At 43.8% G+C, this 71382-nt stretch overlaps 2 protein-coding genes across 4 annotated transcripts; one reads left to right on the top strand and one right to left on the bottom strand.

Moving 5' to 3' along the window:
• Window positions 1–11454: 11454 nt before the first annotated feature.
• RAB33A (RAB33A, member RAS oncogene family) lies at window positions 11455–22498 on the bottom strand. 2 transcript variants are annotated; one of them, XM_081081832.1, is made up of 2 exons: window positions 21863–22498; window positions 11455–12041 (listed from the first exon to the last, which is right to left on the bottom strand). In XM_081081832.1, the coding sequence occupies exons 1-2, from the start codon at window positions 22118–22120 to the stop codon at window positions 11586–11588; spliced, it is 714 nt and encodes a 237-aa protein (XP_080937958.1). In that variant the 5' UTR covers window positions 22121–22498; the 3' UTR covers window positions 11455–11585. The 2 variants fall into 2 exon arrangements, with proteins under 2 accessions (XP_080937958.1, XP_080937959.1); XM_081081833.1 differs by having other exon boundaries at window positions 11463–12041; window positions 21846–22128.
• A 3743-nt stretch (window positions 22499–26241) lies between these two features.
• Window positions 26242–64360, top strand: AIFM1 (apoptosis inducing factor mitochondria associated 1). Of its 2 annotated transcripts, none has more exons than XM_081115185.1 (16): window positions 26242–26557; window positions 33825–33967; window positions 39959–40058; window positions 40979–41103; window positions 41221–41351; window positions 43039–43129; window positions 48085–48169; window positions 49043–49119; window positions 51895–52003; window positions 54833–54940; window positions 55290–55378; window positions 56039–56179; window positions 58263–58405; window positions 60073–60197; window positions 62584–62780; window positions 63439–64360. In XM_081115185.1, the coding sequence occupies exons 1-16, from the start codon at window positions 26452–26454 to the stop codon at window positions 63508–63510; spliced, it is 1842 nt and encodes a 613-aa protein (XP_080971311.1). In that variant the 5' UTR covers window positions 26242–26451; the 3' UTR covers window positions 63511–64360. The 2 variants fall into 2 exon arrangements, with proteins under 2 accessions (XP_080971311.1, XP_080971312.1); XM_081115186.1 differs by lacking the exon at window positions 33825–33967 and adding an exon at window positions 35141–35271 and having other exon boundaries at window positions 26368–26557.
• Window positions 64361–71382: the final 7022 nt, after the last annotated feature.

Here is a 71382-nt window from a genome sequence, read left to right as displayed (position 1 = left end):
AATCCTCATACATTGCTGGTGGGAATGTAAAATGGTCCAGCCACTGTGCGAAAAAGTTTGGCAGTTCCTCAAAAATTAAACATAGAATTACCGTATGACCCAGCAATTCCGCCTCTAGGTACATATCCAAAGGAGTTGAAAGCAGGCCCCTAGCCGGTTTGGCTCAGTGGATAGAGCGTTGGCCTGTAGACTGAAGGGGCCCGAGTTCGATCTGGTCAAGGGCACATGCCAGGGTTGTGGGTTCGATCCCCAGTAGGGAGCGTGCAGGAGGCAGCCAAACAGTGATTCTCATCATTAATGTTTCTATCTCTCTCTCCCTCTCCCTCTCTGAAATAAATTTAATTTTTTTTAATTGAAAGCAGGGACTCAGATATTTGTACATACATGCTCATAGCAACACTATTCACAATAGCCCAAACATGGAAACAGCCCAAATGTCATCAACAGATGAAGATATAAATAAATTGCAGTATATCCATACAATGAAGTATTATTTAGCCATAAAAAGGAAAAACAATAAAAGGTTACATATCATATAATTTCATTTATATGTAATCTCTGAATAGGCAAATCTATAGAGACAGAGAGCAGACTGGTGGTTGCGAGGGGCCAGGGGGAGGAGGGAATGGGGAGTGACTGCTTAATGGGTTGCAGGGTTTCTTTTCCCAGGGATGAAAATGTTTAGGAACTAGATAGAGATGGCGGTTACACAAAATTGTAAATGTATGAAATGCCAGTGAATTTTCATTTTAAGGTGTGTGTTTTTTTCATTGTATTGAATTTATTGGGGTAACACAGGTTAATAAAACGATACAGGTTTCAGGTGCACCATTCCAACACTAAGAATGTTTAATTTTATGGTATGTGAATCTTGTACCAAAAATACTTAGCAGGTCCTGACCCAGTAGCTCAGTTATCCCGATACACCAAGGTTGCAGGTTTGATTCCCGATCAAGGCACGTACAAGAATGAACTAATGAACTCATAAATAAGTGGAACAACAAATTGATGTCTCTCCCTCTCTCTAATGTCAATCAAAAAAAAACCTTGGCAAACTAGGAATATGAAGGCAACTTCCTTAACCTCATCTAATAAAAATCTATAGCTAACATAATGATGAGGAAGGGGAAAAAAGGGGGCTTTGAAGAAGGATCATGCCTGACTCAAGGAATAGCAACAAGACTGATGATGCTACAGTAAAGTGTGTGTTGGGAGGGGTGGTTGGAAGAGAGAATAGTACAATTTAGGGCCTGAGGGGTGATATGGACCATGTAGTATAGGGCCTTAAAAGCCATTATAAGGATTTGGCTTTTATCCTGGAATAGTAAGCCATTAGTGGATTTTCAGTAGATGAGTGTTTTACACCTCAATGAAAAACAAAAATCCTTAAATATAGTCTTAACAATCAGTGTAGCTGCTATCTTGAAAATAAGTTTCAGGGGACCAAGGGTAGAATCAGGGAGACTATTGTGTTAATCTACGTGGGAGATGGTAGGGGTTTGAATCACTGTAAAGACAACCCTAGGTTTAAATCCTGGTTTTGTATCTAACCAGCTGGGTAGCCTCAAGTAAATTGCCTAAACTTGTCAAGCCTTGGCTTCCTTGTCAGTGAAAGGTATCTATATATATCCTATATAATAAAGAGCTAATATGCTAATTAGACCAGACTGTGGAACGACCTTCCGAATAACCAGTGGGCGGGGCCATGAGGCAGCTGGGGCTGCGATGGGCCGAGCCCCTTGCATGAATTTTGTGCATTGGGCCTCTAGTATATATATAAAAGCCTAATATGCAAAGGGTCCCTTGGGAGTTCGACTGATCGGGAGTTTGATTGCTCACTATGATGTGTGCTGACCACCAGGAGGCGGCGCAAAATGAAAGAAGGCCCCAGCCGGTGGCCAGCAGCCACTAGGGACCCTACCCGTGCATGAATTTCGTGCACTGGACCTCTAGTGTAGTAATAAAGACCACAGATAATGTATGATAAGTACATAGGTAGGTAGGTAGGCAGATAGATAAAATTTGGTACTGGCCTGACAAAAAGTAGGGACTCAAGTGCTGCTGCTTACACTATTACCACTAATGTTAGTGCTATTTCTGCTGCTGTTCCCACTGTTATTGCTATCATTGCTGTTACTGTTACCACTGCTGAGAGGAGACCCTGGAAACTACACAGCAGTGGAATCTTCTCATTGACAGTTTTAGTGGTAATCTATCAGCACTGTGGTTATCAATAACCTTGGCTTATAGTTCCCAGGTCTTGCAATATATTCCTCCAAACTTCAGGTGGATGACATTTTATCACAGTGCTTCAATTACATGTATTAGAAGTCTCTAAAGTTGTAAATGAGTCTAGTTCTGGCTTTTCCTGTCTAAAGACTATGAAATAACACTGCCTTGTTGAAAACTGGTACAGAATCCAATCTGCTTTGGAGGGAAATATTCTTTCTGTGCCTAGAGAATCCCTTCTTTACAGGAAACTTTTTAGTAATTATTACCAGGAATTCATTTTCAGAAATCTTTTTTTTAAATAATTTTTATTTCTTGAAGTATTACAAAGAGTATTACATATGTCTCCTTTTTTCCCCCCTTGACATTCCCCCGGCCCCTACCCCCTAGTGTCTAGTGTCCATTGGTTATTCTTATATGCATGCATATAAGTCCTTCGGTTGATCTCTTAAACCTCCCCCCCGCAAAACCCTCCCCAGGCTTCCCACTGTAGTTTGACAGTCTGTTCAATGCTGCTCTGCCTCTGCATCTACCCCTGTTCATCAGTCTATACTGGTCCCCATTATCTGTCCCAACCTCACTGGAGCCGTCCCAACCTCACCGGGGCCGTTTCAACCTCACCGGGGCCATCCTGACCTCACCGGGGCTGTCTTGACCTTGCCGGTGCCGTACATCATCAGGGTCGTTTCAGCCTTACCGGGGCCGTCCCAACCTCACTGGGGCCATTTTCAGAAATCTTGGTTACTTATCCAATACTATGAATTTTATGAAAAGTATAATGTAAATACCAGTAGTAAAGCAGCCTTTCTTTTTGCAGGACTTTATGACATTAGAATAGAAAGAATGTTTTAAGTTGTACACATTTATTTTTCCTGATAAAATATTCAGAATATAATGGTATATTTCTCTCTAGAAAATCTTCAGAGTCTCAGAGCATAAGAATCCTTGTGTAAATCAGTAAATATCTCAAGCTTAGAAAACTAGGCTATTTAACCAATTGTTTGTCTGTTGGTTAAATCAAATGCTCTCAACACCACTATTTGAAGGGATTTTTAAAAGTTGAATTAGGCCCTGGCCGGTTTGGCTCAGTGGATAGAGCATCGGACTGAGGGGTCCCAGGTTCAATTCCGGTCAAGGGCATGTACCTTGGTTGCTGGCACATCCCCAGTAGGAGATGCGCAGGAGGCAGCTGATCGATGTTTCTCTCTCATCGATGTTTCTAACTCTCTATCCCTCTCCCTTCCTCTCTGTAAAAAATCAATAAAATATATTTTTAAAAAAGTTGAATTCTCTTAGTGACTTTCAAGTGGCTTTATGGTCAAATTACCTCAGTCCTGAATAATTTAAAAGAAGAATATATTCAACACAGTTTTATTTTTAAAATGAATGATCAGGAAAAACATGAATGGTCTTCTGTATTTGTTTCTTCCTGGTACCCTTTATATCAGGGGAATTAAAGTATAAGTATAATATACAGATGTTTGTTTATTCATAAACTAGATTTCACATATATAACATTTTTTATTTAAATCTTTTTAAAAATCACGTAAAGATGATTTTCAATCCCATTTTACAGATGAGCAAACTGAGGTCCCTTGTAATTCTGAAAATACAATGGTATCAGGAAGTACTGACTTGTTCACCTTACAGAAACATCATCCTCCCTGTCCCAGTTTTGGTCAAATCTGAGCTTTTTTTAAAAAAAAAATGGAAGATCTGCAATTTCAAAGCTGACTTCTGATCTGTAGACAAGTAAGCAATTCTTATCCAGAGGCCTAAAACTTCATTATCTTCATAGCTACCTTAAAATGCCTATGATGCCCTAGCTGGTTTGGCTCAGTGGATAGAGCTACCAACTGAAGGGTCCCAGGTTTAATTCCAGTCAAGGGCACATGCCAGGGGTTGCAGGCTCAATCCCCAATAGGGGGCGTGCAGAAGGCAGCCAATAGGTGATTCTCTCTCATCGTTGATGTTTCTCTCCCTCTCCCTTCCTCTCTGAAATCAATAAAAATATATTTAAAAAAATAAAATGCCTATGGCCATCAAATAGAGCTAGTGCATGATCACACTATTTTTGTTGTTAATGGGAATGGAGAACTAGAAAGGATATTAGAGGTAATTTTTTTTCCATCTCTCAAATAGTGCAAGAAGCTTTTCTAAAATACCTGCTTTAAAAGTTGCAGTTGTTTGAGCTGGTCCATTCCTAGACTTTCCAGCCCCTGCCTTGGCCTCCCCTCCTAGGAGGATGGTTTGCTCCTCAGGGGCCAACCCCCAGGTCCAGCCTGCACCTGAGCTAACAGTGATTTCATCAGCTTAAGCCCTGGCATCTAGCATCAGCTGCCAGCAAATCTGCTACTTAGTCCTGAACACAGCAGAGGTGGAGCCCTTAGTCTCAAGCCCAAAAGTACATCCTCCTCTCAAGCTTGAGAGAAATAGAGAAAAATAAGTTAGCATTGTGGTCCTAGCTCTGCAGTTAGACCTGGGTTATGCCTGCTCTAACACTGGCCAGCGGTATGACCATAGGCAAGCTGCTGTGATCATTCTGTGCCTCAGAGGTTATTATGAGGAGTAAGCATGATAGTCCATCATACGCACATAACAGAGGACATAGCAGCACATAGTAAACAATAAATGTGAGCTGCCATGAATCATCATCACTTCAGTTGAGGGTATAGAGCAGTGATGGCGAACCTATGACACGTGTCAGAGGTGACATGCGAACTCATTTTTTTGGTTGATTTTTCTTTGTTAAATGGCATTTAAATATATAAAATAAATATAAAAAATATAAGTTTGTTTTACTATGGTTTCAAATATCAAAAAATTTCTATATGTGACATGGCACCAGAGTTAAGTTAGGGTTTTTCAAAATGCTGACACGCCGAGCTCAAAAGGTTCGCCATCACTGGTATAGAGGTTGAAAACTGGGCTAGGTCTGATATCCTCCCCATCTAATGATCTCCCTGAAAGGACAAGCAACACCAAAATACTTGGGTTACCTCCCTCCCCTTTATCTGAAGCATTGGGGTTTCCACCTGGGATTGGTGGGTAAGGATCAAGCAGGCCAGTGTTTGTATCCCTGCTTTCACCTAATACTCCCTCTAGTACTTTAAAAGTAAATGCAGTGGGTTACAGTACATACTTTATCACTGGGGAGGGGGTTAAGTACCAACCACAGAGTCAGTTCAGGCCATGAGGTCCTTCTCTCAGTTTATTTCAACGGCTTCATGGCTTGGAATCTTCCTTTACCCACCATGGTCTCGCTTAAGACTCCAGGGCTAATTACCTAGCCAGCTTCAAAATATACCTCCCTGGGCAGGTGTGCTTCTCAATGTCCCCTTCCCTCCCTACTGCCCTGTTCACAGGTTTCCCTTGGGAGAGTAAAGCCCCAGTGACTGGACATAAATAGCTTACTTATAAGACCAACCTTTATCATGAGATCTACCCTCAACACATTTTAAGTTCCTATCATAAAAAGGGGGTGGCCCTGGCTGGTGTGGCTCAATTGGGCATTGTCCTTATGTACTGAAGCATTGCCAGTTCAATTCCTGATCAAGGCACATGCCCAGGTTGTGGGCTCGATCCCCAGTATGGGAAGTGCAAGAGGCACCCAATCAATGTTATTCTCTCAGATTGGTGTTTCTCTCTCTCTCTCTCTCTCTCTCTCTCTCTCTCTCTCTCTCTTCCCTTCTCTCTCTAAAAATAAATTTAAAGGTCTTTTTCAAAAAGGGGGTGGTATAAAGAAACATCTGGAAGTGATGAATATGTTTATTACCCTGATTGTGGTGATGGTTTCACAGGTGTATGCATATGTGTAAACTCATCAAACTGTATACATTAAATATGATCACTTTTTATATATTACTTATCCTATATAATAAAAGCCTAATATGCAAATCAACCAAACTACAGAACAACTGGTCACTATCATGCGCACTGACCACCAGGGGGCAGATGCTCAATGCAGGAGTGGCCCCCAGCCCACAGGCCCCAGGCCAGCCAAGGCAGGTGCCAACGGGCCCCCACACCCCCGATTGCCCCACCAGTTGCCCCACAGATCGTCCCCGATTGCAAGCCAGGCCTAGGGACCCTACCCGTGCATGAATTTCTTGCACTGGGCCTCTAGTACCTCAATAAAAAGCTGTGGTTTTCGATTAGTAACCCTTCTAATTCCAGGTGTCTAAGTGCCAAGACTGGGACAGGATTAGCTCCTGTATGGCCTTCCATCCCTGGAAATGGTCAGTACAAGTCAGAAAAACTCCAACTGGGAAACACCTTTTTTTACCAGCAGAGGGCGCACAGCAGACATGCAATCTCTAGTGAATTAATCTTGTGTCTTGGCGTCCAGAGTTGTCCTTGCAGAGTAGAGGTGTTTATAGTCTGCATTAGTTCTTCGCTTGTCTCTCATGGTTAAGAGACTTTTCCTTACCAGTTTCAGACGAATGGCCTAAGACATGTGACAGGACTGGAAGGAACAGTTTTATTTCTCTAAAAAAGCTCTGCCTCACCAGGCTGGGGTTTCATAGTTTATCAGACCACTAGTTTTGAAGCTGTGGCTCAGGAAAGGTAATTTCTTTTTTTTAAAATACATTTTATTGATTTTTTACAGAGAGGAAGGGAGAGGGATAGAGGGTTAGAAACATCGATGAGAGAGAAACATCGATCAGCTGCCTCCTGCACACTCCCCATTGGGGATGTGCCCGCAACCAAGGTACATGCCCTTGACTGGAATCGAACCCGGGACCCTTGAGTCCGCAGGCCGACGCCCTATCCACTGAGCCAAACCGGTTAGGGCAGGAAAGGTAATTTCTTATTTTTTAATTTTTAAAAATGTATTGGCTTGAGATGGGGGCGGGGAGAGCGGGAGGGAGACACAGAGACAGAGACAGACCTGGGGGTACATTATAATCAACTATGGACATTTTAAAAATACAAATTCTTGGGCCCTGCTCCCAGATCTAGTATAAAGTAGATCAGAGTGTTCAGGGCTCATGCTCCAGAAATCTGTACTTTAACAAGTTGCCACCTGACTTCATGCTGTCGGCTGTGAATCAGCATTTGGGAACTACTTATCTAGGGGAATCCCTGGGATTCTCAGTCCTGCTGCCCTGGTGCCTGCCCCTAGGGGCGTTGACAATCAAGGAGACTTGGAGTCAGAACAAAGTTTGAAACCAGGGGAGGCTAGGCCATTCCTTCCAGAGAGAACAAGGCCCCTCCTGGTGAGGGGATGAGGGATGGTGAGTGGAGGGAGGTCTCTAAGGTAAGGCAGCAACTCTGTCTCCTCAGATGTTACAGGAGAATAACTGCCCTCTTTCTGCATCTGCCACTCAAAGTTGCAGGAGAAGCTGAGCCTTATTATTCAGGGGGCTCTCAGCACGTCTCCATATTCTCCATCCTCACCCCACACATACTCAGGATGGGCTGCAATTAACTTCATTGCGGGGTGGGCTTCTCCAGCTGTTCTGGACTGCATATCCCTCCCAGGCACTACTCTAGCTGGTGGTGCTCAGAACAGCATCTGGTCTTGGACTCGGTAACTAAAGGGTCCTGCTAAGATAGTCCTCAGCTGCACTGAGTTTGGCCAGAGCAAGTCCATAGTCTGAATCTGGGGACCTGAGCAAATGCACAGGTACTAAGTGGGGTACAATGACAAGATCCTATAGCCCCTAATACTGAGCAACAGAGTCCACTGGCTGCGGGTTCCTAGCTATTGTCCAAGGCAAGGACACTTTAGGAACTCCTTTGGTCTAGAGCTGACACTTCTGTCAGCTACTTGGGCTTCTTGTAGGTATCTGATCAGGGGCATCCCATTCAAGGAGGAATGTCCCAGTCTTGTACATTGAATGTCATGCTCACCTAACCCCGTGGGTCAGAGGGACTGGCTTGAGTCAACCTACAATCCCTTAAAGGGTCCTGAAGCTTAGGACTAGCTGGAAAGACAGGACGATATCATACAAAGAACCTAGACATGTAGTAAGACAGATCTTGCTTCACCACTTACTACCCTGGACAAGCCATTAAATCTTTAGTGCATCCACATTCCCATCTGCAAAATGGAAATCATCCCTACCTAATAAGGTTGAAGAAGCACTAAATGAGCTAATGAAAGAATGTAACATGTTTTAGCACCGGGCCTGGCACATAACAGGCATTCAAATGTTAGTAGTTATTTATCCGGGTCCTGTCTTTGTAGCACCAGTGAAGACTCAAAGGTACAGGTCTAGAAAGAGAAGAAGCGCTATAGACAAGAGCTTTTGTTCATCATGGATTCTTCCAGAGACCTAGCGAAGCTGAATGAAGAACCTGGAGGCACCCTGATTCCCTTGAATACCCTTGCCCCTCATCATCTTCGTAGCATCAAGGGTGTCACGGTTCTCTGGCCTCAGGAGTTCCCTTCCTCTGGGTGCGCCCTGGGTATAGCCCATTCCCAAGTCCTCTTGCTCAGTCTGAGGGGGGCCTGAGTGCCACTGTGTGGGTGATAGCAGGAAGCTCTGAGGCAGGGAGAGTGGGTGGAGCCCCAAGATTCTTGGGACTCCTGGGGCCACAGTGGGGAGTCCCGGGACTTCTTGGCTGTCCCCAGGCACCTGAGAAAGAATAATGTCATACTGCAGGAAAGGACAGGTTCAAGCAGATGAGGCACAGAGAATAGAGGCAGGTAGGATTGGTGGGTGCCTGCTATTTCACAGCAAAACTACCAGAAGCTTGGCAGGACTGAAGGTAAAAATCTGGGAGTTTTCAGAGACTATTTTTTAAGGTGGGGAACAGCCAGCTTAGAAGTTGCAGCCCTGCGGCCCACATGCAGGAGACACCCAGAAGGGGTATCTATTTCTCTCAGAGATGCTATGAAAAGTAGAAGCGTTCCCCTCTTGCAGGTCAGCAAGCCTACTGAATCTTTCCCAAAGTTACTGAGTCCAGATGATACTAAAACCTTGCACTGGCTTCCCACTGCATTTAAATAAAACCCCAACCTGGCATTACCTACTTCTTTGCCTAATCTTCCACATTCTTTCCCTTTCTTGCTCAGCCACCCTAGTTTTCTTTCTGTTCCTCAAATGCACCAACCTCACTCCTGCCTCAGGACCTTGGCATCTACTGTTTCCTTTCCTTGAGGTTCTCTTCTCCCTGCCTTCACAGTTGGTTGCTTTTCTTCATTCCGGCCTCAGTTTAAATGTTATCTCTTCAGAGATGCTTTTTGTGACCACTCTAGTTAATATGTAGCCCTCCCCCACCTCCTTCATTCTCTATTTAATTACCATTATGGCCCTTAGAGTCCTTATTACCCTCTCAAATTATCTCATTTTGTATCTCATTTCTGATTTAGTGTCTGTCTCCTTGATGCAAGCAGGACTTTATTTTGTTGACCTAAGTACCCCTAGGGCTTAGTACAGTGGCACATAGTATGTGCCCAGTGTATGTTTGCTGAAAGGTGTCAGAGGCAATTCAGGTCTCGAAGTGGCAATCCTGGTTAGAGGACTTGGAATGTTGTCATCTTGACCTTGTCACAGCACAAAGGCACCCTGTCCAAGACAGGCCAGAACCCAGACTGAAATGTACCCATTAGAATGGACAAGTATATATTCAGCCACTGAGAGGTGGCCTAGTTCTGCAGTCAGGTCATAAAGGCCAAATAACATGACAACAGGAGTTCATGTCTTGGGCAAGGAGTCAGCATCTAAATTCTGAGACAAGTCCCTAGTGTATTCCGTGGGGAGAAGTATAGCTATGGGGGTTTCAGCAGGCAGTTCACCAACAGACAGCCCCAGCCCCTTGGGTGAGATTCAGGGGCTGGTCATTGAGGGAACAACTAGGAAGAAAACAGCACTCACTGAGATACTAAGAAGACCCCAAAGACTGGGATCCAGGCACAAGTAATGAGAACCAGCCTGGGGGCTAGGCTGAGACTGAAGCTGGGTAGAGATGGAAGTGGGGTGGGGGGTTAGCCAGTATAGGAGAAAGAGGGTTGCAGGGACAATCTGGAAGGACAAAACAGGCTGTTTGGGTGGGAAGTGCATCTGGGAAGTACTACTCTTTGTTGGCAAGGGGCAGGGGGCAGACTTGTATTCACCTACCAGAGAAACGTGCTAAGGAGCTGCCTAAGATTCTCTCTCCACAAGCTTCTGACAACAGAGAAATCTTACGGGGCATCCCCCCAAGTAAAGATATCTACTTGGGGCTATTGTAGAAATGCCTTTTTAGGTAGTTTAACAATTGGACAAGGGACTTTCACATACCTAGGACCAGCCATATAAAAAATTCCTCCAGGTCTCCTACTGGAGTCACCGAAAGCCACACACCCCCTTGGCTTAAAAGGCAACAAACTATCCTATCCGGCTTGAGGTGCAGGCCTCCCCACGCTGGGCTCTCCCACTAAGATTGCTCAGCAGTCAGTGAGCCACACTCCTAGTTGTCCTCCTGTCCAACCCCCAAGGTCATTACTGCTTCCCGACTTTCGCCCATTCCTCACCTCTTTTCCAATCCAAATGTTCAACTTTATTCAACATAGAAAATAAGTATGATTTTTTTCCAGTGGCCCCCCTAATGTTGAGTACATAGCTCTCAATTCCCATAACACAACCATGCACTTAGTGATATAGTTGCCTAATTTTCGTTCCCAAGTAGTTTCAGTATGTACAATGTTCCTGCAACTAGATTCAAAGTGTCTTTGAACATAGAGGATGAATCTTCCTCTTGTTATGTTTGCTCCATAGCACGCAGCAAAGATCTGGGGGCATAATAGATATTTGTTAGCTTGAGCTCTGTCCTCTCTATGAAAGGGGGACAAAAACACTTCCGGTGTCAGAGACTGCTTAGAACATGGGAAAAAGGCCCTAATTACTTTGGAAGCAGATGGTTGCCTATACTTTTTTTATTTTTAAACTTTGGGAAATAAGGAGAGAGCAGCCTCCTCTAGGGAATCTAGGAAATACTTGTGAGTAAACATCTTTCAAGTCTTATATATCCTGCTGTCTGCACTGGCACTCAAGAAACCATATCTGGGCTGTATACCACGCCCTCTGGGTGTTTCTGTCCACTGATGACACTGAGTGAGACAATAAATTAGTTCTGAAGAAGTGAGTCAGACGATGAGATCTTCAAGTGGCATAGAAGGCTGATAGGGAGTATGCCTTGGCACAGGCATACTATTCCAGTGGGGCAAGCTGCCTCTTCTACTCATCACAATCAGAAATGTCTTCTCAGAGGAAAACAAGACATGAAGGCATGTGATAATCTATACAAATTTTATTTTAATATCAATTTGTATGGAAACAAGCAGGTGTCAGCGTTATGCAGACACGGAAAAAAAGGGAAAGAAAAAACTCTAGTGATGACTGATCTTGTATTTACATCATTTGGTTTCAACAGGGACAGGAAGTTTTGCTGTTAGCCTCCTGTGGGAACTCCAGTTTCTGCACCTTCCCCTGCTGCCTCTCAGCATCACGATAGAGCAGGGATTTCTGCGCCTTCAATCGGCAAGCCAGGCACATGAAAATTGACTCTACGTTCTGGCTCTCTTTGGGGTCCTTGGCCGATGTCTCAAACAAGAGCATGTTGTGGGCATCGGCAAATTTCAGGGCTAAGTTGGAGGGCACCTGGATCTGTTCCCTCAAGTCACACTTGTTGCCCACAAGCACTTTTGGTACTAGCGGGGGCACAGCATGCCCATTGCATTCTTGGATCCACATTTTGAGGTTGGTGAAGGATGTCATCTTGGTGACGTCATAGACAAAGACCACTGCATGCACATTGCGGTAGTAATGCTCGACCATGCTTTTGCGGAAGCGTTCCTGACCTGCTGTGTCCCACACTTGAACCTGAAAGATACAAAAACCCATGCTTGCAGTCAGGAAAGGAAACATGAATAGACAGGAGAAAACGTGGTTCTGTGACATTATAAAGCTGAGGTGACAAGCCCTGACACAGGAAGTAGTTCTTTGACAGATTGGCAGAATGGATTTATAAAAGTACTAGAGGCCCAGTGCATGAAATTCATGCATGGGAAGGGTCCCTAGGCCTGGCCTGCAATCAGGGCCGATCAGGTTCCCCTCCTCCCCACCTCCCCGCCTCCCTGCTTCCTCCTTCCCTCGTTCCCTCAGTGTCCCACCATGTTCTGTGCCGCCCCCTGGTGGTCAACACACATCATAACAAGCAACTGAACTCCCAGTCTCCCAGTCAAACTCCCTTTGCATATTAGCCTTTTATATATATACTAGAGACCTGATGCACAAAAATTTGTGCACTCGGGGGGGGGGGGTCCCTCAGCCCAGCCTGCGCCCATTTGCAGTCCAGGGCCCCTTGGGGGATGTCCACCTGTCGACTTAGGCCCACTTCCCAGGGGATCAGGCCTAAGTTTGCGGTCAGACATCCTTCTGGCAACCAGGGAGCCCTCGGAGGATGTCCAACTAAAGGCTTAGGCCCCCAAGGGAGCTGTGACGAGGAAGCTGGGGTGACAGAGGAGCCATGCTGTACCGCCCCGCCGCCCGGGGTCAGGTTGCACACGGGATGCCCGCCACCCCGGGTCACAGATAGCAGGCCCAGATGGTGGCAGGGCAGGCAGATGCGCTGTCCCGCCCTACTGCCCTGGGTGGCAAATAGCAGGCCCAGATGGTGGCAGGGCAGGTGGGATGGCGCTGACCCGCCCTGCCTGCAGTATGCAAATTAGCCGCCATCTTTGTTGGCAGTTAATTTGCATATCACGCTGATTAGCCAATGGGAGGTGTAGCGAAGGTACAGTCAATTACCATGTTTGTCTATTATTAGATAGGATAAAAGTATAGAGAGAAGTTTCTTTCAGGATTTATAAAGTTTTTCTTAAGATTTTTAGTTGAAAATCTTGAGTTGAAAAACCTTATGGTTTTTAGTTCAAAAACTGGGATGTACATGAATCAACTTTTCTGAGGGCAATTTGGCAATGTTATCAAGAACCTTAAAAATGTTAAAAACTCTTTGAACCTATAATCTCACTTCCAATCATCTACCAGATATACAAAAGAAATAGCAGATATGTGGTCAAAATTTTGTACAAAAGTCTTAATCACCATGTTATTTATACTTTTTAAAAAACAGGAAACAGCCCTGGCTGGTTCTCAGTGGTTAGAGCATCAGACTGAAGGGTTACGAGTTCAAGCCTGGGTCCTGGCCAGGGCGTGTGCAGGAGGCAACCAATCGATGTGTCTCTCACATCCCTTCCTCCCTTCCTTCCACTCTGTCTAAAAATCAATGGAAAAAATATCCTCGGGTGAGGATTAAAAAATAATAATAATAAATAAATAAAAAACAGGCCCAGATGGCATGGCTCACTGGTTGAGTGTTGATCTATGAACCAAGAGGTCCCAGTTTGATTCTTGGTCAGGGCACATGCCCAGGTTGCAGGCTCAGTTCCCAGTGCGGGGTGTGCAGGAGGCAGCTTATCAATGATTCTCTCTCATCATTGATGTTTTTATCTCTCTCTCTCTCTCTCTCTCTCTCTCTCAGAAATCAATAAAAATATTTTTTAAAAAAACAAACAGGTAACATCCTAAATGCTCAGTAGGAGAGGAATAGCTAAAGTTTATATAACTATACAGAGGGTTATTATGCAGCCATTAAAATGTTTTCACCTAAAAAAATGTTTTCAAAGAATAAATGGTGGAGGAAGTGTGCACAAAATATAAATGAAAGCAGGATATGAAAATTTTCATATGCTATGGTCCTAATTTTTTAAAAAAATTAAGCATAGTCATATGCATAGGAAAGACTGGAAGTATATACAACAGAACATTAATGATTGTTTAAGGGCAATGGGACTATAGGCAATATTTATTTAGTTCTTTTTTGTTGTATTTTTCCAATTTTTTTACTGTAAGTATTCATCACTTTGTTTTGGGTTTTGTTGTGTGTGTTTTTATGACTTTTTAAAGAAAACAAAGTTAGTGTTTAAATTTCAGCTTTTAGCTCAGTTTATTTTGTTCACTTCTTTGTTATGTAAATGATAATTTAGCTCACTGGATTTTTCTTCTGTATCTCACCTTTTTGGATAAAGGCCAAATTATGAAGGAAAAATGCTGATATAAGTAACATATACCAGGACACAACTTCCAAGGGACACTCTGGAGTCGACACACATTCTGCTCAATCTACTTCTCTTTATACATACAAAATCTTGGACAAGAGAAATTCATATGCAGAATGATGGTCCCTAAGCCTTATGCAATTCTCAGTTATCAAAGAAAATGTGATTATGGTCACTAATTGACTACTGTGGTTCTTAAAACGAAGTATAGCCTTTATTTGGAGTTATTGGTCAGTCAATGTAATCTAGTAAATATAATTGAATCTCCTTGCTCAGTGAAGATCTTAACAGGGCCCCAGAGTCATCATTCTGAACATCAATTTTCATTGTCTAGGCTCCCCTTCATTCCCTCTGTGGACATGGCCACCATATATATGCCTTTGGCATAACCTTCAGATTCACCCATTCTTTTTTTGGTGTTGTTAATCCTCACCTGAGGATATTTTCCCCATTGCTTTGCACAGAGTGGAAGGGAGGGAGGAGAGAGAGAGAGAGAGAAAGAGAGAGAGAGAGAGAGAGAGAGAGAGAGAGAGAGAGAGAGAGAGAGGTGAGAGAGACACATCAATTGGTTACCTCCCACACGTGACCAACAGGGGACAAGGAGTGAACATGCAACCCAGGTACATGCCCTTGACCTGGAATCCAACCCTTGACTCTGTGTTGTGCCAGCTGACACTCTAACCACTGAGCAACACCGACCAGGGAAGATTCACTCGCTCTTGTTTTTTGATTTTCATTTCCCTAGGACAGACCCTCTTCTCCTCACTTCTGGACTACAGTGAAGTTTTTTGGATTCTAGATGTCTCTACTCCAGTGCTTCCTCATACTGCTTTCAAACTAGCCTTCCTAAATCCCTGCTTTTTCAGCATGTCATCCATCTCATTAAGAAATTATGTTAGCCTTCTTCTGCATGTGGCATCAAATGGAAAGTTTTGTCTGCCGTAATTTTACTTCACCCAACCTCGTTTCAAACTACTCAGCTACACCTGGTTCATTTCCTCTGTACCTTTGGTCCTGCTAGTTCATCCTTCCCTACATAATCGGTAGCCCCCTCATTATCCTACCTAGATCTTGCTCATTCTTCTAGGCTTGGTTCATGCCCCCACCTTTTTCCTAAAACCTTCTCCACCTTCTCTTAAATTGTCTTTTCCTAGGCATTTCTAGCACCCTTTGAGTCCATGCCACACCATTCAGAATATATTTATTTGTTCTCTAGATGTTTCATCATTGCTCTTGGCATCTCTTCAGCTAAACTGTAAGCTGTCTTTTTCTGCATCCAATCAATTATCAATATGGTTGTCGTCGAAACTGTCATCATTATCAACAAGCAGTTTTGGCCTGAGCTACCAAAACTACCAGCAGTCTGGCATCCTAGGTATCTGCCAAGGCAATTTCAGAGACAACATTCAACTTTGGTTATGCGAAAAACATAAGTCCTTGAAGACTGATTTGCTTTGGCATGCAGAGCCAGAAAAGATTTCCATTTCTTCCACTGCTCTGGTCCTCTGAGCAGGACGAAAGAGAGAGCAGGCCAGGGGAGGAATGGAGGTCAGTGGGAAGAGAACAGGTATAGCACAAGAATATCCTGATCTCTAACTCTTGCCTCTGAATAAGGCTGAATCCCTAGCAGCCCTCAGGCATGTGGCAGATGCTTTACCACCATGAGCTCAGGACTCTAAAAATACCTGCCACTAGCAAGAACAGGGGTGGGAGTGTGTGAGGTGTTTGGGGCTGAGTAGGTTGGTTGTTTGGCTTTTCTTTGGCTTCAAAATTGTGTACACCACTCGAGCTGCCGGAACTACAGGGAGGGCCCTCTCTGCTGGAGGCCAACTCTGCCTTTCCAATGTTACGGGGAGCCTTGAAGCTTTTATTTGGAGGCTCAGAATTTAAACTGGAGGCATTGCTCTCATTCTAGCTCTTTATAAATCCCACTTCAAACTCTTTGAGCACCTGTTGTGGTGAGAAGTGAGCCAGGAAGCAGGCTTCTCACAGCAGAAAATCAAAAAAGCCATCACAAAAGGAAGAGCACAGCAGTCAGGCTCACTGGGCACACACATGACCTCATTTTTGTTTGGAAGTTTGATGTTCCTATTCTTCTCAACATCCTTATAGACCCCTGTCACCTTCTTCCTCTTTTGCAGCTGGCACTCCTCTCATCCATCATTCATTTCCTGTGGGCACTGTATCTACATGTTGACCCTGGGGGGACAACTGCCCCTTAACCACATACATGCTCCTCCAGTCCTCTTTTCTCTCCAAGGGTCAGTGGGAAGTAATGGAGTTAAACCAACTTGGATGCAAATCTCAGCCCAATTACATACTACTAGTTAGGTATCCTTAGGCAAGTAACTTAGTCTATCTTCAGTGTCCTCCCCTGGAAACTAAGGATAACCATAGGAATCTTGTAGTGATGCTGTGAGGATTAGCATTACTTGTAAGTACATGGCACAGTGCCTAACACACATTCTTCCTTCCTCCCTGGCCCCAAACCTCCACCATCAAGTCTGGCCCAACAAGTAATTGACCGGGCACTGTTGAAATGCAGCAGTAGTTTTGGAATTGGGAGACCTGGCTCCTAGCTCCTTCATTTACTAACTGAATAAATGACTAAGCAAATGAAATAACACAAGAAAAAAGAGCTTTTGCAAAATATAAAGTGCTCTGCACATCTTAGTTGTTGCTATTGACTCAGAAGGCCCATCAGCCCTGCCCTAGTAGCTGCTCCTTGGACCCATTGGTTCTCATCCTGGAAAGCGCAGAAAGCTTGGCTTCTTGTCGATGAGATAGAGCCAAGGCACAGGCAGTCAGTGGGGAGGGGAGGACAGAGGAATGCAAGCAACCTGCTATGGTGGCTGGGGGTAGGTCCAATCAATATAACAGGGATGTTGGAGGAGGGTCGAGGGGCACATCCTGGGGAGTTACCAAAGATAAATCTAGCCTTTTTCATCGTTTTCCTGGGGCCACCACTGCCTAAGCAAGCTTCAGCAAGTCCCCCACTCCCTGCACATGCTCATAGCTGACACAGATATTTCTTTTCCCTAGGGAACATATCTGGCATCTTTCTATAGATGATGCATGAATGTCCTTTTGTTGGAGGCCAGCGGGGGAGAGTAGATGTAGAAAAGTGGAGAAAAATACATCTGTAACCTCCTGACGGTGCCTGAGTGGATGATGGGAATAGTTTAAAACAAATATTTTTTTAACTAGCTGGACTGTCCCATCTGCGTCTAAGATACACACACAAGGCTGCCCCAGAGGTTGGCAAAGAAGGACAGAAACAAAGAGGAACTAATGCACAGAAAGCGAGGAAACAAGGCAGAGAAACACACACTGATGGGTAATTAAACATTAAGCTAACTGGCAGAAGATGGAAGCTCAGAAGCCCTAAGGAAGACATGATGTCATTCTGACTGCAGGCAGCTTCTGAGGGAACACTTAGCTCAGCCTTCGTCCACTCGGTAATGTTACACAGGAAGGTGATTTTCCAAATGATCAGCAGAGAAAGAGATACCCACAGTCCTGGTTGGCGCCTGCCCACAGCCATGGCTAACCTGCAGTTTGCCTGGTCTGCAGGGTTAGGGCTGAGGGGGTGCTAGGTGTAAGGAACCAAACTGGGGAAGGGGAAGTGCTCCCATGAGAATTTACAAAGAATGGCTCCAAAATTAGTTCTGAGTCTCCCCTCTAATACCTCCTTCATCCCACCCCTCACACACCCCTATTTGGCATTTTCCAGTGCTTCTAGTCCGAGACAGGCTCAATATGACTTAGCTAAAGCTAAAGGAGACAGTTCCATAATGATCATTATGAGAAACTCCACTCTTTCTTTGGAGGTTGGGGCATGCCTCCACCAAGGTTGATGTCAGGAACGACTGTCAGCTTTCCCATACGATGTGTCTCTGTGTCCCTGTCACAAGTGACTGCATAGGCTGCATGGACAGCAGGACAAGCCCAGAGCAGGCATTTATATTGAAAAATCACCAGAAGGGAACTAGGAGACCTGAGTTGTAGGCCTGGCCCTGTGTGATCTTAGGCATGTCACTTTCCCTCTCTGAGCCTCAGTTTCCTATCTGTAAAATGTAGATGTTGGTTCTCTAAGGTCTCTTCCATCTCTGAACATTCTCTGATTCTCACGGCTTAAGTGAGACAGTCAAGGTACAAAAGTAAAACCTAGGTACTCAGCTCAGTGTCTGGGGTGCAGTTAAAGGAGACACCTTGAAGGATTCTGGGTCCTGGGACTATAATCCTGGTCCCCTGGCCTAGAAGAGACTATCAGGCTGCTATGCTGGATGCCACTTGCCCCTGTGCACACTCCCCCAGGCCAGATATTGCCCCTGAGGGTAGAGTGAGGTGGTAGAGAGCATGGGCTCTGAATCTAGGTTGCAATACTGGTCCTGTCACGGGGAAGGCAGGATAATGAGATGGTGAAGTGCTTGGTTAGGTTCAAAGGTCAAAGACTAAAGCTCAGATCCATATGCCTTTGAGCAAGTTATTTAATCTCTCTAACTTTGATCTCCTTATCTATAAACAGGAATGATAATAACAGTCCTAATTTCATAGGTCTGCTGTGAAGATCAAATATGTTAGTGCATGTAGAGTATCCAGTCTGGGCTCTTGGTTTATTCACAAAGCAGGAGTTTATTATTAGTAGTATTATTATTATTTACTCATTGGAGGCTTTTCTTGATGCTCATGTTAACTAGGAAACACTGGATTATAAATGTTGTGATGGGGAGGGTGTGAAGACACATTGAATGGAGACACCAGATTGGGTTTCAAAGCCTCAGGGATGGCCCTGGTAATTAAGAGAGTTGTCCCAAATGTGCTGAATCAGTCATCCCCCTACAGGGATTGATGGTATATGCTACCCTGGGACACAGGGAAGCAGCCCAGTAGAGGCCACACCCTACTCTTGGACTGAGAAGAGCTCACTGAGCCCTCTTTCCCAGGCTCCTTTGAGAGGTGGCATTTTATAGCCTGACAGCCTTCTATTGCTGGCTGTGGTCTAGAGCCACTTCAGCCTGGCACACAGGACTTTTCTCTCTCCCCCAAAGGGAGAAGCCTTTGGCAGCCACCTCCTAGTGTGGTTTTGTTACTTGTTTCTTGAGAAACTCCAGGCCAGCCGGAGTGTGGGGCCAAATCTCCTTTGAGATCATGTGCTCACTGCCACACTCTGCCATCTTCCCACAGACAAGCTGGTCTTCGCCTGCTGGCTTTGGCCCTGAGGTTGCAGCAGCTTTAGATGAGGCAGGGTCAGCATCTCCCCACTCCCATAGCTCACCCTGAGATCCTTCAGAATCTGCCCTCAGAGAGCTCCTTCAGAAGTGTCACAAGGTTTCGCCCTCTTGAAATATCATCTTCCCCTAAAAAGCCTGTATTGAGCACTTCTCTGCACGTGGTGTCCTGCTCAGCTCTGTTTCTAGTGACTCACACTGTCACAGGCTCTGCCCCTTGGGAAAAGTCCAGAATCTTTGGCAGAGACTGTAAAATCCAGTTTGGCTAAGTATTGGGCTGTTGTAAGGGAAGGAAACTTTTAAAAATTTCCCCAAGGGCATTGGGTGGTGACCCTCTTCCACTCATTTTCACCTCCCATTTTACACTTTCTGGTTTCCTCCTCTCTTCTCCCCCAGACTCCCAAACACTTCCTTTTTCCTCCATGTAAATTTCAGGTGGACTTCTTTCCCCTTTCTTAAACCCAGAGAGCTGCTTGGCTCAATGTGACACTTGATTTTAAACAGGCAGTAGCATTACATTTTAAGGGTCTTAAGGGTCTAAGAGCACATCCATAAGTATATTTCTACTTTGGATTGTTAAGGCATACTTTAGAAATTCCAGAATCTTACAACTTTACATTAAAGAAGCTAGACACCCCAGAGAAAGTCCTAAACAAGCAACCATCAACATAAAGCCCTGGGAAAGGAGAAAGACAGATACCTACTTTGACTTTGAAAAAGAAATGTAGCAATTCCTCCAAAAATGCAAGGGCTGAAAATGATCACTGTTACAAAACAGTGCCCTATATTCCTGACCCTGGGACTCAGTTCTCGAGAGCTCTCCCTTATCAATACTGAGCTGTCCATCTTCCTGAAACATCTAGCATCTTGGCCCAGTTTCTGAAGCCATTTTAAAACACATTCATTGTAGCCCTAACCGGTTTGGCTCAATGGATAGAGCGTTGGCCTGCGGACTCAAGGGTCCTGGGTTCGATTCCAATCAAGGGCATATACCTTGGTTGCGGGCACATCCCCAGTAGGGAGTGTGCAGGAGGCAGCTGATCGATGTTTCTCTCTCATCAATGTTTCTAACTCTCTATCCCTATCCCTTCCTCTCTGTAAAAAATCAATAAAATATATTTTTAAAAACCCACATAAAACCAATAAAAACATTTAAAAAAATAAAACACGTTCATTGTAAAAACCAAGAAGTCAAGAGTCTTGCAGAGTTTACAATGTTTTTCATCATTTTCCCCAGTTGCTAAGCCCTTCTCTCCATATCACTCTGAAGATGGGCCTTGTGGTCATTTGGGCTCTTTGACCAGCAGGAGGGAGCTTTTTACCTTTACCTGACGGGGTCTGACCATAAGCTCAAGAAAAGGTCAGCTATGGGTCTAGTGGAGTTGGTCTTCAGTGCACAGTGTCTTTTAAAGCGACTTTTCTACCCATGGACCTGCCCCCTTCCTACTCCCCTGACACATGAAGCTGCCCTTGTCATGTCCTCCCTCCCACTAGCCTCTGCGCATTGAACTATTCCTGTCCTATTGAGTTTCCACCTTTTCTGAACCAAAAGTGAGTACAAATGGTTAGACAAGAATATCTGTACTTAGCCTACTTCATTAACTACTGACAAGGGAGGAGCAAGACACTTCCGTTGACCCTCAGATAAGTTGCTCTGCATTTTTACAAAGGCCTGCTGAAGACAATACCGACACAATGAGTAATGGCGAATAGTGACAAATACAGAAGATAGCATTTGAGAAGGACTGTTCCAAAAGAAGTAGTTTTGTCTATTATGAAGGGCTGGTGGGTGACCCTGTCTCCGTTTCTTTAAAAGGGTTCATGACTTTGTGCCAGAACCATCCTACTCCACCCCTATTCCATTTCAGCCCCAACAGTAACCATAAACTGTAATTTTCTATGGATTTCCATCCTTTCCTCCCCTCTAATGCCTTAACCAGAGTGGGGTTTTGCAGCCTATTGGCCCCCAAGAGGTAGAAGAGACCTCAAGATATGTAAAGTGCTTTGGGATCCATCCCACACCAGGACCGACTCCCTCCTGCCTCCCTCTGCCCACAGGTGCCGCTGCTCCTGGAGCAGGGTAAGGATGGTATCACACATGCTTTTCCTGGCGGAAACTGTCAGGTAGAGGCAGAGGGCATGAATGCACCTACTCTGGCCTGCCTCCCAAAACGGGTGAGGTTGGAACCCCGCGGCTGAGAGAGGAAAAGGGGGATGAGGAGGTGCCAAGGGTCTTGGGCTCAGCAAACAGCAACACAGCCACGCGTCTGAGGCTTCACAACCACTAGATCCAAGCCTCAGGCGAGGCCCCCTCCCAGAGCCCACCCTTCCTGGACCTGACTGGCTGCATCACCTTGATCTTCTCGCCCTCGATTTCCACGGTCTTCTCCCTGAAGTCCACGCCGATGGTGGCTTCAGTCTTGTCCGGGAAGGTTCCGCCGCAGAAGCGGAAGGTCAAGCAGGTCTTGCCCACGTTGGAGTCCCCAATCACGATGATTTTGAAGATGCGAATCTGCACGTACTGGTCCAGCGACGAGTCGAGCTCCAGGGATGCCAGACCAGCGGTGGAGGCAGGTTGCAGGCTCCCATGGCCCAGGATGGGCTGCGCCATCTCCCCAGGACGGGACCAAACTGGGGCCCCAACCCCCCTCGAGGGCTCCACACAAAGAAAACGGCCACGTTAGTGCGCTCGAGGCGAGCGAGCTTTGTGCGTGTGTGTGCGTGTCCGTGAGTGTGTGTCCGCGCGTGTGTGCGTGCGCCGGCACCGTGCGCGCGCGCGTGCAGGGGGTGCCTCTCAACCTAGGTCCCCCTCCTTCTCCTCCAGCTCACCCTCCCCACATTTCCGAAGCACCAATACAAAAGCCAGGCAGGGAAGGGAGGCATGGAAGAGAGACAGCAAGCCGCGAGCCTTCTCCTTCTGCCTGTGCCTCAGACCAGACTCGGGCTTGAGACCCACAGCGCGCCCTTAGCTGCTGCCGCGCCTTAGGCTAGGATCCTCCCTTGCCCGGTCCCCAAGGATATACTGCAGGGAGGACGCCTATGAGGAAAGGGGGGTGGGGAGAGCCGCGCACACCACTACACTACGGGATGGTCTTCCCTTCTCCTCGCCCCCATTTAGCTTATAGATCTCGGGCTTTCCCACCCCCACTCTCTTGAAGCACGCGGGGGTCAGCGGGCCAGGAGCGCAGCTGGGGAGGACAAAGCTGCACCCTAAGGCATCTCTTGGAGCACTTTGGCCTTGCAGCAACATTACTCTACTGGGCGGGGCGGAGACACCGCTTTCACCTCCGGAGCAGCGGCCAGCTGAGCCGAGCGGTCTTGGCCCCGTCCCGAGCCTTGGGATAAAGGGATGCTCTCTTATTGAGGAAGCAGGTGCACTCGCGAGCCCCGAGGAGGAGCCTGGGAGGGTGCTGCCAAGACAAGCCTCGGGTAGCGGAGGCCCGTGCAGCTGAGAGGAGGGAGCCAGGGGACCCTGGTGTGCGTGTGTAGGGGGAGTTACTGTTTCTGTCACAGACTTGCCAGATGTAGAGGGACGCGTGCCAGGCGCCAACCTCCCCCTCATCACACCACAAGCACCCATCCTCTGAATGTTCAGGAGAGCGACTCCCATTGGCTGCTGCAGTCGGTTGTGTTTGACTGGCCAATGGGGAAGGCCCGCCGTGGGAGAGGGCCAAACAGGGAGTGAGGGAGGGGGGAAGCTAGTGGTGGCAGCTCCAGCAAAAGGGGACTTTGTTCCCAGGACTAACCATTTCAGGCCCAGGTGGAGGGATCTTGGGACAAGGCATAAACCTCATAGTGTCTTGCATTCCCGAGCTCTCCATACAATCATGTCCTTCTAGAATGGTGGAGTGTCAAAAGGAACTGCAAACCGAGGGTTCACCCCTTTACAACTGAATGTAGAAGAAAGTGGTTGGGTCTAATTTTCCAGAAGCCTAGATTATGCTTGGAAGATGATAAATGAACAGAACTTTCTTATGGTATTAGGGGGCAGCTTCCCAAAGCTTACTAAGCATCACACATCTTGGTCAAGATGAGTACTCCCTCCCCTGAAAGTGACTTCAGGTTCAGAATTTGTTTGAAATAATTTTACTGAGGTATAATTTACATACAATACATTGTACCCTTTTTATGTTTGCTTTTAAGACTTTATCCATCCTCCCACATATTTCATAGGAATAATATTGACATATGCCAATAGCACCAATATGAGCTGTTTGCTAATGCCATCAGGGTCAGGGATTCCAGCAGCACACATGAGCTGCCATCTTATTTGCATGTAAGGCTGAGCTGCAGAAGAGACAAACGTGACTAAATCCATCCCAATATGAGAAAAACAATTTTTTAAAAAAGAAAAAAAAACAATTCAATGTATCAGTGATAGGTCTGTAATGCAACTGCTCAGCCAAGTCCAGGTTACACAAAATGGTTAGGAAGACAGGGTCTTCTAGTTAACAAGCTTTTTAGCTGAGTTAGCAGATATATTTATAGCTAACTCTTTACACATATATGTGGGTCACCCATTTCTAAAATCCTAGATTATGCTATTCAATATTAAAACCATCTCAAGAAGGATTTAATCTTTGTGGACTAAACCAAGGTCATCATTATGAATACCAATTCTCATTTTATAGTGTGGATAGCTATCATCATTTTTTTTGGCTAATGTCTAGGTAATAGTTTTCAGCAGCATTCTTCTCTGCATTTGAAGCTAAATCTGGTAATCATTATCTACAGAAGAGTAGCCCTGGCCTGTATGGCTGGGTTGCTTGGGCATTGGCCTGTGCACCCAGGGGTTGCTGGTTTGAATGCAGGAGCCTGGCTCCATCCCCGGTGGGGGGGAGGGGACAGCCCATGGATGTTGATGGATGTTTTGCTCTTGTATCAATGTTTCTTTTTCTCTCTCTCCCCTCCTTCCCCTCTCTAAAATCAATTTAAAAATCTAAAAAAGTTATACATTCCTGTACTTCTGAACACCCATTGTCCTATATTTTGTTTCTTTTGTTCTATTTTTATTGTTGACTCTATTACAGATGTCCCTCATTTTCCCCACCTTTGCCTCCTACTCTGCCCCTGCCCCCCTAGGCCTTCACCCCACTATTATTGTCTGTGTCAAAAGGTTATGCATATATCATATGCATATGTATTCTTTGGTTGATTTCCCACTCTCCTCATTCTCCTCCCCTCCTGAACATTATTCTAAATGAGTAAGGGAACTCTGAATCATTTTCACCCAGTAGAGACTGCTTCCTGAGTTAAACTTTCTAAAACAATGCCTTTGTAATTTCACCCTCTATCCCTATTTTACTAAAAAAAAAAAATGCAATCACCTACAAGATTAAGGATAAAATATTTGGCTAGCTCAAATCTGATCCCACATTATTAACCTGTCCCTATTAACTTCCTAGTATGTACTCCCTGCCATTGTCGCCTGAAAATGTACTGGGTTTTGTTCATTTTATACCTCCAAGCCTTTTAATTTAAATAGCATGGTGCTTTCTCATTTAATCTTCATATCAAACCTGTGAGATTGGTAGACGAGGAAAGTGAGGCATAGCTAAGTGGCATGCCCAAGTGGCAGGGCCAGGATTCAACCTGGGGCAGACTGCATCCACAGTTAACGGTGTATAAACACTAAAAACATTTCCTTTGGTCCCAGTGTATTCACCATCTGAAATATCATTTCTCCTCCTCCACTATTTGAATTTTTCTACTCATCCTTGAAAACAGGCTCAAGTAATACTTCTTGCGTGAAGTCCTTCCTTAGCTATCCCATCCCATAGTCTTTTCTCTTGCTCTGGTACTTCATCACATATATATTGTAAATGACCAGTATATGTCATCTCCCCAACTATATAGTGACCACTTCCTATACTTTTCATAAACCTCTAGATCCCCCTTCATAGTAATGGCCAAGTGGCAAGTGTTCAATAAATACCTGTTAAATGAATATGTAATCCAAAACTTTGAGAAAAGACATATGTTATGTTTTGCATACAGCCAAAATTTTATTTCCAATTTAGCTTACATTTGGTAGAGTCAAAACACCTATTTTTACACGCAGTCACCGCACCTACTCCTCCCCCCCCCCCCCCCCCCCCCGCGCCCCAATCTAAAAGTCCTGTTTAGGAATTCTCACAGTGTCTGAAGCATGAACGCTTTGCCAGCATCCTGCTCTCAAGCACGGAAGATTGGCAGGAGACTATCCGCAGCACCCGATACAGCATCTAGGAATTAGAATTGCACAATATAAAAGCGATATGGGGCAAGAGAGAGCGGAATGAATACTTGCCCTAGAAGCAGAGGTTGGGTGGGAAAGTGCCAGCAAGTTGTAAAAGATCAATCTAAAACTGGGAAACCGGGAGACCCAGCTCGGACCTATGTGTTAAGACTGGAAGTGGAGTCAAGCCAGAGAATCCGGAAGGATTCCAGTAGCTTGTGGTCTAAAACAAAAGAACAAAATTCAGTGCTGGGGCCATGCTTTATGAGGTGCTGTTATCATTTTCCTCCAACAACACAGCGGCAGCACGGGCCACAAAAGCCAGGCCAAGCGGCCCCACGGGTCTCAGCTTGGACGGCTTTCTGAACTCGATCAGCTGAACTCACTGCTCCCAATCCGTGGAAACTTACAGCAAGTCCAGCGCGGACTTTGCAAGCTTGGGAGAAAGTAGGCGCATGCGCAAACCTTCTCCCCGTGTGGGCCAATCACAATGCAGCGCTGAGTACTAGGCCTGCGCAGTAGGTCTCCGGTAGCACTTCCCCTTCCCCGGCTCTAGCAAGCCTGCGGAACTGTCCAATGCCCACCCGGAGCTGTAAGGAGGAGCCTGCGTGGAGTGCGTGTGCGTGAAGCGGAGAGGGGGGGGGAGTGGGCCGGGGCCCAGGGTGTTTGACCGGTCAGTGCGTGAGAAGAAAGGAAGGAGGAGGTCCCGAGGAGCGGCTGCCGAAATGTACCGGTGTGGAAGCCTGGCCGCGGGTGCTTTGAAGCAGAAGCTGGCGCCCTTGGTGCGGACTGTGTGCGTCCGAGGCCCGAGGCAAAGGAACCGACTTCCAGGTGACTGACCCATACCGGGCAACCCCCACCTCCTTAGACCAAGGGCCTGGGCTGCTTAGGCTCCCAAAGCCTCGCTGCTCTTCCCGCCCCCACACCCGGATAAACTTAACACGCTCACAGTCGCCTGAATTCCAAGTTGGCGGGATCCATTAGTTTTGCAAGCTGTGCGCACCTGACCTTCAAGGGAATTGAACCCAGTAGTTGGCTCGAGGCCTTTTCCTGGGAGGATTTGCTGTTCAATTATAACAGAATAGCTGGATGTTCAGTGTTATCCAATACCACCTCCGGGCCACCCCTTGTCCACTTTTTTAGACAATGAGGTTAAGTAGACTTTGTCATTTACGACTGTGAGACTTTAAACAGAACATTTAAGCCCCAGGCCTTAGTTCCTTCTGTAAATCAGGATATTACCTGCTCTACCTTCCAAACCCCAGATGAGATCCGTAGATTTGAGTGGCCTGTGAAACACAAACAGTGCATTGCAAGTAAAGAGGGAGTGAGGTGTGCTCCAGACACCAGGAGAGTTGACCCATAATTAATTTGAGGTGTCTGGTCAGTGTAATTCTTGGTGGTCTTTAATGCTTCCAAGAAAGAGTTTGTAGAACGCATAGTGTTTGCTTTCCATGAAGTTGTTTCATCAAATTTTAGAGCTGGAAGGGATTCTGTGGTAAAGTTCAACCCATTCATTTTATAGATAATAAACCGAGGCACGGAGAGGTGAAATTTTCTTGCCCAAGGTCATGTACTTAATTAATAGGTAGAGCAAAGGATAGTTTGCCAGTCTCTAGGGCCCTAAACCCTTGCTTCAACTCCACACTGCTCTTTAGCCCATTGTGCTTCAGATATCTCTGAATTTATCTGAGCATGTCTTGTGCCTGCTCATTTTCAATCAGCACAATTTCATGGAGGTAAAGAATTATCCACCTGTAGGAGGTGTGGGTTTATTTATTTTTAAATCAATGGTTTTTGAATGACCGTTGAGGACACTCACATTTGCAATGTCAGAAGTTATCCTTTGAGACCTTTCCAACATGCAACCACCTTCTGGGTGATTTAAAAATAAAAAGTGGAAAATGCTTCTCTTATATTATTATATTTGGAAAGGTGCATTTGAAAAGTTTTTCCAGTTGCTATGCCTCAAGAAAATATTTCCTGATGGGTGTGTATCTGAGATATGTCCTAAGACATATTGCCCATGGAACTTAAAAAACCTCTACCTTGGCTTTTAAACTAATACCCTGTCTATGATGTCATCTGTATGTATGTATGGGTTTGTGCAATGAAATGAGGTTGCTCTATGCACGCTGCACAGAAATTTTGGTAAGCTGAAGCTTTTCATCCACATTGGCCTTTCAAACTTTGTGCACTTATTTTGCCTAAAACTCAAACATTTACCAGCATTCTGAAGTCTGACCAAAAGTTTTCAGCAATTAAATATGGATTTCCAAAGTTATATTGATTTACTAGACATTTGAAGCTGGTTGGTGATATTAGAGCTAGTACTGAAAAATTACAGACTCAAAATGTCTTTTTCCCCATTGAATAACTTTGTATGAAGGTACTCTGCTGTAGAATATATTCTGACGTCTTGACATATCCATCCATCTCTTTGGATACACTTATTCTTTGTCTTTTGGCCAAGCACCAGAATATAACATCATATGCCTTTAGAAATAGATGGGGCTGAGGTTACAATTTCAAAAAGAAATGACTGTCATTTTATGAATTTACCATGCTTTGTGGCTTCATTACAAATTGCTTTTAATCTGATGTCTTTTTCACATAGTTGTATCTGCCATATGTTTTTGCATAGGTGGGGGGGGGGGGAAGAGGCATTGTTTGTTTATATGCCATTTTCCTCCTCCTTTTTTACCTTCTTCCCCTTCAGTTCGTTGCCAGGATGTTAGCAAACTTTAAATCTACCTCCACATCTGTCACCATTGTCAGGTTCACTTTCATTTTGTGTTGCCTTTTCTTTCCCCTTAAAACCGTAATTGGTACCATTTATTTACTTTATTTTGGGTGTTCTGCTTCTTTCCAAAAATGATTGAAGGTAATTAATAGTCACCACTTTACCAGTATGTCTGCATTCGGCACCAAGGAGGAGCAGATCGGTTAGGAAATGGATATTTTCTGTTCTGTAGTATTTTTATTTGGTCGACAAACATTGTGCTGCCCATGTGATCAAACTGATCGCAGATCCTTGACCGGAGGGGTCAAATGTTTGAACATTTCCCTCTACTCAGAATCCTTCTCACCTCCTTAAAAAGGAAATTGGGCCCTCGCTGGTGTGGCTCAGTTGGTTGAGTGTCTTCATCCTATGCACCAAAGTGTGGCCGATTCCATTCCTGGTCAGGCACATCCCCAGATTGCGGGTTCAGTCCCCTGCCGTGGCACATATGGGAGTCAACTGATTGATGTTTCTGACATCAATGTTTCTCTCTCTCTAAAAATAAAAAATAAAATAAATAAAAAGGAAATGAACTCCTTGTGTGTAAGGAACCAGACTTCCTGGACACTGCCAAATGATACTTTCTTTTGAAGCCTAGAAGATGAGCCTTTTCCCACTCTTTCTGCTGAGGCAAAGCTTTCCAGAAGAAAATCTATGGCAAGTCAGCCTTTTCTGCAACCAGTTAATATATTATATTTTCTAACATTTAAGGGAATTGCTCCAGTTACAGTATGATCCTTCCAAAGTTGCATGGTCATATAAATTGAGGGGAGGATGGAACCCAACCCTACTGAATGAGAATCTCCAGGAGAGAGGCCTGGGAATTTATATTTTAATAAACTCCTTGATGTAATTAATATGATCAGGCAAATTTGGGAAATACTATTTTGAATGGATAATGATTCTTTTCCTTCTTTTCCACTGACCTAAGGATTAATAAAATAGACTGAGTGACCTTGAGTCTCCTATGATTTGTATCAAGCCCGTTTTCTGATAGAATAGAGTCATTCTCTCCTCCTACACTATGCACTCCCCAAGGACAAGGATCATGTCCTATTTATTTTTTGTCCTCAGCATTTTGTACATTCTCTGGCATGTGGTAAGTTCTCAGTGATTGAACTCTAGTACTTTAAAGGGCTTAACTTTGCAGAACAGTTAAATTTTCTTTCTTTCTTCCTTTCTTTTTGTCATCTGAATCATTGTTCCTGTGACCTTTCTTCAGAGTGGTTCACACTCTACTATAGCTATTCTGATTCTTCTAAAATTCCATCAAAGGTTGATGCTAAAGAAAAAAATACAGAGGTTGATCAAGGTAACTAGTTGTTGTTGATCAAGGTAAATAGTTGTTGGGTTCCTTATGAAGAAGTGCCTAGCTACAATGAATAGATCACCTAGCTTGTCCTGCTTGTGTTTTATTCATGTCAGAGAAAAATCAGCTTTCTTTGACATTCAAAGATAAGATTCAAGATCATATAGACCTCTTTATTTGAGATTCCTAGGTGCCTCAATCGTGTGGATGTATTTCTGGAAAAGGCCTTCCAGGAGTATGGATAAACAGGAGATTTTGAAATCTACAGAAATGAACTCAGTGGTGATTTAGGTAGTGTTCTAATGCTAGTCTGTGATTTTGAGGTTACTGACTTATTATTAAGCAACCTGAAGTAAATAAGATCTGGCTAAAACTTCTTTGCAAAGAATTCTTCAAAATGTTTATTTCTTATCACTAAAATTGGGAAGAATTTCTAGTTTGTTCCTTCATTAATTCAACCAATATTTATTGAACAAACCTACAATCTGTTAGGAACTGTTGCTCTGTGTAACATTTATTCAGGAAGTGAATCCTTGGCACAATATGATGAATATAGACAATAGTATAATATTATAATTATCAGGCTAGCTAAGAGACTAGATCTTAATTATTTCAACCAGCAAAAGAAAATTATAATGTGATATGATAGAGGCGTTAACTATCACTACAATGTCAATCATATTATAATATATAAATGTATCAAATAAAATAATTGAATCCTAAGTTTGAGAAAGAAAGTACTACCTCTGTATTTGTGGTCTGACTGAAGAAAATCTAAAACAAGTAGATTGGTGCAATAATGAGAAATCAAGGATTAATTTGGCTTTCCCACATCAGTAAGACAAGTGAAAAGGCATGTTTCAGTCATGATATAAAATTTCCTAAAGTTTTGAAGCACTGGGGGTAGGGAGAAGTGTAGGAGTAATTTTGTAGGTAAAAGAAAAATGGTGGGAAATATCAACACCATACAATACTTATCACCTTTTACAAAATTAAAGTCACTTTGTAGGTATGTAAAAAATTGGTTTGTTAATGATAATAGTGTATATTGCATTTCTTTTCCAGCAGTAGTTTGTTTTTTCAAGCAGTAGTTTAAATGTTAACCAATTTACTTTTTTAAAAATTAGTTTACTTATAAATGTCCTTTTTGGGGGCATATTGAAGCAAAAACTGCTGAACATTCCTAAGTCTACACTCTTAGTTTTATCAGTTTGTGAAAAGCAAACAAAACCAGAATAAACACATTACTATTATATTAAAATAAAGTTATCATTTCTGAATTTAGGATCTTCTAATCTAGAGGAATCAATGGAACTTAAAAAAATTTTCAGCAACCAAACTTGGGGTGGGGTGAGGGACAAAACTCATTGAAACTGAACTAAACTTTACTTCATTGAGTTAAACTTAACTATGTGAAACTTTTTCTACCCAGTTTCATTTGCTAAACTATGAGAGTTGTCAGTTTCTACTTATGTTTCATCATTCTCATGGACTTCTGAAAATCAAAAGCTTACTCAGATTGAGATAAGTTTCTCCACTCTTGCACATGATTTATTTTCATTATTTGTTCTTTCCCAATATAAACCATTTTGTTTCACATGGCAATGAAGGATTCTAAAGCAGGTAAGAAAATAAATAAACAGCTACCTCAAACCTTGCACAAAATAAAACCCTGCCACACAATCTAACCAAGACACAGCTCAGTCTTGCATGAAAGGTAATATGTCTTGGAAAACAGAAATGTTAAAGTTCAGAAGAAAATCAGAAAAAAATTGCGTGAATTTATCTCCCCCAAAGAATTGTTTGGTCTTAAGTATATAGTGCATATACCATATAGTAGCACTCAGCAACCCACAGACACACATATTTATGTTTCTATGACCAATCATACTGAGTGGGATAAACAAAAGGTTCCAAGGAGACTCTCACATCAGGTTTTACTAGCCAGTGAGTTATAAAAACTTGATTTTTAGTCTATTTTGATTTCTGAATTATAGATAAGAGACTCTGGACCTTTACTCTTAGAACTGAAAACATTTTTCTAAAGTTCTGGATTGCACATGTTCCCAAGGATTTCAGGTAAGAGAGTGCAGTGTCCTTACACTGTGAAAGGAAAGGGGAAAGCTCCCTATTTCTGATCTCTGTAAGTACATATGGAATGCTACTACCAGTGCCCATCCTGTTTGTCTTTATATATATATTGAACTTTTACAGGGAGGAAGGGAGCGAGATAGAGAGCTAGAAACATTGATGAGAGAGAAACACTGATCCACTGCCTCCTGCACATCTCCCCCTGGGGATGTGCCCGCAACCCAGGTACATGCCCTTGACCCGAATCGAACCTGGGACCCTTCAATCTGCAGGCCTACGCTCTATCCACTGAGCCAAACCGGTTTTGGCCTGTTTGTCTTTTAAAGCCTGGTCAGATCAGGAACATATCTACCTGCCTCTAGACCAGTGATGGTGAACCTTTTGAGCTCGGCGTGTCAGCATTTTGAAAAACCCTAACTTAACTCTGGTGCCATGTCACATATAGACATTTTTTATCTTTGAAACCACAGTAAAACAAAGATTTATATTTTTGATATGTATTTTATATATTGAAATGCCATTTAACAAAGAAAAATCAACCAAAAAAATGAGTTCGCGTGTCACCTCTGACACGCGTTGTTATAGGTTCGCCATCACTGCTCTAGACCAATGGTATTAAAGTGCAGACCTGCAACATCACCTGAGACAGAAACTGTGGGGTTGGGTCTCTCCACCTGTGTTTTAACAAACCCTACATGGGATTCTGATGCAAGTTTTAGAATCACTATTCTAGATTAGGATGGCAAACTACAGCCCACAGACCAAACATGGATGCTTTTGTACAACCCCTTGAGCTAAGATGGTTTTTTAATATTTTTTTCAATGGCTAAAGAAAAATGTTAAATAGACTATTTAAGGACACGTGGAAATGATTTAAAATTCACATCTGAGTGTCCATTAATTAAGTTTTATTGGGACATAGTCACACCCATTCATTTATATATTGTCTGTGGCTGCTTTTGTTCAACATCAGCAGAATTGAATAGTTGCAGCAGACACCGTATAGGCCGCAAAGCTGAAAATATATATACTATCTGGTCCTTTACAGAGAAAGTATGTGAATCCCTAATCTAGATTAATAGTTAATACAAGGAATATCATAAGCATAGAAGGTTCTGAGACCTTCTTCATCTGAAAATGCCAGCATCCTAATGGAGGAAGAAATGTACCATATTCTTACATTTCAGTGTGTGAACGTTGTATTGATCACCAGGTCATTCCATAGCTGCACAGAGTTTTACATCAGCATAAACTTGGTATTATTTCAGAGGACTAAGAAACAAGTAATTGGTGGATGTTTTAAATTTTGTCATTCTAAAAAATACTTCGTAGCCCAAAATTCTTCAGTTCTTTGGGGGAGATAAATTCATTTAATTTTTTTTTCTGATTTTCTTCTGAGCTTTAACATTTCTGTTTTCCAAGACATATAACCTTTCATGCAAAAACTGAGCTGTGTCTTGGTTAGATTGTGTCGCAGGGTTTTATTTTGTGCAAGGCTTGAAGCAGCTGTTTAGATTTCTCTTAAGTGGTTGTTATAATGCTCCAGGTAGCCTGTAGTTAACTTTTTATATGTATTCAGTCAACTCTCTGTGTTTACTTTATTTATGGTGAAGAAGTAACGAGGGAAGTATTTGATGAATTGTCCATATGTTTTTCATTATCTTTTCTGGAGACTGTAAATTTTCTCCCTGGACAGCATTCTTAAAAGCTCTAACCACTTTAAGAGTGTGCATTCTGATACCTGTCGTATTTGTGTACAATTTTGGTGGGTTTTTTTCTTGGTCATTGAACAGTCAACGTCACGCAGCCAGTGGGCAGTAAGTCCTGACTTGTACAATGCATTGACATTTAGTCATAAACATGTATTAACTATTTTATTTTTATGTGTGTGTGTCTTAATAAATTGTGTTCCTTAGGCAACTTGTTCCAGCGATGGCATGTTCCTCTAGAACTCCGGATTACAAGACAAATGGCTAGCTCTGGTGCATCAGGGGGCAAAATCGATAATTCTGTGTTAGTCCTTTTTGTGGGCTTATCAACAATAGGTGCTGGTGCATATGTAAGTAGAAAAGCAGCTTGTGTAAAGAAGCTGCCAAACAGTTCCCATTAATAGCCTCAGTAGTACTCTGCTTTACAACTTTTGCAACTAATCGCCCTTTCTCCTTTTGAAAAAATTTCCAGTAAGCCTTCTTTAACGTGCCTACTGTCTAATATCCTATGAGGGCCAATTTGGGAATGACTGAAATTTAATCTCATGTTGATTATCCTTGCTCTTTTCACTTGTCTTTTTATTTACTTGAAAGCCACTGTGTTTTCTTAGGTTTGACCAAGTACCAAAAAATTGTACCTTTGCTCTTGGATGTGACACACTAACCTGTGAATAAAGACAAAATTCATTGCAGCTCCTTAGCACAATATTTGATTTTGACCCATTTGTCAAATGTTTTATTTTTCCTCAGCTTGGGATAGACATTAAAAACAAAAACAGCCTACAATTCAAATAGTAAGCGTTCCTCATAGGAAAACTATTCCTGAATATCACCGAAGACTAAATTATAGAATTAGTCCTAGTATCTCCAATTTTAGAATGGAGTTTGTGTGAGGTGAGAAATACGGTTTTCATTGCTACATAATTATAGCACAATTCCATCTCCTTGAATGAACTCTGATCAGCGTAATTGGTCACCGAGGAATTATGGTGTACTTTTTTTTTTTTAACTTGGCAGGGTTTACTGTGACTAAGCATGTCAGTTGAATCATATAAAGTTGAGGGAACCAACTTAGATAACACCTAGTAACAACCTTGATTGAAGGAAGCTGTTTGTTTTACTTACTGAGAGCAAATGGTTGGACGCCATTACAATTTTAGTTCTTTCTACATTGGTAAGACAGTGAACTTAGCTTGCTTCTTGATCACTAGGTTAAAAAAAGAGACGAGAAAATTATTTGAATTTATCTAGCTTGTCATTCCCTGACCTGACTTCCAAATGCACAAGTAGGTAGCTCTTGCCAGTTGTGAGTCAAATTAGAGTGAAGAGTAGGTGAGCTCTGTCAGATAACAGACTTGGAGGAAATAGGCATTCTCCTCCGATCCTGGAGCAGCATTTTTTTCTTTTTTAGCACAGGGTAACCAAAACTGCGTCCCCGCCTTTGTGTTGAATGTTTCTTCATTAATACTTAGTTCATTTTCTATTTCCTTTTGTTTCTTTCTTGGCCTTATCTTTACCTACAGTTGTGCAGTGTCATCACCTAGGATCCCCTTCTAGATCACTAGCGTCCGCAGGTGCTTCTGGGAAAGATGGCAGCAGACTAGTATACTTCTTAATTGTAGGAGCAACAGTCACTGGGGCAGGAGTTTATTATGTAAGATGCTTACACTAAAATACATCTTGGGGTAGGGTGGGTGAGTCCACGGCACTAATGAGGACATGATCTATTAGAATACAATGAAGTTTTCACAGCATGTGCTTTCTAGGTCTTTATTAAAGGGACATTGTCAGCCACTAGGGAGTCCTCAAATCTCATTCTTCAAACTGTTGAAGTCCTACCATATATATCCAAAGCCATACATTTAATGAGTATTATAAATACTCATCACCAACCCTTTCTTTTAAAATTTTTGCTAATTTCATATTGCAATTATTTTTATGATGCTAAATTATATTGTGCTTTAGTGCTGCATACCTAACCAAGACAGACTCAAAGAGTAAACATCAACTAAGCAAGTAAAGATAACACGAACAGCATCCATTTTGAATTATTTTAGGTAAAATTTGCCAAACAATCAATTAACCCTACTTGTATTGATAAAAGGCATTTTACCAAATGCTTCTGAGGAAGTCCAAAAAGCCAGAGAAATCCTCCCCATTCACTCCAGCTTCTATTTGAAAGTAAATTCATTTGGCAGTGTCCCTTTTGTAATTTCTAATTTGGTCAAACTAGTGGCTGAAGTGGTATAAGCTAATATATTCCTGTAGATTTCTTTCTTAAGTGCCTCTCATTTATAATTGAGATACCACCCTCTGAGTCTGAACTTTCCCATTCCACAGTTCTCTCAACTTTTCCTGTCAGTTCCATTCCATTCATTCAAAAATAGATTTAAAGTGTTTGCATCTATGTTTGTAAAATTTAAACCTATTAAACCTCTTTTATGTTGCTGTACCAGAGTTGGATGGCCTCCACAGAGCTGGCCAGGCAAATCTCTTGACCCCAGGCCACAAGATCGGGCCAGTCACTGTTGCTTTCTCCTGCCTTAGAAACATCTATGAAGCACCAGTGCCTCTTAAGCCATTCAGTTAAATGCCTCATTGCCCTCTGTGTTTATCCAACACTGGTAATAATAAAGTTACCATATTCTAATGGTTTCAGGTTAAATGATAAGCTTTTGTCTACCTATAGCCATTTTCTAGTTCGTAGAGTTTTGTTTTGTGTGTTTTTGTTTGTTTGTTTTGGGTTTTTTTAGTTTATAGAGTTTTATATTAGGTTTTAAATCATTTAAAATGTGACCTGAGGTGGCTTAGATTTTTTTCTCTGAAATTGATATTAGTCTAAAGAGAATTGTTAACTTAAAATCAGAGTTCAGACTTGATGACATATGGCTATAAGTTGCTTAGTGTTTGCATTAGTCTACACTGACTGCCATAACGAAGTACCACAGACTTTGTAGCTTAAATAACAGAAATTTATTCTCACCCAACCAGCATGGCTCAGTGGCTGAGCGTCTACCTATGAACCAGGAGGTCACCATTTGATTCCTGATTCCCAGTCAGGGCACATGCCAGGGTTGCAGGCTCAATACCCAGTAGGGGGTGTGCAGGAGGCATTCAGTCAGTGATTCTCTCTCATCATTGATGTTTCTATATTTCCCTCTCCCCTCCTCTCTAAAATCAATAAAAATATATTTTTTAAAAGAGAATTTTATTCTCTCACAATCTGGATGGTGAAAGTCCAAGATCAGGGTGCCAGCATGGTCAGGTTCAGACAGTGCTCTCCTGGCTTGCAGATGGCCCCCTCTTACATCCTCACATGGAGAAGAGAGAATGTGAGCTCTCTCTTCCCTTTCACCAGCCCTATAGGATTAGGGTCCCAGCCTTATGACTTCATTTAACCTTTATCACCTCCCCAAATACCATCACATGGGAAGTTAGGGCTTCAACATATGAAGTTGAGAGGGATACAAATATTCTGTCCATAACAGTGTTCATAATGTTTCTCATATGACAACGTGTTCCTAATTTAAGTGTAGATACTATAATTCCTGATTGTGGAGCCCTTTACCTCCCCCCCCTGCCCCCGCACACACACACACACTCTCCACCCTCCCAAAATAAGGGAGCAGCACTAAGAACAAGTTTTCTGAAATGTTTGTCAGGGGTCTATACTTTAAACCAGTGGCTTTTTTTTTTTCCACAATCCACAAGAAGAAATAAATTTTATCTTGTAATGGTTATATAACTATAAATATGGAAAACCGAGAATTTTGAAATAATACTTACTAGTTGTAATATACTTCAATAGTTTCTATTCTCTTCTATTTGTGTTTGTTTGTTTGTTTTTTTCATGTTGGTCATAACGTACTAAATTGATTTTACAGCCCATTAATGGGCTTTAACCTCAGTTTGAAAAACACTGATTTGAACACTTCAATTTAGATCACAAACAGAAACTCCTAATCCTTGTGTATGTGAGCATTCCTCCCTCTCAGTGACTTTCTCTAGGACCACAGGCAAATCCCCTAATCTTAGTCCTGTTATTTGTCAGTGAGCAAAGTCAAGTGGCCTTTAGAATACTTAATGAGATTTAGTATTTGGGCCCCATGCCATTGTTCAACTGATAGGATCATGTTCCCTCTGAGAAAATGGCCTGTTTCCTTTCAGATTCCTTTAAGTTGTCTAAATGCCACCATATTCATCTGCTTTCATGAGTTGTTTCCACTAATATTTTTCTTTTTCTTTTTAAATTCTCACTGGAGGATATTTTTTCCATTGATTGCTAGAGAGAGTGGAAAGGAGGGTAGAGAGAGAAAGAGAGAAACATCGACGTGAGAGCGACACATCGATTGGTTGCCTCCCGAACACATTGGGGAACTTGCAACTGAGGTACGTGCTCTTGACTGGGAATCGAACCTGAGACCATTTGGTCAAAGGACCAACACTCTTAACCAATTAACCCTCCGCCCGGGCTCCACTAATATTTTTCATAAATTTGTAGTTTTTCTTAACCTTACATGTATTCATATCACTACTTAGAAATCTGTTCAAACTGAGAATATAGAAACACTTGGAGGAAAGGTAAATTTTTATTTAGTATGTCTGCAGACTTGTTTTTATATCAGAACATTTTACTTAAAAGCTAAGTATATAGATAAATATGGTTATAAATATATGACAAACCTCATTCTTGTCCTTTCCCCACTAAGCCTCAAGATATTTCTTGGTCTGTTCTTCCTCTCATGTGTGACATTATTAGGAGGTGTGAGAGGGCCTAGCCTATTTTTGGATATCCCTCTGAATGTGAACATAACCCCAGCTTATTTCTCTGTTCACTGATGTTGACCAGCTTAAGCCATCTTTTAGGTAAAAGTCTCTTTCTTAAAACAAATGTATATGTATACACACACACACACACATACATATAGATATATGTGTGTATATTTAGAGTATGGGTACATACTGGAGATATATATATATATATATATATATGTATGTATATATATATATATATATATATGTATATATTTATATATATATATAGTATCTGATGCCAAAATTTAAAAAAACAACAACAACACTTTCTAGCCTGGCCTATGAACAAGAGGTCACAGTTGGATTCCGAGTTGTGGGCTCAATCCCTGGTAGGGAGTGTGCAGGAGGCAGCCAATCAATGATTTTCTCTCGTCATTGATGTTTCTGTCTCTCCCTCTGCCTTCCTCTCTGAAATCAATAAAAATATATTTGTAAAAATAAACTTTCTTAATTAATGTTAGCTGAATTCATTTTTATGAACTTAGTAGAAAATTCAAGGTATAACAATTGCCTTTTAACATACAGTACTTAGTTTTTTAATCCGTCCTTATATGTTCGACGTTTCCAGGCTGATAAATGTTGAGGTCTCAGGGGCCAGGTTCTTTATTATAGCACGGTGCCTAATGAGCTGCTCTGTAAGGGCTCATAGAAATATTCTTAAAACATGTTTTATTATACTTCCTCTGATTTCCTATACTTTCTCCTCCAATTAATTAATAATCTGGGATTCCAATTGACATAGCATCATTTAAATTCCTGTCTTGTTGACCCTGTGGGGTACAAAAGAGCAAAAAGTGTTCTAATTAAAAACAAGTCATTCTTGCCTACTGCTTTTTAAATTGGTTTTTTTCCAATAAGTTCTGATGCTGTATGTAAAAAACAGCTAGTCATAATGCTAAAGTACCCTTCTTCAATTTGAAAACATAGAGAAAATAGTATATTTGAAATAACTACTGGTATTTAAGCAAAGTGACCCTTAATGAATATCTGAGTGTCATGAAAGAATAAACCATTGAGGGAAAGATTAGTTACTCTATCAGACTAGGATATTGCGGTCATGTTTCAGGGACAAAACTCAGGACACCTACCAGGGAAACATGTGTCCTGGCTACCTACTCTGGACCATGTAGATTGGTTTCACAGCTAGTATCCAGCATAGTCCAAAATCCCTTTTATAAAGTTCAGTCCTTGCTAACACTTTATTCTTCTATAAAATGTTTTTCTTATTTCTTCATACCTTCAGAATTAAATGCAGTCGGAGGAAAATTCTTCATATAGATAGACCCTGAGGAAATTTGAAACTGGAAAATTTTCATCTGCTTAACCTGTATTCTTTCCACACCAAGTTTGTACACACTCAATATTTTTTATTTCTTAAGAAAATAAATTTGCCTTAGTGACTTTCACATAGAAGAACTTACCTCAGGTAGACAAAAGCTTCTCATTTAATTGGAAAATAATGAAACTGCTGATGGTATGAGCTAGTTCTGTTATGAAATAAATTTTCTCCGTGTTTGGATCTACAGGCCTACAAGCTTATAAAAAGTGACCAAAAAAGATATAATGAAAGAATTTCAGGATTAGGGCTGACACCAGAAGAGAAACAGAAGAGGGCTGCATTATCTGGTACGTATGATTTGAGGCTCAATATATGAAGGGAAAGTTGTAAACAGTTTGGTACTATGCTTTGTAGTTATCTTGTTGACACGATGATGCTGAGAGATTGTAAGCTTCCAGAATCTATGGTATTACCCCACACCTGACAGCGATTTGTTAAAGTATTTGACTGGAATTTATGTTTGAGAAGAAAGTTAGTGGGGATCATGATTGGTTGTTTTTCTTTTTGTGTATGTGTGTGTGTTTTTTCCCCTTGTTTTTTTGAGGGGGGGGTTGTTTTTCTTTATATTAGACTCTTAAAAGGCAAGCTTTATATTAAAAAGGCAAGCTTGGAGAGGAAGATTATTGGAAAAGAGAGAAAGGCCTTTTTTCAATGTGGAAATTATTTTAGGTCTATTTTGTTTCTTGAGTTTTTGGAGTTTTGAGTTGTTAAAGATGTTTTTGTTTTTCTAAAGCATGTAGCCCTAGCCAGCACTTCTATTACACACAACTGGCTTGCTTTTTTTCAGAGAGAAATGTTTTAATCCTATAATAAGCCCCATAACCCTGGATGGGCGACTTACATTGCTTTTGTAAATAACACCTCCTTATTCTTGAACATTGTATAATAATCCCCAATTAACCTCCTGGGTGTTTTAGAAATTGCTAAATATTTAAGCTCGGCTCTAGTTCTGACAGACTTACTAGTAATCAATGAATGATATTGGCCAAATCATTCACTTCTTTTTTTGGGTATTTTCTACTTATGAAATGAAGGGAATAATTGCTTTTCCTGTCCAATCAGGATCCTGAGAAATTAAGGTAATTGTAGATACAGTATTTTGCTCGCTTTATGTAAAGGATTGAGACAAGTGCAAGGTGGTTTTAAAGTGGCAAGGAATCATCTGAGACTTTAAGAAAATTCACCCTGTCTGGTCTGTTGCCTACAGCTCCAGAAGGAGAGCCAGCTGCTCAAGTCAGGGTACCAAGTCATGTTCCATTCCTGCTCATTGGTGGAGGCACTGCTGCTTTCGCTGCAGCCAGATCCATCAGGGCTCGGGATCCTGGGGCCAGGGTAAGGCACATATTGTTTTGTTTGTCACAGAGGGTATAGTCTGCAAGCACTTAGTCAATGTACATCTGCCTCTTAAATGACTTGGTTCTGATAAGTATCATTATTTTGTGTCAAAAGGTACTGATTGTATCTGAAGATCCTGAGCTGCCATATATGCGACCTCCTCTTTCAAAAGAACTGTGGTTTTCAGATGATCCAAATGTCACAAAGACACTGCGATTCAGGCAGTGGAATGGAAAAGAGAGAAGGTGTGTTCACTTATGTAAAATGGGCCCAACTAGCAACTTCAACTAAAAACAGGGAGTGGGTTTGGATTTTGCATGAAACATGTGCAATGCATAGGATGGATGGCATGACTGCACTGCAGTCCACTCTGGTATGCACTTGGTGCAGCTTAGGGACAGCAAGTTACAGTGGCAGGAGTCCTGGATTCTGTTACCAGATCTACCAACAATTGAAGGTATGATGTTGGCCTCTGAAGCACTAGTGCTCCTATTTATAGGACTTTTATGTTAGACTTCTCCAGGGATGATTAGCTTGGCCTGTATTGTCACTTCCTTACACTTGCCTTAAGCATGTCCCATAAATGCACAAGACAAGACACTGTTTTATGGCACTTTCTTTGACACCCTAGCAAACATTCCAGAGTGTGGGGATAGAGGAGGCACATGGTAGAGCAGAATCTCTTTATTAAAATGTTTACACGAGAGACTTAGAAATGCAGGCCCAAGCTTTTTCCTTTTATTTATTTTTTAATATATTTTTATTGATTTCAGAGAGGGAGACAAATAGAAACATCAATGATGAGAGAGAATTATTGATTGGCTGCCTCCTACTGGGGACCAAGCCCGCAACCTGGGCGTGTGCCCTAACTGGGAATCGAACCATGACCTCCTGGTTTATAGGTCAATGCTCAACTACTGAATCATGTTGGCTGGGCCAAGCCTTTTCCTTTTAAAGGATGGCTTGGATCTCTTGATTCAAGTACCATGCAGTTTTCTGGGGTCCCATTTTTTTTCTCATTAGTGATCCCTTTGATATTGGAGTTAATTTTATAAAGCTACCCCCTCTATCACCCCCACAATAATGTTCCTTTCTCAAGCAGAATGCATACTTCCAATTATCTTAGCCATCCCTAATTAATATCTCATAGTTACTATCTACTGTTTGAGGCAAAATAATCATAGGAGCTAGAGCAGGGGTGGGCAAACTTTTTGACTCGAGGGCCACAATGGGTTCTTAAACTGGACCGGAGGGCCGGAACAAAAGCATGGATGGAGTGTTTGTGTGAACTAGTATAAATTCAAAGTAAACATCATTACATAAAAGGGTACGGTCTTTTTTTTCAATAGTTTTATTCATTTCAAACGGGCCGGATCCGGCCCACGGGCCGTAGTTTGCCCACGGCTGAGCTAGACCATCGACCAGTTGGCCATCAACCAGTGCCATCCGGACAGCTCGTTGGATGAATGTGTGACTACCAGTTCCTAGAGCACTCCTCTTATTCTAATTTTTAAATGAACCTAAATCCAGAGCAGTATTTCTCAGCCTCTGTACTATTGACATTTGGGGTTGAATAATTCTTTGTTATAAGGGAGGTCTGTGGACTATTGGGTGTTCAGCAGCATCTCTGGCCTCTTCCCACTGGATACTAGTAGCATTCCTCCCCCGCAAGCTGTTATAGCCAAAAATGTCTTCAGACATTACCAAATGGCCCAGGGGAGGGGCAAAATTGCCCCTAGTTGAAAACCACTGATTTAAAATACCTCTGTATATGTACTAGTAAGTCACAACCAAGCTTTGGTGGCCCTGGAGACTTACATTGGAAAATGTTCCTAAAAGTTTTTCATGATGGAAACAATTTTATTAAATTTGTGGGGGCAGTTGATAGCAGTTCCAGGTGCTTATAACATCTTCTCCCATTTCTCTGTACAGCATATATTTCCAGCCGCCTTCTTTCTATGTCTCTGCTCAGGACCTGCCTCACATTGAGAATGGTGGTGTGGCTGTCCTCACTGGGAAGAAGGTGAGCAAGTGGGCTGCTTCCATTGCCAGGCTCCATGTATATGCCTGTGTGGGCAGTGAGTATGGTGACTTGTATTCCCAGTACCATTTTTGTCTTTCCTGCCATTGTAGTTTATCAAAGAAGGATTGAGTCATTTTAGGATTCATAGTGCCAGTTTAAATGCTTAGTGTTTCTTCTTGGGGAAAACACCAGAACCTAGAGTAGCATGCCAACCTACCTGCCCCAGGAAGTTCAAATCATTGAGGACCATGACCCTGAAGTTGTTCCCTCTCCTGATTAGCATCTCTGTCCTTCCTTCTTCTTCCTGTTTCTCCACACTAACATTTCTTTGGGATTGTTGATGATAAGAAAATGGCAAACGTGTATTCACGGTAGTAAAATAATTCAGGCATAACTTCAGCATGGAAAATTTGTCAGCCTTTACAAAGGTAAGTGGATGAGTAATGGGAGCAGTATTATTAGAGGTATTTGTGGGGCACAGGGAGAGTTTGTTTTGTTGTGCTATGTTTCACTTTTGTTAATGGGAAGTACTAGAGTGCATTTGTAAACTAATGGCAGTGTTCCACTAGAAACAGAATGGTTATCAGGAGCAAAGCCCAAAATAGATGAGGTCAGAGCACAAGTGGAGGGACTTGTGGTAGGGACAGGCCTACTTCTATAAAGGGACATTAGGCAGAGAAGATGAGTATATATTGAGACATTATGTATTAAGTATCCCCTATCTACACTAATAAAAGAGAAACATGGTAATTGGCGTACGACCGCTACCCTTTTCATTGGCTAATCAGCGAGATATGCAAATTAACTGTCAGCCAAGATGGCGGCCGGCAGCCAGGCAGCTTGAAACTAACATGAGGCTTGCTTGCCTCAGTGACGGAGGATCCTTGGGGGAAACCAACGTTCCCCGCCTGCGGCTGCAGGCCTCTGAGCGGGCAGTTTAAGAAACATTGTAACAAATACCGCCGGACTTCAGCCAGCAGATTCGCAGCATTGTAAGCAAAGGCCAGAAACCTACTTTCAGCCGCGTGGAGGCCTAAGAGCTGGAGCCAAGCCTCAAGGTAAAGCTGGCCCAGAATAAAAAAAAGAAAAAAGAAAAAAAGGAGTGGTTGGGAACTTCAGTCACTCCCAGCCTGAAAACAGCCCTCAGCCCCTCACCCAGACTGGCCAGGCACCCCAGTGGGGACCCCCACCCTGATCCAGGACACCCTTCAGGGCAAACCAGCCGGCCCCACCCATGCACCAGGCCTCTACCCTATATAGTAAAAGGGTAATATGCCTCCCAGCACCGGGATCAGCGTGACAGGGGGCAGCACCCAAACCCCCTGATCGCCCTGCGACTCTGTGTGTGACAGGGGGCGGGGCCCCAACCCCCTGAGCAGCCCTGCTCTGTGCCTGATAGGGGGGAGCTCCCCAACCTCCCCCCCACGGGCCCTGCTCTGTGTGTGACGGGGTAGAGCCATAACCTCCCCATCGGCCCTGCCCTGAGTGTGAGAGTGGCGGCGCCCCAACCCCCTGATCGGCCCTGCTCTGTGTGTGACAGGGTGCGGCGCCCCAACCCCCCCCCCCCACAGGCCCTGCTCTGTGTGTGATGGGGTAGAGCCATAACCTCCCCATCGGCCCTGCCCTGAGTGTGAGAGTGGCGGTGCCCCAACCCCCTGATCGGCCCTGCTCTGTGGGTGATAGAGGGTGGTGCCCCAACCCCCTGATGGGCCCTGCTCTGTGTGTGACGGGGGCAGCGCCCCAACCCCCTGATTGGCCCTGCTCTGTGCATGACAGTGTGGCACCGCAACCTCCCCATCGACCCTGCCTTGAGTGTGACAGGGGATGGTGCCCCAACCCCCCAATCGGCCCTACCCTGAGCGTGACTGAGGGTGGCATCACAACCTCCCAATCTGCCCTGCTCTGTGCATGATGGGGCGGCGCCCCAACTCCCCAATCGGCCCTGCTCTGAGCCCGACCAGGGGCTGCACCTAGGGATTGGGCTTGCCCTCTGCCACCCGGGAGCAGGCCTAAGCCAGCAGGTCGTTATCTCCCGAGGGGTCCCAGACTGCGAGAGGGCACAGGCCGGGCTGAGGGACCCCCCTCCCCCCCAAGTGCACAAATTTTTGTGCACCGGGCCTCTAGTGTGTAAATAACACACAAGCCCTTGCCCTCTAGGGACTAACAGTATTAGACAAAACTATACACAGATAATCATAACAAGATATATAGAATGAGAAAGAGATGCACAATAGCCCTGGCCAGGTGGCTCAGTTGGTGGGAGCATGATCCCATACACCAAAAGGTTGCGGGTTCGATACCCAGTCAGGGCTCATACAGGAGGCAACCAATCAGTCTCTCTCTCTCTCTCAAAATCAATGGAAACATGTTCTTGGATGAGGAATATAAAAAAAAGAAATATATGTGCAGTATATTGTGGGAATTACTGGGAAATGTGCCCAGTATAGTGATGGTTTCAGGGAAGGCTTCCTGGAGGAGAAGGTCTTATAGAATGGGAAATCTGTGGAATGAAGAGGTATTCACAAGATTAGAGTGAAGTGAAGAGCATTCAAGTAAAACGGAACAGCATAAGGAAAGGCACAAGGGTATGAAAAAGTGTGTTTGGTGTAGGGAAACATAAGCAGCTAGGTACTGACAGATCAGAAAGTACAAGTCTAGAATACCAGGTGGTTATGTGAGAGTGGATCTATGACTGTGACGTTCAGGGGAAGGGTCTGGGCTCAGATGGAGATTCAAGAATTATCCACATACGTGTAGAAATTGTAACCATGAAAGTGAGTGAGGTCTCCCATGGAGAAGTTCTATAGTCAAAGGAGGAGTATGAGGAGTATGGTAGGGATGGAACCCTGGGATCCCAACATGTAGGAAGCAGGCTTAAGGAGAAGAGTCCATTAAGGAGACTAGGAAATAAGTTAAAGGGCAAGATGAGGAGAGACCAGGACAGGGACCGAAGTTGGAGAGAGTTTCAAGGAGGAGAATGTGATCCACAGTGTTATTGCAGCAAAGAAATCTGGTAAGAATTGTGAAATGACTCATTTGATTTAGTGGCACAGATATCATTGGGAAGTTAGGAAAGAGTTGATAAACTACTCTTTCGAAAGATTTAAATGAGAAAAGAGCGGTGGCAATTGGACAGAAACTTGAGGAGGACCTAGAATCAAAAGTGAGACTCTTAGGATGGGTCAGACTTAAGCATGTTAATGGGCTGAAGATCCAAGATGTCAGGGGAGATAGGGGGATGAGTGGGTGACTAATAGGCGAAGGTTCTGGGAGGGAAAGGCACAGAAAGATAGCAGAAAAGACACCTCATCCTAGAAGCTGGAAGAAAGGAACTAAGGTTTTTATTTGGGGTTTGGGAGGTGGGAAACTTATGGGAAGCTGAGGAAGATCATATATAATGGCTTCACTTGTTTTTGCAATAAACTAGGATACCACCAGGTGGTTTTGTGAGAGTGATCAGTATGAAGATTGAGTAGTGGGGTGGGACTGAAGAGGGAGCTTACCCAGGACAAATCAAAGACTGCTAAATAAGCTACTCATCCATCTGATCTCAGTGTACAGTGGGGCCTTGACTTACGAGTGTCCTGACTAACGAGTTTTTTGAGATACCAGCTGTCTCTCGGCCGATTTTTTGCATTGAGTTGATAGAGTAATTTGAGTTAACTTGGTCTCGGAATGAATTAAACTCATAAGTCAAGGCCCCACTGTATGTCATTGCCTCCAGAAAGCTTGATTGGGTGCACCTGTCTTATGTTCCTAGCATGATCTGTACTGCCCTTATCAGAACATTTCTCACTTGATTTCTCATACTTGATTGTAGTATTTGTTAAATTATCTGCTTTGCTGCTACACTCTGAAGGTAGGGAAGGTATCTTATCTTTTTCACCATTGTATCCCCAGCACTTAGCACAATGCCTGACACATAGTAGGTGCTTAATAAATATGTCTTGAATGAATGGTCTTGCCACTAATAAGGAGTAGAGCAAGAGACTGGAACCCCAGTCTCTATGACTCCAAAGCTCAAGCGTTTCACCATAAGATGGAATAGGGTGCAAGGGAATTAAGGGTGCTGGCAAAAGAACAGTGGGATGGAATAGACTGCTGGGCAGAGAAAATTGAAAGCAACTATAGATGATAGTGGGACTGAGAGAAAACTGGAAGGATAGAAAATTGTGACCAAAGAGTGGGATATCTGAGGTAGAAGTAGAGGATAAGAGATAACAACAAGATTCTGGATGTGACTTGGGAAAAGTATGAGCCAGGTTTGCAGGTCTTCAGTGAATGAGGAGGAATGGCTGGGAGGTGGCAGGATAACTGATTTGTAGGGATATAGGTAGTTGTCTCTCAGAGGGGGATGAGAATACAGAAATTTGGAAGCAGCAGCAGCCAACACCCCTCCTAGCCTTGTGATGGGAGGAGTGTGGGAGAAAGGAGCAGTCTTGTGAAGCAGCTAAGTTGTAGTGAGGGTTAGAAGTTGTACAAAGCATCCTGTAAAAATGAATATGATGTAGGAGAGTTGACAAGGAAATCAGGGTTCAAAAGCACCAAACAAGTAAGTCTGTTCCTGGTTTCTCATCTCCACAAATTGAGCAGGAACTTTGAGACTGTAGGGACTTGCTCTAAGGTTGGATGGTTAGGGAATAAGAGCCACCTGAAGAAACTGGGTACCAGAAACTGGTGCCAATGATTATACAGAAATGGTTTCTTAAGGATTGATCAACTTAGGTCAAGAACTAATTCTTCCCATTGGGCCTGATGGCCGATAGGTACAGGGTTCCTTTGTGGAGCAATGAAATTGATCTGGAATTATAGTGGTGATGGTTGCACAGCCTTGTGAATATACTAAAAACCACTTTAAAATGGTGACTTTATGTTAAGTGAATTATATCTCAATAAAAATGTTTTAAAGCTAATTTATCTTTATATCTTTTTGTGTGTCTGTGTGTCTGCACCAGGTAGTACATCTAGATGTGAGAGGCAACATGGTGAAACTTAATGATGGCTCTCAAATAACCTATGAGAAGTGCTTGATTGCAACAGGTGAGTATTTCTGGAGATGACTTTCTTCTCTGATATATAGCTCATTCAAGTTCTAGTATAGAAGGTATTACTTAATCTTAAGAAAACCAAAACCCAGACTCTCTGAAGTGGGTATCTATATCTTACAGCTAACTATTGGCATCACATCAGCAGCATTTCTAGATTATCTTTGCCGTTCCTTCCCCAAAAGGCATGGACGTGTATTAAAGAGGATTGCTTTTTTTTTTTTATCTCCCTGCTTAGCCCCTGCACTCTGCCTTGTACCCTGAAAGTGATATAGCCTTTGGCTTCATTGCCCATTCTAATCAGAAATCAAGAGAGGAGCCCAGCTGGCGTGGCTCAGTGGTTGAGCATCAGCCTTTGAACCAGGAGGTTGTGGTTCCTGGTCAGGGCACATGCCCAGGTTTGGGGCTGGCTTGATCCCAGATCCCTGTGTGGGGCATGCAGGAGGCAGCTGATCAATGATTCTCTCTCATCATTGACATTTCAATCTTTCTCTCTCCCTTTTTCTCTGAAATCAATAAAAATATATTTTAAAAAAGAAATCAAGAGAGGAGACCAAAGCAGTTGCTTTAACAAAAGTAGCTATGCTATCTGGTGAGAAACTAGTGGAGGAGAAAGGGGAAGCAAAAAGTTAGGCCTTGTGGCCATCTGCGAGGAGGGCGGGGCCCTTTGAAGAGATACTCTTAAATCTGCTTCTCAAAGGAAATGAATAAAAGCCTGCTGTGAGCGGAGTTGCAATAACAAAGCCTCCTTTCCAGTTGTGCTGCTGTGGCACCAGCAAGAGCACACACATCACAGCACCACCTTTGTGGGGGATAGTGTGGGCTAGCTCCTGCTTGTTGGGCTAAAGCGTTTTCCTCTTATTTCCAGGAGGCACTCCAAGAACTCTGTCTGCCATTGATAGGGCTGGAGCAGAGGTGAAGAGTAGAACAACACTTTTCAGAAAGGTAATTGTCTGCTTTAGTGCTTTCGTTGTGTCAGTTTTGAAGAGGTAGCATAATCCTGTGGTCCCCAAGTACCCACCCAGGAACTGGGAGATTCGAGTTCTCTTTATGGCTCTTCTACTGATTGGTTATTTGGCCTTGAGCAAGTCACTTCCTCTCTCTGCACCTCAAATACCTCACTCAAGTGTTTTAAGCTCCTAGGAGAAAAATACATTTGGTGTTTTTTTATTGCTTGCTATAGTTCCTTCCAGCAGCCCTTCCATAGTTGTTTTTTTCCTGATGCATTTGAGTCATTGGAACTCCTTAGAGCTTCTTGGCATTTTTCATTGCAAGTTCAATAGTGGAGACTTTGGAGAGAAAGGTTCAGAGTACCTAAGTGAAGAAGACAAGGGGGTTTGCTTCTTATCACTGTGCTTTGCTTTATGAAAACTGCTGAAAATTTCCAGCCACTCCTATGGATATTTGAAAAGATTTGTACTGTCCTTGAAGTTCTGGGCAGAATAAGGTTTTTCAGCCTTTACACTACTGACATTTTAGGCTGATATTTGGTGTGAGGTGCTGTCCGTTGCATTGTAGGATGTTTATCAATGTCCCTGGACTCTCTACCCACTAGCGGAAAGCAGCACCTCCCCATCCCCAGTTGTGACAGCCAAAAGTATCTCCAGACATTGCCAAATGTCCCCTGGGGTGAAGGGGCAAAACTGCCCCCAGTTGACAACCACTTTTGTCAGATTGAGTGTGACACTGGAGAAAAAAATATACATCAATAACATGGGCTATTCTGAAGTGTGACATATATATAGTTAAAGAACACTAACAAGCCCACATGGTGTGGTTCAGTGGTTTAACATCAACCCATGAACCAAGAGGTCACCCGTTGGATTCCAGCTCAGGGCACATGCCCAGTTCGGACTCCATCTCCAGTAGGGGATGTGCCTGAGGCAGCCGATTGAAGTTTATCTCTCATTAATGTTTCTATCTCTCTTTCCCTCTCCCTTCTTCTGTCTAAAAAAATCAATAAAAACATATTTAAAAAAGTAAACTCATCTTCCAATTATAAAAAAAGAACACTAACAAGTATGTGACCTTGAGAAAGTCACCTATCCTCTTTGGGTTTTCCTATTCTGATCATTCAAATAAAGAACCGATAATTCAATAATAAAATTATCTTCTGTCAAGCATTTTATATGGATGCAGTTTTGTGTTAGCAAGTGCTTTATTTACATGTCATCTATTTTTTCTCATAAAATCAGCTGTTGCCGTTATTTTCTTCATTTTATAGTAGACTAGAGGCCCGGTGCACAGAAATTTGTGCACTTGGGTGGGAGGTCCCTCAGCCTGGTCTGTGCCCTCTGGCAGTCTGGGACCCCTCACGGGATGACCACCTGCTGGCTTAGGCCCGCTCCCCGGGGGATTGGGCCTAAGCTGGCAGTCAGACATCCCTCTGGCAGCCCAGGAGCCCTTGGGGATGTCCACTTGCCAGCGGGGAGCAGGCCTAAGCTGCAGTCGGACATCCTTAGCGCTGCTGAGGAGGCAGGAGAGGCTCCCACCACCACCACTGTACTGGCAGCCATCAGCCTGGCTTGTAGCCGAGCAAAGCTCCCCCTGTGGGAGCACACTGACCACCAGGGGGCAGCTCCTGCATTGAGCATCTGAAACCTGGTGGTCAGTGTGTGTCATAGTGACCAGTCATTCCCAGTCATTCTGCTGTTAGGGTCAATTTGCATATTACCCTTTTATTATGTAGGATAGAGGCCTGGTGCACGGGTGGAGGCTGGCTGGTTTTCCCTGAAGGGTGTCCCGGATCAGGGTGGGGGTCCCGCTAGGGTGCCTGGCCAGCCTGGGTGAGGGGCTGATGGCTGTTTGCAGGCTGGCCACACCCCCTTTAGGGTGGGGGTTCCCCACTGGGGTTCCTGGCCAGTCTGGGTGAGGGGCTGAGGGCCATTTTCATGCTGGCCAAACCCCCCCAGCGACGGAAGCTCCCAGCCTCTCCGTTTTTTCTTTCTTTCTTTTTTTATTCTGGGATTTATTTACCTTCTATAATTGAAACTTTGTAGCCTTGAGAGGAGCTCAGAGCCGGCCAGGGTGGGCGGGAGAGAAGCTTGGCTTCCTCTAAGCCTCCTGCTCGCTCCAGCTCGGTGGCCACGGCCGGCTGAGAGCAGGTATCTGGGGTTTATTTACCTTCTATAATTGAAGCTTTGTTGCTTTGAGTGGAGCTCAGAGCTGACCACGGCAGGCGGGAAACTTGGCTTCCTCCATTATTGGGCCAACCAAGTCTCCTGCTTGCTCCAGCTCCGTGACTGCCAGCTGTCATCTTGGTTGGGTTAATTTGCATGTAGTTGCTCTGATTGGCTGGTGGGTGTGGTTTAAGGTGTAGTGAAGGTACGGTCAATTTGCATGTTTGTCTTTTATTAGTGTAGATGTAACTGAAGCATAGAAGGGTGAGTGGCTTGGTGAGGTGACTTGGGCAATAAATGACTAAGTTAGATTTCAAATTCAGGCATTTCAGCTATAAAACCTATTTCTGGAAATATTGTTCCAGGCTTTATTTATATGAGAAGCCAATGCCCCCCATAAGCGGTATAATTCTTTGATATTAAAGATATTACAATAAGAACACTAATGCTAAAAAATAGCATATGGGCTATAATTGAGCCACTTTATACAAGGAGATTTTATGTGCAAATTACTGTTGTCAAAGATTTAGCAGAAAATATGTCCTGGTATTATCCTCTGCCCTTTGGGAAATCAATGAACTAAACTGGTGTGATCCTGCAGATTGGAGACTTTAGAACCTTAGAGAAGATTTCCCGGGAAGTCAAGTCGATTACGATTATCGGTGGGGGCTTCCTTGGTAGTGAACTGGCCTGTGCTCTTGGCAGAAAAGGTGAGTATTGGGGGTGACCTCAATTTTCTTCTCTGGTCTGATATCACATGACTAGTTCTGATAAGGGATCCTTTAGTGACCACAAAGCTGCCATTTGAGCAACCGAGCAGCAGTGCTTTCTTTCTTTTTTTAAAAAAATTTCTTTATTGATTAAGTTACTAGTGGCCTGGTGCACGAAATTCGTGCACATTGAAAGAGAATTAATTAATTAATTAATTAATTAATCAATCTGGGCTGGAGGGGCGACTGTTGCGGGAGTTCCGGGCTGGCAGGGCAACTGCTGCAGGAGATCCGGGCTGGCAGGTCGACTGCTGGTGGTCGCAGTCACCCCGGATCTCCCGGCGGGAGTGCCGGTTGGGGGCGTGACTGATGGCTGACAGGCAGCAGTCGCCCCGCCAGCCCAGATCACCCTGCAGGAGGGCCGGTTGGGGGCGTGACAGCTACCCGACCACCAGGGTCACGCCCGCCAGCCCTGGGTCGGGTCGCACAGGTGTCGCCCGCCATCCAGGTCACAGATAGCAGGCCCGGATGGCAGCGGGGCAGGCAGAATGGCGCTGTCCCATCCTGTTTGCAGTATGCAAATTAGCTGCCATCTTTGTTGGCGGTTAACCACCATCTTGGCTGGCAGTTAATTTGCATATCGCCCTGATTAGCCAATGGGAAGGGTAGCGGAGTGACACTAATTACCATGTTTCTCTTATATTAGATAGGATTACATATGTGTCCTTATCCCCACATTACCCCCATTCATGCCCTCCCCCACCCCCGTTGTCTGTGTTCATTGGTTAGGCCTATATGCATGCATACAAGTCCTTTGGTTGATCTCTCCCCTTACCCCCACCCTCCCCTACCTTCCCTCTGAGGTTTGATGGTCTGATCGATGTTTCTCTGTCTCCGGGTCTGTTTTTGTTCATCAGTTTATGTTGTTCATTATATTCCCACTAGGGGCCCGGTGCACGAAATTCGTGCACTGGGGGGGGGAGAGTGTCCCTCAGCCCAGCCTGCCCCCTCTCACATACTGGGAGCCCTCAGGCGTTGACTCCCATCACCCTCCGATCGCCTGATCGGTCCCTTGCCCAGGCCTGATGCCTCTGCCAGAGGTGTCAGGCTTGGACAGGGCACCCCCATCTCCCCCCGATCACTGGCTCTGGCCCCCACCCAGGCCTGAGGCCTCTGGCCCAGGAATCATGCCTGGGCAGGGGACCCCCATCTCCCTCTGATCACTTGCTCCACCCCCCGCCCAAGCCTGATGCCTCTGACCCAGGCTTCAGGCCTGGGCAAGGGGACCATCATATCCCCCCAATCCCCGGCTCTGCCCCCCACCCAGGCCTGATGCCTCAGCCAGAGGAGTTGACCCTCATCACCCTCCGGTCACCAATCACCGGATCGGCCCCTTGACCAGGCCTGAGGCCTCCGGCAGAGGTGTCAGGCCTGGGCAGGGGACCCCCAGCTCCCCGCGGTTGCAGGCTCCACCCCTGCCCAGGCCTAACGCCTCTGGCCTAGGCGTCCGGCCCAGGCAGCGGGGACCTGCAGTGGCAGCGGGGGGCGCCGCAATCGTGGGCTTCGCTTTAGGCCCAGGCAAGGGACCCCTAGCTCCTGGGACTGCCAGCTTCGACCGTGCCCAGCTCCCATCGCTGGCTCCACCCCTACTTCCTGCTATCACTGGCCAGGGCGGCAAAGGCGCCTGATTCTCCGATCATGGCTGGGGGCAGGGCAAAGGCGGCCCCCCAGCTCTTAGCTCCCCCCTGGGTTTCCGATCACTGTCAGTGGCAGGGGGCTTCTTCCTGCTTTCCCTTTCGCCTCCCTGCATTGTGCCTACATATGCAAATTAGCCGCCATCTTGTTGGCAGTTAACTGCCAATCTTAGTTGGCAGTTAATTTGCATATAGCCCTGATTAGCCAATGAAAACGGTATCGCCGTACGCCAATTACCATTTTTCTCTTTTATTAGTGTAGATAAATGAAAGAGATCATGTGATATTTATCTTTCTCTGACTGGCTTATTTCACTTAGCACAATGCTCTCCAGTTCCATCCATGCTGTTGCTCTAGGAATATATCACGAGAAACTAGAAACACCAATCAGAAAGGATATATGCACCCATATGTTCATAGCAGCACAATTCACCATAGCTAAGATTTGGAAACAGCCTTAGTGCCCATCAGCAGATGAGTGGATTAAAAAACTGTGGTACATCTGCACAATGGAATACTACACTGCGGTAAAAAAAAAAAAAAAAAAAAGAAGAAGAAGAAGCAGAAGCAGCAGCAGCAGTGCTTCCTTTCCTCTAGCTTCCAGGCCAAGATTCCTTAGAAATAAAATATTAAGCAAAGTGAGTTATTAAGATGGTAAGGGCAGTGTAAATTGCAGAAGTGTACATATCTTTGAACTGCTGCTCCCTGTAAAAGTCAAAAACTTCCTTCAGACACCTGGTGGTTCCCAACATGATATATCTGTGAGTTCTGTCTTGAATGTTTCATGGCAACCATTTTTCTTAAGCTATGTGAAATCAGAGCATCTTCTCAGGGGGGTGCTCACTATTCAGAGGTCCTGAGGCACTTGTGTAAGCCTGAGGTGAGGCCTGGGTGCAAGTGCGCTGAGTTGAGAGTATGTAGTCACATCCAGGGACAGCATTTCTGGCACCTGTTGTATTATTTTCTTTGTGAATGCCCTCGTGCCCCAGTGCCCCGCAAATGGGAGCTCTGGCCTGAGTCAGAACATTGTCCTTTCCATATTAAATGGCCACCTGCCTGTTGGTCCTTTACTTCTCTTCCAGTCTTAGGGCTGGCTTTTGCCTCCTGCTAAACCTACTCTTTTTCTTTTTCCCAGCTCAAGCCTCAGGCACCGAAGTGATTCAACTCTTCCCTGAGAAAGGAAATATGGGAAAGGTCCTCCCTGAATACCTCAGCAATTGGACCATGGAAAAAGTCAGACGAGGTAGAGGGACTCTTTCCATATGCTGCCACTCTTTCCTTTGATTCAGGCCTAATGTAATGTTTGCTTCTTCGGGAACCCCTTTGACATAAACCATATCACCAGGCAGATGAAATGTTTCCACCATTCTCCAGTCAGCCAAGTTCATGTAGATTCTGAATCTGATGCACCAAATTCCTGGAAGTGCTGAAAATGAACTACGAGTATAGGTTATGTGCGGCTCTCCAAGGCTGCCTGCATACTGATGATTACTAGTTTTGTGACATTGTGCCTCTCTCTAGTTAGTTTCCCTATTTTTTCATGAAATTGGTAAGCTCACCGGCTCAGCTTCTGGTCTTGTTTGCCTTCACAGAGGGGGTGAAGGTGCTGCCCAATGCCATTGTGCAATCAGTTGGAGTCAGCGGTGGCAGGTTACTCATCAAGCTGAAAGATGGCCGGAAGGTAAGGAGGGGAAGACACGCTGCCAGAAGACCTTCTAGCCCTTCCCTCCCCTTTCCTCATTCTTACTCTTTCATTTGATACCAGCACATTAGTTTTCTTGGCAGCCACCACTAAACTGTCATGATTTTCTGAATGAACTGTCCATGCATTAAAATAAGAATGGTGAGAGCCAGAGTAAACACCTGTGACCCACTTTCCCATTGCCCCTTCCTATCACATCACAGATTTTTTGAGACCTGACTAGGGTGACAGATTTATCTTCAAGTGATATGGGATATGTGGACAGGGGGACTTTATGAAATAGAACTTAAAATATGTTTACCAGAGCCCAGCCGGCATGGCTCAGTAGTTGAGCATTGACCTGTGAACCAGGAGGTCATTGTTCGATTCCTGGTCAGGGCACATGCCCGGGTTGTGGGGCATGCAGGAGGTAGCCAATCAATGATTCTCTCATCATTGATGTTTTTATCTCTTTCTCTTTCTCCCTTCCTTTCTGAAATCAATAAAAAATGTACATATATATAAAAAATCTGTTTACCAGAGGTAAGTTAACCAATGATTTTTTGTAAACCCCCAGTTCTTAATGACATCACATACAGTTGCTATGTCCATAGGCATACATGGAAACTGATAACCAAATTATTTCTCTTTTTCCCTCAGGTAAAAACTGACCACATAGTGGCTGCTGTGGGCTTAGAGCCCAATGTTGAGTTGGCTAAGACTGGTGGACTAGAAATAGACTCAGATTTTGGTGGCTTCCGGGTAAATGCAGAGCTCCAAGCACGCTCTAACATCTGGGTGGTAAGTATGCTACAGCAAGACCAGGCATGGTTCCTTGTCCCCAGCCTAGGAGCAAGTCTGCCTGGTGGGGTGCTAAAGCTCATTAGTAGCTTACTACAATAGGATCGGAGTATTTGGAGGCCAAGAGTAGAGAACAGATACTTATGAACTGCTTGCTTTATAAGAACAGGTATGGTCTCATGCTGCAAACTAGTGGAGAAGGAAATGAACAGTGTGCATACCTACAGAACTAGAGCTCTTCCGGTACTGTTGGCAGCAGCCATTGGCGTCACCCTGGCAGGCGTGTGCATGGCTTTCAGAGTGATCTGCTGTTCCCTTTGCCTGAACATGAGTCCAGGGAATGGAGAATGAGGCAATTTGATGACATTCTCTAGAAAGGAATATTACTCCAATTTCATTTTTTTTTTCAGAACTATTTTTAGCTGTTTTTAAAAATCTGTTGTGGCACAAACAAGACTATAGTATGTAGGAACCATGAGGTAATTTCCCCGTTGTTAGATCATTACAAATGTGTTTGATTATGGACTCTACAGCAGAGGACATAGGAACATTAAAAAGTGTTTTCCCTTCAAGCTTTTTTTTAAAAAAAGATAAAGTATACTTTTTTTTTTAACTTGTTATAAAAGAAAAACACACTCAATGTGGAAGACAGACAAGTAGGAGAAAGGGAAAAATCACCTGCAGCAACCACTGTTTGTGTTGTATAGGTTTTGTTTGTTTATTATCCTTTTATTTTTTATTTTTTAATCTTTATTGTTGAAAGTATTACATATGTCCCCCTTTTTGCCCCATTGACCTCTTCTAGCCCATCCCCACCATGTATGTTTTTTTTGTGTGTGTATATTTCCTTCCCTTCATTTCCTTGTGCATAGTTTTTTTGTCATAGATGGTCATGGCAGCATACTATGTGTTAATATTTGTATTCTTCTAACATTTTAATGTATTTTCTATATTGCTTCAGATTCTGTAAACAGATTAATGACTACATAATATTCCATTAAGTGGATTTCATAATTTATTGCACTATTGTCCACGTGTTGGTTTTTAGGGAAGTCTTTGGGGGAATCTGAATAGCCACAAAGGTGAGCAAACATTAGAGAGTTCATATACCACCTGCTTTATGAAATTGTCCTCGTTTACCTCCAGCTAAGGGTTCTCCATCTGTGAAACACTGAGCTCACTTGATTTGTACCTCTCACATGGCACATTTCTTGTTTGCATTGTGAGGAGCAATGCTGTACCTTCCTCAACTAGGTTATACACTCCTTGTGGGCAAGGTCTCTGCCAGGTTTGTCTCAGCAACCCAGACAGTATAATGTTTTATACAGAAGAAAGATTCCATAAATATTTGTTGAATGAATGAATGAATACCAAATAACAACAACAAAAAATCTTATCTTCGAAAAGATTTCTAGGTAAGAGGCAGTCACATCTAAAAACTGGTTTCCACACATAGGAAAGAATATTCTGCAAATTGCGGTTATTAAATACTAGAAGCCCATTGCATGAAGATTCGCACAGTAGGCCTTCCTTCCCCTGGATGGTGGCACCGGTTTTCCTCCAGCACCCAGGACCCAGGCCTTTGGTTCAGCCGCAGCAGAGAAGCCAAGCCTCGAGGCGAGGCTTCTCTGCTGTGGCCACCAAGCCTCTTCAGTCTTCAGTCTTCAGTCTTCACTCTGGCCGGAGCCTTCAGTCTTCGCTCCACGCCTGTGTATGCAAATTAACTGCCATTTTGTTGGGTTAATTTGCATAGTCACTCTGGCTGTTGGGCGTAGCGGAGTGACACAAATTTGCATGTTTCTCTTTTATTAGTGTAGAGTCTGCCCCTGTTAAGGGCAGAATGAGAAGAAATAGGTATGTGCTAGAGCATAGAAGGTTTAAGATAGCTTCATGGAAACATAGAATAGTTTTTAAAAATGGAATTTCAGCTATTTTTAATAGTTTATATATGATTCTGGCTTGTAGATAGAACTATTAATTAGTTGATGTCACAAGCATTTTTGAACCCCAAAAGTTTATGTTCTGTCTTTAACTTGCTTCTTCTTTTTAATCATGTGCTCCTGTAATGTGTTTGTCTCCAAAGGCAGGAGATGCTGCATGCTTCTACGATATAAAATTGGGTAGGAGGCGGGTAGAGCACCATGATCATGCTGTTGTGAGCGGAAGATTGGCTGGAGAAAATATGACTGGAGCTGCTAAGCCATACTGGCATCAGTCAATGTTCTGGTAATAGTTCTGTGCCTTGAGGACTCAACTGGTTAGAACACAGAATTAATGGAACCAGAGTTATGGTTTGGTTTCCTTGTGGGTCAGTTAGCTTTATATGGGGCGGGTTGGGGGGATTCCTTCTCATTTCCATACATTCTACTCCAGATCAGCCTTCTGGTAAAAGGGCCCCATTTGGCATAGCTTAGACTATGTGAATGAATTGGAGAGGGCATTTGCACTTCCTATTAAAATAGCTCAGAATTCAAACAATAGTAGGTGGTACAAAAGTATACTGTTTAGGTATAGACAGCAGTATATTTTAATTTGTTCTTTGCTGCTAACCCTAATGAGCCTAACAGGCTGACAAAAAAGGCAGCCTACTCATCTGTAACCCTTAAGATAAAGAGTTCAAAGTCAGATGTATATAGATAGTTCTCTGGGTAGCAAAAATTTACCAATGGACATTCCTGAATACTGAGGCAGGCCTTGTTTGGCACACTCTCATCCTGTTGATTTGAAAGATGCGATACTTAAGAAACTTCAAGGTTTCAGAAACCTCTAAGGGAAATTCTCAGCTGAGAGAATACATTTTAAGATGATCACACCCAGATTTCTGAGTGCGCAACAAAAACATAACAGATGGATTTCAGGGTCAATACATATAAGATAATGCAGTTAGGAAAAAAATAGTCCACAGCTATACAATTATCAGCTAGGTCCCAGGAACAGAAAACAAGAAGTCATTGTAGACTGTTCCCTGAAGACACCAGTCCAATGAGCTGTGGCCAAGAAGATAACAAAATGTAGAGGACCAGAAACAGAACAGCTCAAGCACCCTAGATGATTACACACCATGGTGTCTGTGCTGCAAATATTCTGAAGTTCTAGCATATTAAGAATCATACAATGGTGATAGGGAAACTTTCCAAGAAGAACAGTTAAAATGACCAACTAGGTGAAGGAACCCCTTTATAGAAAGCATTCTGGCCTTGAAAAATGAAGGCAAAGATGGAAAACTGTCAGTTAATGAAACCATGAAATATTCCTGATTCCGAATTCCATAAATATGGATCACTCTTCAAAACTTCTAAAAGGCAGTCTTAGGATGAGTTAAAGAAAGGTAGTGAATAGTAAATGTGGGAACCCATCACTCCCCAAATGTGGTATGGGATAAAAGCCTGAAGAAAGTGTAGAATGTTGTGTGGATATGTGATAGTATGATGCAGTGATGGCGAACCTTTTGAGCTTGGCGTGTCAGCATTTTGAAAAACCCTAACTTAATTCTGGTACCGTGTCACATATAGAAATTTTTTGGTATTTGCAACCATAGTAAAACAAAGACTTATATTTTTGATATTTATTTTATATATTTAAATGCCATTTAACAAAGAAAAATAAACCAAAAAAATGAGTTCGCGTGTCACCTCTGACATGCGTGTCATAGGTTCGCCATCACTGGTATAATGGCTTCTTAAGGAAAATAAAAGTTGCTTGGGAGAACCGTGCTTTTTCACAATTGTTCCCAAGTGCCCTAGCAGGAGATAGATCAATTTGGCGTTTCTCTCATTGTCACACATAGCAAGTTCCTTGGTTGGCATAAAAGCGTGGTGTCTCAGAGAAAATGTTCTACTGTGTCATTCTTTACAGTCCCATCACAGAGCAACCTCTTCTCTCTTCTTCCTTAGGAGTGATTTGGGCCCTGATGTTGGCTATGAAGCTATTGGTCTTGTGGACAGTAGTTTGCCCACAGTTGGTGTCTTTGCAAAAGCATCTGCACAAGATAACCCGAAATCTGCCACAGAGCAGTCAGGTAAGGACAGCCAACCACTTCTCTCAGCACGGCACAGTGGTTGAGCATTGACCTATGAACCAAGAGGTCACGGTTCCATTTTCGCTCAGGGCACATGCCCAGTAGGGGGCATGCAGAAGACAGCCAATCAATGATTCTCTCTCATCATTGATGTTTCTATCTCTCTTCCTCTCCCTTCCTCTCTGAAATCAATAAAAATATATTTAAAATAAATAAGCCAAACCCAAAGTCCTCACTCTTTAGTGGTTTGAGATGGCAAAATTAGGTATCCTGGTCAATGCATAGGCGTAGATATTGTAGGTCCCCATCCTAGACTCTGGACAGTGGCTATCTCAGCTATTCTGTTGTTTAGTTTGTCTCTAGGGAATAGGAAGACCTGCCTGATAAAGGAAACCTAAGCTTGTTAGCTGTTTTTTGTTTCATTTTTTGTTTTGTTTTTTTGTTGTTGTTTAGGGCCTGCTATTCTCCATGAACCCTGTGTTTGGGAACTGAGCTGAGTAGTTCTTGAGCTGCCTCTAATTCCATTTATCAGATCTTAATGCCAGGTTTTCTTTAGATGGGAGGCAACTCTCTTGGAATGAATTTTTCTCCCCCACACATCTTTCATTAACTCCCAGGCTTATTCTCTCTCCTTCCATGACCTTGGCTGAAGTTATTTAATGTCCATGTCCTCTTGTCAGAGGTGTTTCAAGGACAAGTTGCTCTTTTAAGAAGGAGAAAACAAAACATTATATGGATACTAGAGGCCTGATGTATGAAATTCTTGCACAGGTAGGGTCCCTAGGCCTGGCCAGAGATTAGGGCTGATCTGTGGGGTGACCAGCAGGGCGATTAGGAGGCCCCCACTTGCACCCACCCTGGCTGGCCTGGCACTGGCCCTGCCACTGCTGGTCTACTCCCTCTGTGGGGTGACCACCTGGGCGATGGGGGGGGGCATTGGCACCCGCCATGGCTGGCCTGGCACCACCCACTCACAGGCCCCGCCCCCCCCCACCACCAACCAGTCACTCTGCAGGTCATTCAGCCATTCGTTGATGTGCATATTAGGCTTTTATTATATAGGATGTAGGTCCTTTTTCTGTGTAATCCAAGTTGATTACATACACCCACTCCTTAATTCTGACCTCTCTTGGGAAGTGGATCCTGGAGAGGGGGCCCAAGGACTTCTCAGCTCCAGGTCACTACTCTGTCCACTGGTCAGTATTACTTGGAACCTGGTTATTCTCAGAAGACACGGTGCCCCCTCCCCATGCCGCCCTCTGTCCCACCCCACTCCCGCCAGGAGAAAACACCTCTACTGTGGTTTTCCCATATGGAAATGCCTTCTTCTTTGTCTAGACCAGTGATGGCGAACCTTTTGAGCTCGGCGTGTCAGCATTTTAAAAAACCCTAGCTTCACTCTGGTGCCGTGTCACATATAGAAATTTTTTGATATTTGCAACCATAGTAAAACAAAGACTTATATTTTTGATATTTATTTTATATATTTAAATGTCATTTAACAAAGAAAAATCAACCAAAAAAAATGAGTTCACGTGTCGCCTCTGACATGCGTGTCATAGGTTCGCCATCACTGGTCTAGACTATCTTCCTAGTGGCACTGTACGATAAACCTTTTCACTCTAATAGCATCATCTGTCTCTGCTCTGTTCAATACATTAGCCACTAGCCACATGTGGCTGTTTAGCACTTGAAGTGTGGCTACTGCAAATGAACTGAATTTTACATTTTATATCATTTTAATTAAAATATTTAAAAACTTAATTAATTTTTAATTAGAATAGCTATATGTGGCTAGTGGCTACTGTACTGGACCATGCAACTCTAGAATGTTTCTCAGAGGACAAGAACAAGTCTTGTGCAATTTGAGAAATCCAGATGCCAGGAAATATCCATAGTATAAATTTAAAATGAGCCCAGCCGGCGTGGCTCCGTGGTTGAGCGTCAACCTATGACTCAGCAGGTCACAGTTTGATTCCAGGTCAGGGCACATGCCTGGGTTGCCGGCTTGATCCCCAGTGTGGGACATGCAGGAAGCAGCCGACCAATGATTCTTCTCTCATCATTGATGTTTCTGTATTTCTCCCTTACTTTCTGAAATCAATAAAATATATATTTAAATAAAATAAAATGAGATAGGAAGGGAGGGAAGTTTTGGGTCAGACTGATACAGTGCCCAGGAGCTGACAAAGAAGAGCTTTCATTGCCTTTGACAATGAAGAGGGGCTGAAAAAAGCCAATGTTTACTGAGAGGGCATAGAGAAATCATCTAAAGCAGCTTAAAGCAGGTGTCAAAAGAGACTTCTAGAATTTTCCAAGCTCATAATAACTGTTTTGTTTCGGTTTGTTTGTTTGTTTGTTTGTTTGTTTGGGGGGTTGGCTACAGGGACTGGTATTCGATCAGAGAGTGAGACAGAGTCAGAGGCCACAGAAATCCCTGTTCTTCCAAGCAACCCTGGGGTCCTCCAGGTCCCTGTCGAAGGGGAGGACTACGGGAAAGGTGTTATCTTCTACCTCAGGGACAAAGTGGTGGTGGGGATCGTGCTGTGGAACATCTTCAACCGAATGCCGATAGCAAGGAAGGTAAGTGACTTTCAGAGCTCCTATCGCAGCAGTTCTCAACCTGTGGGTCGCGACCCCTTTGGGGGTCGAACGACCCTTTCACAGGGGTCACCTAAGACCATCAGAAAACACATATACAATTACATATTGTTTTGTGATTAATCACTATGCTTTAATTATGTTCAATTTGTAACAATGAAAATATATCCTGCATATCAGATATTTACATTACGATTCATAACGGTAGCAAAATTACAGTTAGGAAGTAGCAACGAAAATAATTTTATGGTTGGGGGTCACCACAACATGAGGAACTGTATTAAAGGGTCGCGGCATTAGGAAGGTTGAGAACCACTGTCCTAGAGGAAGATGGGAGGAGCAGCCGGAATACACTCCTGTGACTTCATCGGGTGCCCTGGTCAGGTACTGTTTGACCAGGCACCCAGGTCAGATTGTACCTGAGCAGAACAGAGACAGCCTTGGCTCAGGAATGTTTCTCTTTCACTCAGGATCTGGCTGGGTGGTCCCAGAGTTGGAACATGCTCATTTGGGGTTGGTAGAAAGCTGTTCCCACAACTCCTTCCCAGTGTGATTGGGGACTGGCCCAGGCTGCCCCATCGTACAGCCCGGCCAGATTGCACATGGAGTGTTAGTGACCCACTGTTTCTCTCTCCCTCAGATCATTAAGGATGGTGAGCAACATGAAGATCTAAATGAAGTAGCTAAACTATTCAACATTCATGAAGACTGAAGCCCCCCAGTGGAATAAGCAAGCACTTTGCTGTCCCTGACAGCAGTTTGGATGACTAAAGGAGCATTTTTTTATTCCTCCGTGTGTATGAGTGTGAATGATCATGTCCCTTGTGAATATTTCAGCGATGTAGGCATATTCTTAATGTTCACATCACTAAATAAAACCTGATTCTTCTAAATTAAATTCTGCTTTCTTTGCAATGGAGTGGGTAGGTGAAGGGAAGAAAGCCATGCATATCAGAGAACAAGATTGGAGCTACTACCAAGTGCATGATTTTTCTCAGCCTTGTATTCCCTGCTTCACACTCTAAACTCCTTTCAGTTCCCCCAAACTTCTCTCTCACCCCTCCAGACCTCTCTGTGTGCACCGGCTGTGGTCTGCCCACAGCGTTTGACCCCTTTCCCCTCTGGGGAAGGTCCTAGTCTCTATGAAGACTTTCCTTGCTCAGCCAGCATGCTCAGTGGTTGAGCATCAACCTGTGAACCAGGAGGTCACAGTTTGATTCCCTGTCAGGGCACATGCCTGAGTTGCAGGCTCAATCCCCAGTGTGGGGCATGCAGGAGGCAGCCAATCAATGATTCTCTCTCATCATTGATATTTCTATCTCTCCCTCTCCCTTCCTCTCTGAAATCAATAAAATTATTTTTAAAAAGATTTTCCTGCCGAAACCGGTTTGGCTCAGTGGATAGAGCGTCGGCCTGCAGACTGAAAGGTCCCAGGTTCGATTCCTGTCAAGGGCATGTGCCTGGGTTGCAGGCACATCCCCAGTAGGAGATGTGCAGGAGGCAGCTGATCGATGTTTCTCTCTCATCGATGTTTCTAACTATCTCTCTCCCTTCCTCTCTGTAAAAAATCAATAAAATATATTAAAAAAAAAAAAGATTTTCCTGACCCTTCTAAGCCTGTTCCTTTCTTATGTCTCCCTGCTGGTCTGCCACTTCCTGGTAAGACAAAATCATGGCTTTAATATCTTGATCTTGGTTATATCTCTAGAGCTTAGCATAGAGTCTGGCTCACATAGGTATTTAGTAAATCACTGTTGAAAGAGTGAACACATAAACATATGGGATAGACTCTACCTGGAAAAACACCTGTATATACTACCACCACCCTCCCAGAACTGCATTGGCCCTGCGGGGGATCAAGAAGGGAGGCAGAAAGGACATTTACTGCAAACAGAGACAAGGATTCAGAGACCTGGTATTTCATGGTTAAACCTGGAGACTAACTCCTTGAGGGATCATGATCTCTTGACTCCTCCACCTACTCTCCCTCAAACTAGAAATATGCCCTCTCCTAACCCCTTTTATCTAAATAGGCTTATAGGCATACCTCACTTTATAGATGGTTTCCTGGGGATAGAAGTCAGAGTGTCCTAAGTCAATTCATTTTTTGCATTTCAATTTACTTTTAAAAATCAAATCTACCCTAGCTAGTTTGGCTCAATGGATAGAGCATTGGCCTGCGGAGTGAACGGTCCCGGGTTTGATTCTGGTCAAGGGTACATACCTTGGTTGCAGGCTCAATCCATGGCCCTGGTTGAGGTGGGGGCGGGAGGCAACCAATCGATGTGTCTCTCTCATATTGATGTTTCTCTATGTCTCGCCCCTTCCTTCCACTCTCAAAATCAATAGAAAACAATGTCCTCAGGTGAGGATTAACAAAACAAAAAAAAAATCAAATTTTATTTAAATCAAGAGGAAATTTTTACCATTTTCCAGAGTCCAGTGTGAATCTTTTTTAAAAAATATATTTGATTTCAGAAAGGAAGAGAGAAACATCAATGATGAGAGAGAATCATTGATTGGCTACCTCCTGCACGACCCACATTGGGAATCAAGCCCAAAACCTGGGCATATGCCCTGACCGGAATCGAACCAGGACCTCCTGGGTTCATAGATTGATACTCAACCACTGAGTCTTGCCAGCCAGGCCAATGTGAATCTTTTTGTAAAGAGAAAATTATGACTACTCTGGATTTTTTAAAATATTGAGTTTGTTTACAGCTCAATTTCATTGCAGCTACAATGAAATCCCCTTTGAACACTAGAATGGACCAATGTCCACTTTATAAATAACTGCACTAGAACAATTTTTACTATATATACACACACACAGGTTTGGTGAAATACAACCTGACACATGACATTTCCAAATCCATCAGTAGGAAACTCACCTAGTATCCTGTGAGATAGGGCTCATTATCTATATTATAAAAACCCAGTGGTCCTAACACCATAACAGCCAAAGACCAGCACGGGTGGGCAGGGCTGCAAGCGTGGAGAGGCAGCATGGATGGGTGGGGCCATGCGATTTTGCTCTCTGGGCTTCTAGTACAATAATAATTGTTGCTTACAAAGATGATGGTAGGACACTCTTAAGTTCCTGAAGTGTTTCACAAATCATTAAAAAAAAAAATCAAGTTGTGATTTACCTTTTTTTAGCATTATGTGTAATTTAGTGTAATTCTTTGACCGTTGTGATCCTTATATGGAATGTCATAGTTCAGTTTGTTAAATAAAATGATCTATCCATCTAATCAATGTTCATTGAGTGCCTACTATGAGACAGGAGGATGTCAGAAGAGGAAAAGGAAGAAAAATGGCCACTTCTCTTAAGGAACTCCTGGTGTCAGTGAGGCAGGCAAACGTGAGCACAGAAGTATAATATAATGACATGTGTTCATAGAAAGACAAAGTACTGTGGACACACCAAAAATGGATATCAACCAGAGCATCCATCCTTGGTCAACAACTGCTGCTAGATCACTTCCTAAAGCATCAGTCAGTTACGTCTCCCCTGGTTGAAGAACATAGTGACTCCCCGTCACCAACCACATCAAGTTCAAAGTCTTCCATAGTGCTCCTGATCTCAGCCCATTTTGCCTTGTCCAGCCTCCTTTCCCATGACTTCATACACACCTGTGCATGCACACATACACATCTGGTTATCGCCACCTTTAAACTTTTGTTCATGCTCTTCACATCTGGAACACCATCCCTATTCCCTTTTACCTATCCAGATCCTGCTCATCATTCAAGGCCCAAATGAAATCCCACTTTGGTGTCATCGTAATAGTTGGACTAGTGTCCGTGAATGATTTCATCTCTGAACTCCAATTGCACTTACTGCCTTTGAACTTGATTTTTCTTTAAGTCATTTTCTGCATTACTAGTGGCCACTGCCTAAAATTGATTGTAAGCTATCCCAGAGCAGAGACTTTTTCTCAAGACAGGAACAACATGCCCCCCCCCAAAAAAAAAAACACACACACACACACACACAAAAAAAACAACAACAACAACAAAAAAAACTGGCAAATGCTGAGCAAGTACTTGGTTGCTTGGTTGGATGATGCTAGATAACAGGGCTTACCGTAAAAATGAGCCTCTGCCCTGGCTGGTGTGGCTCAGTTGGTTGGGCATTGTCCTGTGCACCAAAAGGTTGCCAGTTCGATTCCTGATCAGGGTACATGCCTGGGTTGCAACTGGATCCCCAGCAGAGGGGACATGTGGGAGACAGCCAATCAATGTTCCCCTCTCTCTTCCTCCCTTTTCCCATCTCTCTAAAAATCAATTAAAAACAAACAAACAAAAACGAGCCGCCCAGCCAGTGTGAATCAGTGATTGAGTGTGGACCTATGAACCAAGAGGTCCTAGTTCGATTCCTGGTCAGGGCACATGCCTGAGGTTGCCAGCTCAATCCTCTGTGTGAGGCATGCAGGAGGCAGCCGATTAATGATTCTCTCTCATCATTGATATTTCTATCTCTCTCTCCCTGTCCCTTCCTTTCTGAAATCAATAAAAATATATTTAAAAAGAAACAAAGCCTCTGCCTTGTAGCCCCCATTCTCTGTAATCCAAGTTATCAGACCTCCATCACTTCACCCACTGCTATGACTTACCACTTACCCCAAGGATCACAGGGAAAGGTTTCTGACTGTACAGATGAGCAGTGCCAGTTGAGGTTTGGCCCTCAATAGCCAGTCTGTAATTAGCTGGGCCACAGCACAGTGCAGAACAGGGCTGGTCACACCCTGCAAAGCAGAGTTGGGGCTCTGCCAAAATACCAAGCGTTTGGAACCCACCCACTTGATTTCAACCTCGCTTTTCTTTGCTGTTTTACAAATGCTATCAGATGGCACCTCAGCACCTCTTCATGATGGTACTAGCCAGCCGTGGGCAAACTACGGCCCGCGGGCCGGATCCGGCCCGTTTGAAATAAATAAAACTAAAAAAAAAAGACCGTACCCTTTTATGTAATGATGTTCACTTTGAATTTATATTAGTTCACACAAACACTCCATCCATGCTTTTGTTCCGGCCCTCCGGTCCAGTTTAAGAACCCATTGTGGCCCGCGAGTCAAAAAGTTTGCCCACCCCTGTAAATAACTAGCCTTTGTCTGGCCACATGTAAGGCACAGCAGATGTCCTCTTACTTTAGCTGAAGAGATGGGCCCGAGGGAAGGAAGTGTGTTTGATTGGAAAGAGGTCAGAGTAAGCCTCTGTGTAGAGGATGAGGTCAACATATGTGACTTTTCTGTAGTTGTTTTAATTAACAGGGCCTGTTTTGGAGACAAGAGGCTTAAAGCAGAAAAGGATAGGGGTGGGGTATCCACAGTGACCTACTGCAGGCTGCTTCCTAGAAGGAAAATCAGCTCCTCTAGAGACGCATTTATACAAAGGAACCCTCCCCTCCCTTCCACCACTACCCCTTCCCTTTCCCGCTCCTCTCAAGTTTGGCAGGATCACCTCTGTCCTTCCCTGACTCCACCTAAAGCTGGGCACCCTTGTTGCCCTAGAGATCATTGGGACTCAATCCCAGTGCCTTGCTCTCTGAGCAGAGGGGAAGTCCTGTGGGCCCAGAGGTGAAGCAGGACTGCCACTGGCCTCTTTCCCATCTTATCAGGGAACTTCTGGCGGGCTCAGACACATGTACACAAAACCACACACAGAGACACACAGCCCAAGCCAATAATGACGTTTCCCTGACTGGCTGGTTCTACAGATGGGTGTGACTAGGTCAGAGTACAGGGAGGGTCTAAATATTTAGATACTGAACTGCCACGCCATGGTAGGAAAACAGGGATCATCTCAAAATGAACATTCTGAGAAAGAGAAATGCAGCCCCTGACATCCAGAAGCTGACCTGGAACTGTAGGCTAGGCTTTGGTGTTGCTACAAACTGGCCTGGCACTCACGTTAGGCCTGGGTGTTCTACTAAACATAAACAGATTCATGACATTAGCATCTAACAAGGCTGCCCTGACCATGGTGGACCCAGACAAAAACAAGACTACTCCACAATCATGTGTAAACACAGACAAAAACATGAAAATTGCCCAAACCACAGAAATTATCAAATACACTCCCCACTTTCCTGGCCAATCTGAGTGACTGCTGCTTCCTTGCCAGTTACAGCACTAGCTTCACTATAGTCTGCCCTCCTAATAAATAAGGTTTATTTAGGCCAGCCATTGTGCTCAGTGGTTTGACCTATGAACCAGGAGGTCACGGTTCGATTCTCAGTCAGGGCACATGTGCGGGTTGTGGGTTCCATCCCCCGTGTGATGCATGCAGGAGGCAGCCAATCAATGATTCTCTCTCATCACTGCTCTCTCTCTCTCTCTCTCTCTCTCTCTCTCTCTCTCTCTCTCTCCATTCCTCTCTGAAATCAATAAAAATATATTTTTAAAAGATTTCTTTAATTCAATACCCATTGAATTTATCTGCTTCCTGACATCATCCAATCCAGAGCAAAGCCTGGCTTCCTTAAACCCTCCCCAAATCACCCAGGCCAGCTCAAATCCTACTAAGTCCTTTCTAGCACCCTCTTCCTGACATACCCCATAGTTCCCCATGGTGTGCAATACTCCTCACTACAGTGAACATAAACCCAACTTGTTCAACCATAGGAGTATTCTAGTGGTCTCTGGTTAGTGGGCATTGACAACTCAGGGACAAAGAGCCAAAATATCTTCCTTAGGCCTGCTACAAGGCAGAGACTCCTGTGAATTTAGGCTAGTCTTGTACCTTCCTGAAGATCTTGCCTCATCTCAGTAGAGTCCCCAAGGTCTGTGTTGGGGAAAGCTCAAGAGTCATGTCTGGGACAGAGATGCCTGGCTTCTTAGGCAGGTTCCCACCTACAATATCTTGTCATTTGCAGCACAACACAGAGATGCTTCTGGAGCAGCACCTAATGTGGGTGTTGAATTTATGAATACATACTTGCATGAATAAGTGTATTTGTTGGTCAGCTAGCAAACATTTACTGTGCAGCTACTGCATGCCATGGTATAATAGTTCCTGAAGATAAGAAGATGAGTAAGGGAGCATTATCTCAATTCATTGAGGTTTTGCTTCCTGGCATATGTTGACAGTGTGGCTCAAATAAGCTCACAAAAATTCACAAAAGAAGAAGAAGAAGAAGAAGAAGAAGAAGAAGAAGAAGAAGAAGAAGAAGAAGAAGAAGAAGAAGAAGAAGAAGAAGGAGAAAGAGAAGGAGAAGGAGAAGGAGAAGGAGAAGGAGAAGGAGAAGGAGAAGGAGAAGGAGAAGGAGAAGGAGAAGAATACACTCCCTGCTCTCTGGCTTTATAACCTAGTAGTGGACACAAGTCAAGGGGAACTGTCAGTGCAATGTAAATGCTGGGAGTATGGTGTGTGGGTTCAGATTGGAACTTCTTTACTCTTCAGATTTCTTTATAGTTCTGCTTCTACCTAGTCTAGGCTTTTCTTTTTTGGAATCCTCACCTGAGGATAGGTTTTTATTGATTTGAGAGAGAGAGAGAGAGGAATGGAGGGGTGGGGGGAAACATCAATGTAACACAGAAACATCAATTACTTGCCTCCCATACTCGCCCTGACTGGGGATTGAACCCACAACCTAGGTATGTGCCCTGAGCGGGAATTGAACCCACAAACTTTCGGTGCATTGGTCGATGCTTCAACCAACTGAATCACCCAGCCAGGGCATCTAGGCTTTTCTTTCACCGACCAAATGATGGTTCTCCCTCCATTCTAACGTTTATGTTTTCTCTTTCATCTCTAGGAACACTCTTCTGGATTTGAGTCTTGTTTGGCTCTACCATTCACTCCTGGAGAAACCAGGCAGCCACTTTTCTAAATCCTGGCATCATCTGTAAAATGAGGGGAACATACTAGATCATCTCTCCACCCTCAGCTCTAACCTCCTGTGTATGGCAAAGTCTCTTAGATGCTTGCATAAGGCTTTCTTCATCTTTCCATGGACTCAGTTGCCTTTGATCTCTAAGGTTGACAGCAAATGTTAATGGGACCCAAAGCCTTAGGCAAACATCTTTCCACCTTGTCTCTGCTGTCCCTTTGGTTCAACTAGATTTACAGGTTTAGTTTCATGTTTGTTTGTAGCTTATGATTCTTCTTTAGCAAGTTACATCTAGGACCCCTAGAAATTGCACCATTGCCTTATTTGCTCTCCCTGGGGAGTATGACAGCCTCACAAATGGCTCCATGAAAGGTAGCATCCTTTAGCCCCGTAAAAAAATTGGCTCCCAGCCCACAATTTCCCCAGGAAGGCTCTATGGTGGGATTATTCTCTGCCATAATCCTAGCAAATACATTCCTATCCAACCATTTAATGGTTCAATCCCTGACAAACATACCCTGCAGAACTGGTGGTTGGACAGCCACTGTAACCCAGGGTGGCTCTCAACTTCATACCCAGAGGAGAGCTCAGAACCCCTCCCCCTCATGCCACAAAAGCCCCAAGACCAGCCTGTTCATCCCCTTTGCTCTTTGTCCATAGCCATTTCGACATTGGCCATGGCCTTGACAGAGCCCGGTCTGGAAGTGCAGAGACAAGTGAGCTGAGAAGCTTGCAAGCTTCAGCAGC

This window comes from Myotis nattereri (assembly GCF_964212035.1).
Source record: "Myotis nattereri genome assembly, chromosome: X".
Taxonomy (NCBI): domain Eukaryota; kingdom Metazoa; phylum Chordata; class Mammalia; order Chiroptera; family Vespertilionidae; genus Myotis; species Myotis nattereri.
The sequence above is the reverse complement of the archived record's forward strand: the minus strand, read 5'-3'. Positions and strand labels throughout refer to the sequence as shown.

Coding starts and splice junctions, on each gene's coding strand:
- RAB33A (XM_081081832.1), bottom strand. CDS start 22,120: ATGGCGCAGCCCATCCTGGGCCATGGGAGCCTGCAACCTGCCTCCACC. Junction 12,042..21,862: donor TCGAGGGCGAGAAGATCAAG/GTGATGCAGCCA, acceptor TGTATCTTTCAG/GTTCAAGTGTGGGACACAGC.
- AIFM1 (XM_081115185.1), top strand. CDS start 26,452: ATGTACCGGTGTGGAAGCCTGGCCGCGGGTGCTTTGAAGCAGAAGCTG. Junction 43,130..48,084: donor CTGTCCTCACTGGGAAGAAG/GTGAGCAAGTGG, acceptor TGTCTGCACCAG/GTAGTACATCTAGATGTGAG. Junction 52,004..54,832: donor CTGTGCTCTTGGCAGAAAAG/GTGAGTATTGGG, acceptor TCTTTTTCCCAG/CTCAAGCCTCAGGCACCGAA.